Genomic DNA, 70,151 nt, shown 5'->3' with positions numbered 1-70,151 from the left:
ACTGAGACAGAAGCAGGGTCAAAAATTAACTTTTGCCACACCTCTCAGTTTATGGCCACGAATAATTCATATTGGCCATAACTGCTTCGTTTTCATTGAGGGAAAAATATATCTGATCCAGTCATGAAAAAACAACATTATAGCTGTTTTTCAGAGTGGTTTTGACCATGATTTTAGAGTTTTTATAGCAGGTTGGTGGATGGTTTCTTTACAGCATGTCACTTTCAGCAGTAAGAGTCTATTTAAATCATGTATTAATTTCAGGATCTTAATGAAGTTAGTTTTTATTAGCATCCAGTAGATCAAACAAAAGCAATGCCAATGTCATGGGCTAGATTCTCAGAGAACGATGATTAAAATACAATCAAAGTCACTTTGGATCAAAGCATCTCCAAAACGTATTTGCTTTTTATTAACCCAATTTATTTCGGTGCTTGGCGAGTGTTCATTTTGGACCCTTCCTCGAACCGTACCAGATTCACATTCATCTGGGCATTTAGATCACTAAACCAGTTAATACAAGTCATACATGTTTTGATGTGCTTCTTTCTGAAATGTGTGGAAATGTCCTCTCAACTCATGGTTTGACAGTTAGAAACCTGAGTGTTAAGGTCTAATTAATAGTATAGAGAGAGGTCTGGAGAATCTTGGCTCAGATTTTTTTCCCCATTTAATTTCAGTAATCTCAACAGAAATGCCATCATTCTGTGATGGTATTATTATGAGGCAGGATGAGCTGGTAGACCGCCGCTCTTGTGTTATAAATAAAGCCAAATAAAGTGGCATTGTTTTTCAGTCACACTGAGGGAAGAATGTCGTTTGCAGGAGTCTTTGTCCGTTCAACAGGACCTCAGTCTTTAGCGGAAGGCACTGGAGGAATGAAGACGACGAAGGGTGGGCAGAAACGAGGAGGAAATCACTCTTTGACTGGTCTGTCTCTTCTCCAGCTTCTGTTGAGCTCGTCTGTGAGGCTGAATGGGAAGAAAAACTTATCTTAGAAAAAGATAACTTAGAAAACTTAAAAATATCTTAAATATAGTCAATATTTTCACCCTCATGTTCTGTTCATATTGATTTTATATTCAGTATGTCTGGGGTCTGCGAGACACCTCTGAACATGGGAAAAAAATATTAACCTTTGCGAAGTTTGAGTAATGTAAGATTTAATAAAGCTTATCAAAAAAAGTGTCTTCTGCTTAACAACGCTTCACTTATTTGATTAAAAATAGTAAAAACAGTAATATTATGAAACATTTTAAATAAAAAATTTCTGTTTGTTTTAAAAAGTTATTTATTTCTCTAATGCAATAGCTAATATCAGTCTTCAGTGTCACATGATCCTGCAGAAATCCTTCTAATATGTTGATTTGCTGCTCAAGAAACATGATCACATTTTTTTAATAAAATTTTTATATTTTGACAATTTTCACAATTTTCCATGAACAGTTCCAAAGAACTGTATTTATTTTAAATATAAATCTTTTGTAATATTATGAAATGTCTTTACTTTCAATTTAATGTATCCTAACTGATTAAAATTAATTTCTTTTAAAATCTATATACGGTATATTCCCAAATCAGTGGTGGTATGTAAGAAATATTAAAAATATTTAAATTATATTTATTTAAATTATATTATGAAATACTGATTTATTATTTTCACTTTTTTTTGTGATATCAACTGTTTAAGTCCAATTTGTTCAAAAACAAGAAAAATCAGATCCTCCCCAAAAATGTAAGTAAGTTAAAATGTTATAACCGTTTTGGAGCTGGAGCCCTGGGGTCTTACTCTGAGAGAGCGGTGAGGGAGACAGAACCAGTCTTCTCATGGAGTTGGACGGAGAGCCGACGGGGAAAAGGATTTTGGTGAGGAACTGGGAGATCTGGTCTGTGACCGCAGCGACCATCTGTCTGTACTTACTGGACACACACATACAAACTCACTCAGTCAGTCTAGAGAATCTGGGGTGGATATAGCCACTGCTGTACATTAATCTGGATAAAAGCATTCACTAGTTCACATCCACTACATCTGATGTTCACACAGAGGCCAGTATTTTCTCAGTGTTATGTAATTCCTACAAGCCACACATTGCTAAAACACACAGATTGAGACTTGTTTCATACTTTTTGAACAAGAGCACTACAGCATCCAGATGCAAATGTTCCTGCATGTTGTTTGGAAGGAGCATGGAAACTGGCATAATAGACTAATCATATGAAGCCAAATTTGTGCAAAAAAGCATAAAAACTGTGTGCAGCATGATCTGTATGGTACCTTGTTTAGGTGGCAGTGATGGAGCTCGAGAAAGAGGTCCAGAGGGAGCACAGTGCAGGGTTCGCTCTCCATTCTCATCATTGGACGACACAAACGCTACAGGAAAGGTACATTTAGATGCTGAATTAAGTATTTCTTCATTTCTTCATTTCTTCATTTATGGTCAAACTTCATGTAGATGTACGGATCGTGAACATATTTGTGTTGCTGACATACTGATGTTCTCCTCATAAGGCTCTTCTAATATGAAGGGCTGAAGAGTCCCGGCAGTTTTCTCCACCAGTGCATTGATGACATCATGCAGTGTGGGACAGGGGATCTGCAGGAAGAGACGAAAAAATAAAATAAGGAGTGAGATTTTCCTAAGGTTGTTGCTTTCGCATAGATTCTCTTTATTTAGAAAGTCATTTTTCACATACTGGGTTTTCCACATGATAATGTAACCACCCTGCTGCTTCTGTGTCACTCTGTAATGCCTGAACACTGATCTGAAACAGAAAAAAGAGAGGCATAATTAACATATAAAGAAACCAACACAATAGTCATAACAGACTTAACATCCTGTGATGATGTCATAATGTATAAACTCAGGGAAAATTCAGTTGTTATGCCCATTTATACATTCACATCTAGATTATCAATAGTACATAAAATCCAGTGAAATCCAATATGATGTTACAGTGGGCACTTATGATTTCATAATGATTTAGACTTAAGAATTAATTGCACAAAGCCCAGTGGAAGAAAATTACAAACAACAACAAAACAAGTCAACTATATTTCATTTAGTAGTGAGAAATAAATATAATTGTTTTCCACTAATATCTGAGGCTGCTTGGCATATTTTATGCTCTTATGGTCTCCTGTGCACTTCATTTCATGAGCATAAATTCAAATAGTGTGCAGAGTTGCCACCTTTTGCAAGCATCTAAATAGGTTCAATAAAACCAATGAGGTTCTATTTGATTTTGGATGCTGTTTTAGAAGTCAGCTGTCTATGTAGACAGCAAAGCAGCTTACCAGGTTTTAGAACAGAGCTAACGTGTGTTTTTGGTAGTGCTCTCAATGTGTTTTTACCCGTTCAGGTCTTGTCGTGTTGTGACGGCGAGTGAAGATCCGTCCCGGCCTGGTCTGAGCAGCATGTTCCCCGCAGTCTGGATGTCTTTCTAGCAGCACCTCAGCTTCAGTACGAGACACAGGCCTGAACACCTGCCAAATCACAGACAGAAGCACAACCACATCAACATTTGTCTCAAGCATCCACTAAAAATTAGATTAAACATAAAGAAGTTAAGCATGTAATAGATCATTTTGGTAAAGAAAGCCTATAAATGACTAGGATAAAAAATAAAATGACCTAATCCCAGCCGAACACTGTTTTTAATGAATAATGAGAAGCGAAACCTTAGTGAGAAGTGTCATTTTAACAAGAACATGACAAAGCATGAAAACAGCAGCAAATACAATCTGTCTGTCAATAGATGAGACGTTATAAATAACACACCAACCACACCGCATATACCTCATAAACCATACACCTTTATATATTAGAGTTTGGCTGCATTTTGTAGTTCTGCGAACTGACATATGAAATTAGATTAGCATTCAAGAGACTTTCAACTGGCATTTTATTGATTATTTGTATTGCTGTGCAGGACGCTTTTCATGTGCTTTATTAGGAAAAGTAAACGCCCTTCTCCTGAAAGTGATGCTTTAGCTATGTATAAACACCCAGACGCTCAAGAATGTCTCCCAGAAACACACTCGCTCACATAAACAGACACTCACGCAGGTATTTCCCCCACCAGCGGGAGCGAGAGGGGGGACGAGGGGGCTCTGGAAGACGCACGTGCCTTTCGACGCATTTTTTCTTTCTCCACGACTTCCTTCAGCATGTGCAGCTGCCCGGGCAGGAGGGTGAGAGTCGTGGGCACAGCCAGCTGGAATCAAACACAAAGCATGTGTCTTTTTGATTTGCACGGTTAAATACACCATCCATGGAGACTCTGATCTCTTTATCTATAAAAACAGAAGCGTGAGGGAAGGGTTTTGGTGGTGTACAACTACAGCCAGTGGATATGATGGTGATTTATTGTTTTATAACACCTGCTCATGTTTTATGATGGACGGAAAACTGACTTTATTACATATCTAAAGTCCACCACAAACCGATTTAATTCTAAAATGGATAATAAAAGTTAAAAATTACATTTCTTGAGAAATCTGAAAAACATCCACAATACTGTCAACAATAGAAGATTTAACAAAGTCTACAGTAGTCTAAAAATAATCTAAAATATACATCCACTCTATTGCATTTCAGTTGTATTTCTAGTCCCAAAAAGCATCCATGTAAAGTGATTGAAATATTAAACACTTCATATGACATGCATCAAAACAGAGTAAAAGAACAATATATCAAGACAATCGATATTTGATTTATTTCAGCTGATAATGGTTTCTGATAAAGAAAAAATATATATTTAGTGTCAATTGCAAAGTCTACCAAGAGAAGTGTCAGTAAATGGTGCAATAGTGTCATGTGGATATATTTTAGGAAATATTCTGTTTATAATATATGTAAACAATAACATGGTCATAAAACGCAAACTCCGCAGTTCAAAGGTCTCATGACTCATTGACAAACGCAGAACAACACTATTATTCAAGATGACGTAAAGCAGAAGTCTGATTGAAATAAGTGTTTTAAGTCAGCAGATAAGCGTTTACTGATGCACAGAACTTGACCTAGACTTTCTCGGAAACAATAAGAAAATGTGAGCACTAAGCAAGCATTTACACAGTATTTACTGTAAGGCAAAAACTCATCAGATGTGTCATCTCCTGTTAAAAACATTTCCTCATTTGACTGAACTTACATCTACGACAGAGTAAAGAAAACCTTTCCACAGCTCACGCGCCTCCAGATTTGGTGCCTGGGAAGAAAGAGAGAGACACTGACGTTAATTATATTATTTAGAACTAAAAATCCAATGGAATATTTCCTTACACTAGTGCATTACATTAGAGACATATAATATCTCACTGTCAGTTAGAGCTCCATTTACATTTATTGATTCAGGCAATGTTTTTATTCAGCGAGGATGCATTAAATTGATCAAAAGTGTCAGTGAAGAACTTACAATGTTACAAAAGATTTCTATTTTAAATAAATGCTGTTCTTCTGTTTTTGCAGTTGTAAGTGCATTAGTATTTGTGAATTAAATTCTCACAGAACAGTTATTTATGTATTTCTCTGAGGTATGGTTGGGCTTTGTAAGAGGAAGTATCAAAGTACAGTGTCTTTTTAGGTGTGGTGTGAAGGTAATCTCTATACAATCTCGTCTAGCAGACTTCTGATTCTGAACGCAGAATAACCCTTGAAAGTTTTCAATAAATAATCCTCAGGGTTTCCTGAGCTAAGCCTATAGCATATTCAACACTGCTGAGTCTTGACCAGATCATAATATGACCTGGAGCTGTCTGGAACTGTTACTACTGGCATCAGTCGTGGTGAGAATAAACAGGAGTAAAATAACGTGTGAAAGTGAAACTGTGGGTGTGAGGCTGAGATGAAGGTCATAAGAGGAGTCAGACGCATGCATACTGACAGACATCTGATACTCACAGTGAGTTTGATTTCTCCATCCTTCATGCGGAGGTTCAGTCTGGCTGCCTCCAGATTCCGATCACGACTCGGGTCATCGATGAGAGACACAAACCCACTCAGATCCAACTTCTCTACATACTAATCAGAAAACACACACATGCAGAGCAACATTTAAAGGAACAGTTTACCCACAAACACCTTTCCAATCCTTCCAATTGATTTGTGCGAAACACACAAAAAACTGATTTTGATTAGAAATTCTCATGTCTATTATTATTATTATTATTATTAATAATAAAGTTAGTTAATTTATATTAATAGAAATGTAAAAATATTTATAAATAAACACATTTTAATAATATAACTTTTATAAATACATATTTAAAAATATTTATAATCACATTTTAATATATTATTATCATCATTAATAATTTTGTTTTGTTATTTAAATACAGAAGCTATATATTTGATTATAATATATACAATATAAAAATGTACAAAAATATATTTTTTAAATAAAAATGACTATTATTATTATTATTATTATTAATACAGATCACAATACTAATATTAAAGTAAACTATTCTGGTAATAATAATAATAATAAAAAAACTCAGAATAGCCACAACTCAGAATAACACCCTTTAATAAACACTTTATAAGTGATCACATTCTGTGAACATCTATGTAAATATAAAACTCCCACTCAGTGTGATTTCCCAAACTACTTGCAAACGTGCATGTTACTACTTCTAGATACCTCCCCATCCACAGCTGAGGTTCTCCATGGGTTCAGAATGAAAATCAATACTGAAACCACAATTAAGTAGAGTCTGATAAAACTCCTCTTTGCCATCTGCTCTCTCGTGGCTGAATGCACTTTAATGAGACGCTAAGGTTACGATGGATTTTAGACTTGAAGGGGATTTGCAGAAGAATGTCCTTCTAGATCTAGATGCTAATGCTCCATAGACTGATAGAGGATTGGATGAGGCAAACATCTGTATAATCCATATATATATATATATATATATATATTATATATCACTTACATTTGTGTCCTTAGGGTTGTTGAAGAAGTACAATGTGTTTCCACATAAACAGGTCCATAAACGCCGAGCTACCTGCATCCAAAGAAAACAAAAGCAAAATTTCCATCTGTTTTTTAAGTACATATAAGATATGCATGTTATAACTCAATTTGCATTATAGTTGGACATTATTGGGCTATATAAAGGCATAAAAGTGACAATAAAGTGCAGTCAGACTGGTTAAATGTGTGTTCAGGGCTCCAATGAATAATTTTGACATGTTAATGCTCTGACAGCGCAGCAAATGGCAGTCGTCTCTGCATAGATTACTGCTCTTCTGTCTGTAATTCTCTGGTCTGTCTGACTCAATCCTGATCTCAGTGGCAGCTCATGGCTCCCCGGGGCACACACACACGCACACGCCGACCCAGAGCACAGCTGTTTTAAATCTGAGACCCACCCCCCTACGCACCCGGTGCACCTGAACCCCTCTCAATATTCCCTCCTGAATATAAAATCTAGGATTAATTTGAGTAAGTGGTGCTTTGTCAACACCATTTTTAGTTTAGTATCGAATTTAAATTTTATTTGTCTGTACATTTCATAGTTTAATAGCTACTGCATATTTAGAGTTTTACATACTCTCTAACGTGTATGTTATATATAAAAATAGAAAATATCATGTAATCGAACAGTTAATTTGGTCACTTAAAGGCAAGATTAAATTTAGTGTAGTAACACCCAAAAATTATATAGATATTACAAAACAAATAATATTACAATAAAACATAGTCCAGTAATATCTAGAAAGCCTATTTTTATGAATGATATAATGCTGAAATAAGTCAATGAAATTAAACACTTATTTTGCATAGTATGAACTTAATTTACTAAAATGGCCATTCTGCACAGACACTAAGGTTGGTATGTAAATGATTTCTAAACTGCAGTATTTATTAACCAGATTAATAAGTTAGAAGTGCCTCAAAGTTACATGAAAACAGAATTTGCAAATGTGCACTTTGGTAAAAGTCATGCACTACTTATTGGTGCTTTTAAAAGCCAGCAATAGACACGAAGAGAACAATGTAAATGTAACATGATAGATGCACTGCAGCAAGAGATGCGTCTTTCACTGAATGCCTGGAGATTAAACACGTGGTGGATCATATTAATCACACACTTTGGACTGCATGTGGTCTTCATTAAGGTGTGTCCACTACCAGAGCAGCTGAGAAGCAGCAGAGAATTTACAGCACCGACAGACAAAAATAAGAGCTCACATATGAGTTATGGCATTTAAAGAGCTGTCAGACAGCGGCATAACGCATGGCACAGAGAAACGCCGGCTCGTTCATCCATTAACGTTACAATAGAAATGCACAACCGATATTTGAGTGGTCACTTGGCAATCGAAATAATATTCAGACAGCAGATCCAAGCAAACCTCGCCCTTATCCACACAATACGCGCTGCGCTTCACAAACCGCTGTGCGCATTGATATAATCAGATCAAGTGTTTGACATGCCATAACGTCCGCTTACCTTCTCTTTCGCTCCTCTTTTCTCCAGGTATCCCTCGTAATAACAGGGCGGCAGCTGCGCTCTCGTGCTCCCGGTGCGAGGATTAGCGGGCGCTACCGCCATGACTCGAGCAGCTCTGCCCGGTAACGTTACTGACACACACTTAAACACACACACACACACACACACACACCCCCTCAAACACAGCAGCGGGACAAAGAGCCGCTGGATGATGCTGCTGACCGGGAAACGACACGCCTTCTTTGGCCGAGAGATGGATGGCACTGGATATGCGTGATTAATCTCGTCACTGACACGCATTCAGCTGCACAACACGATCGAGACTCAATATGCCATCTGTGATTACATTATGACCCGCTATTTGGCGGAAAGTATAATGGAAAGATTATAATACTGCTCGTTGATTAATGCCTATTTCGAAGAAAATAATTAATTCTACTGTAATTCAGTTAGAGTTGAAGGTTTTATTATGTAATAGGCTATATTAGAAATTATATATATATACAATTAAATTATGTTACAACATTACGTACTAACATTACGGTCAACGTAATAACATTGTAGTAGACTCATAATAACAATTTTGAAATGGATACACAAAATTCTAAATAAATGACTATTAAAACGATATCAAATTGTGTTTTTTAGTCCTAAAAATATATGTTCTATACACACACAATATATATATATATATATATATATATATATATATATATACACTTTTTCATATTATTATTAATATTCAAATTATAGACAATTCTTTTTCATATTTTATTTCCGAATCAGAATGAGCTTTACTGCCAAGTATGCTTGCGCATACAAGGAATTTGTTTTAGTGACATAAGCTTCCAGTACAGAGAACATCACACAGACAAAAATACAACACAAACAAACACATATGTAAATATAAATAGACAAGTATTGAAAAATAAATAATTGTATGAACAGCTGTGCTATAGATGATAAAATGGAATATGATAATTTCATTAAACAGTTTTCTTTTTATTTATGCCATTATTTATTTTTGCCCTTTTTTTTTATACTTTAGGACAGATCAGAGCTGACTGACAGGAAGTGATGTAGGAGAGAGATGGGGTGGGATCGGGAAAGGTCCTGGAGCCGGGATTCGAACTCAGGATGGCCATACATTTCAATAATTATCTTAATATTGTTTTTTTTAGTAGTTATATAGACATAACTATGCAAAATTCCAGATCATTTGGAAATGGTAAAGGTGGCTGCAAATAGTTGGATTATGAACACGGTTCTATAAATAAATAATATTAAAATAATGTACATTTTTGACATTCACACTCACTGGAGAGAGAAACTGGCTCAAAGTGATCGCTGACCAACAGTAAACACAGACAGCTATAGTTTTCAACTTTATTTAAAATGAAAATATACAATATTCTCTTAACCCTGCACATTCTTATGATAAAAAATAAATCACAAATGGATTATGCAGGAAATACTGATTCAAAGAAGCATTCTTTCTGAAAAACTTGATTCTTATAATAATTGCCAATAAGAGGCACAGACAAGGTTTTCCATTTCATATAATACATTCTAATAATAAAATATTATTACTGTTAAGTGTAGTGTAAGCAACATCAGAAGGCAGGCATGATGTTAAGAGTACAGTAATACAGTAGGAAGCAGCTTAGAAGAAACAGCGCAAGGTAAAATAGGGTTACAAGAGCAAGCCCTAAACCAACACCCCTCACCCGAAACACAATGACACAAGCGTTTACAAAAGCTCGTCACACTGCTTCCTTTCAGGATTACACAACTGAATCACATGAAATCTGACCTGCTCAGTAATGCAAATGTAATCATGCAAGTAAACGAGAAAAAAGGCACATTGAAAGAGGTGATGGCAGGATCTCTAGCTGCTGAAATCTCATTCTTTCTGAATATACTGTGGTACATCCTTATTGACCCTAGAGTGACAACTATGATGCACAACACTGGGCATTATGCTTTCTGACAGCCCTGATTTTCTACTTTTACTACAGTAACTCTGGACAAATTACAGCCTGATCCCAGTTTTCAAGATTTCATCAAGATGCATTGAAAAGCCTAGTAAAATTCACATAATACAAAGGTATAAGAACCATGTAAACATCTGTTTGGTACAGTTTAGGAAACAAATTTCAAATGTCAGCACTTTAGGCAAGAATGTATTTTTTGTTTTGTTTTTTATTCTAAACATTTGAGATATTATGAATGAGTCCTAATGACATTCTATGTACAGTCGGACTACAGTAGACGTACCTTTCCCTGAGAATTAGAAGCTGAGCCAGAATCAGTGATAGAAGAACTACTGATTTCCTTCTTTGAGGAAGTGAAACCGATTAAAGCCATAATAATCCAGAAGACAAACAATCTGGGCTTTAAGCACTTAATTTCCCTTTTCAAGAGCTCAACATCCACGCTGAGCTCTAATGTAAGCTGTAATAATGTAATATCTGTAAGCTGAGGTTTTTAATTGTGTGAGTCCCACTATACTTCTCAGAAACACATACAGTCCAAAAGTGGATTCTCTTTTCCAGAAAAAAACAACAAATAATGGTATCATGCTGAAAAAGAAAACTAAAAATGTTTACATAAACACAAACTGGTACTTCTGGTTCTTCAAACAGCTGAATTTCCCTCATTTACATAATCATTTAAAAACAATTTGCAAGCAGGAAGTGATCATTTAAAGAAACAGTTTCATTTACTCACCCTCCTGTCATTCAAAACAATATGACTCTTCAATATGATGAAACTGGATTGGGTTTGGAACAACATGAGGATGAGAAAATAAAACATATTTTTCATTTTTGAGTTAATGCTCCCGGTTGATGCTCATGCAAAGACAGTTTATTGATCTGTTGACCTCCCTTTTTGTTCACCTCCCTTCACCTCATTATTAATGCACAGCATTAGTGCATTTAAAGAGATAGTTCAAAACTTGTATGAGTTTCTTTCTTCTGCTGAACACAAAATAAAATATTGTGAATAATGGCTACATCTGACTGTAGCCATTGACTTCCATAGTATTTTTATTTTTAATTTTAATTTATTTTTCCATAATATGGAATTCAATGGCTACTGTAAACCAACATTCTTCATAATATCTTATTTTGTGTTCAAAAGCTAAAAGCAGTTCAGAAAATAAATAGAATGCAAGGGTGAGTAAATTATCATAGAATAGGCCTACATATTTGGGGGGGGGGGGCATATATCTTAAAGGGAAAAGATACAAACCCAACACAACTAAAGCTAACGGGAATGGGTTAGTTAAACAGTCATGAGATTCAAATGAACAACTGCACAAACACATTGAGCTTTGCGCCATTCAGAAAGAGCTGAGCAGTTATTGACAAAGGCTAGGAAGCATTTTGACATGTTATACACAAATGCGGCCGCTAGAGGTCAGTGATTACCAACAGAAGACACTTCTTAGTAACATCATTATAGGAAACTGATAGCTAAATAAAATCAATTTGCCTCTACAATGAACACTCCCAAAACGGATTTTCTGACATACTTCTCAATTATATTTAATGTACTTTGGGGAATGCTAGTGTTTCCTAAGATGAACTAAAACACTGGACCTGAGACCTAAGTAACAAATAATAGCCCCCGACACTTACTGTTTATTATCCAACATCTCTCTCAGGAGGTCAAAGTGCTCAAAGTGAAATACAAGTCACAGAATTTCCCTTTCTCCCTGTCTGTACCTGCCATTGCACTTCCTCTTCCTGTTTTGTGTGGGATCAGTGCCGCAGTGGCACCATCACCTCTACGTAGGTACAGGGGAACAATCCGGTATGGCCATGCACGGTTCCCTCGAACCAGTTCTCGTCTATCTGATTGGTCAGCTTGATAATGTCACCCTCGTAGAAGCCAAGCTCTCCGTCGTTCTCCGGTTCAAAGTCATACAGAGCCTTGCAGCAGGGCTGATCTGTCGCTATGGAGACAGAAGAAAGAATGAGAATAGGTGAACATGCAAAGAGAGAGAGAGAGAGAGAGAGAGAGAGACAGAGAGAGAGAGAGACAGAGAGAGAGAGAGAATATCTATTAGAAGATAGATTATTTTAAGTACACATGAGGAACATCAAATGAAAAAGGGTTTTATTTAATGGCTACTCTGAAATGTATTTAAAAAAAAAAATGTATGCCATTTTTATTTTAATAAAGTATTAGTGGAACTTTGTTATATATCCATGTTACATAACAAAATTTTGTAAACATTGTAATTGTGTAATTGTTTTTTATTCTAGCTATAAACATAAGTAATCTCAACATCTTAATACAATAAAGAAATCCTAGGCTATTAAAAAGGTTAAATACTAATAAAAAGTAACTTAAGTCACCATATAAATGGAATAATAATACATGACAAAAAATTCTAAATTGAATAAATAATCTAATACATTTTAAAACACTGATTTTGTGTTGTTTTGATATTTCTAGCAGTAAACTAATTTTAGTGAACTGCCATAATTTATGTGAGAAAAAAGGTTAAATAATGATAGATTCTATTAATAAATGCATATAAATTAAATAATATTAATAATAATAATAACAACAACAACAACAATCTTGGCAGTGGAGTTAAACACTTGAGCAATGTAGTTAACCCTAAAATTGGTGTTAAAATGGAAAGTGGATTAATTTAAAACTAGCTTCTTTCCATACTTTGTATATATATATTTTATGTTAGACAATAGTTTATCTAACATATCTGATACATCTCTTACCAAACAACCTGGGATTGGTGACTTTATTGAACAAGAAAAAAAGACAGACAGCCATTTTTACTCAATTTTTACAAAGTGCTAATAAAATAAAAATGACCAAACACATATATGCACAACAGCTTTTATGCAAAAGACATCAACCAAAGTAGGATTTACCAAAGAAAATGGACAGTTCGTTTTGCCACCTCCAAACATGTAGGTCCCAAAACCATCTATATTTGCTTTTAAGCAATCCAAACCCACCGCATGCTAGACAACACTCACTGAACACTTCCAATCAAACCACATTAATGCTAGAATTAACGTATAGGAATCACTGCAAATCGTAACGTATATGCTGCCTATGTGCGCTCCAAATAAGTCACTTAGAGGGTTGCATTTAGGTTAGGATGCTGTCTTAGAAGATTCCCTATGCAGACAGCAGACAGCAAAGCAGATCATTGGGTTTAAAAACAGCTTGTCTGTATGTGCGAGATGAGATGCTCTGAAACTGTTCATGCAGGGTTTAATAAATAACTCATGTTTGAGCTAAACGAGCTCCCAGTGGATAATTCAACACGTGGCAGACTGTGCATGTTTGATTAATCTTGTGAAGGGAAACCAAACGTGTCACAATCACAGTAACTGTGACAGCAATAACAGTCTGTGCTCATCGCGGGTTTGTTATGTGTGTGAGTATATTCAGGCATTTTCAGTAAGATTTGAAGCTGGAAATAATCAGGCATAGAATAAAAGCCCTTCACCATGCCTTCAACATGTCTGTTTGTGTGTGACTCACAATTGCGTTTTTGCCGTGAAGATGTCCTGTTAAAGGAGGGGGCCGCTGACGTAAAAGAAGGGAAAACAATAGTCAGTCTTTGCGTGGCTCCACACAGTCTTTCACAGTGAAAACCAGCTGGAACAGCCTTCAGAAACACACATCCATCTACACAAACATGCATGACGAGCTCATCTTCACACATACTACTTAAGTGTACTGCTTCAGATGTATGATGTGAGACTCTGATTGGTTTATTGCACGTTACGCCCCAAAATCACCCATTACTCATGAAAATAGGGACACCTGCGCCGTGCGCTTTACACTTTGCGTTTTGATCGTTAAAATATGGCCCATAATGTCTGAAACTTCAATTAAAATGAGTTCAATTACATAATTTCAGTGATGAATGATTTTAAACATCACTTTCTTGACTCTATAATTAATCCAACTCTCCAGTGTGAAGATTTTTACACAAATAAAAATATTTAGCATTTAAAAAAAGTTTATTTCCAAAATGCTGACCAGATGCCACCGGAGCCAAAGCATGTTCAAATGTTTCATGATGTGCATTGAGTACTGAGTAAAGTCTGGGCTTGACAACTGGAAACTGCTGAATGTAAGAATAAGCATTGTAGTCAGTAAATATTGGCTTTGCTATGTCTAAAGCTCTCTTCAGTTTGTTCTAGATCATTAGACATGACTTTATTGTGCCTTGGAAGGCTGCTCGAAACCTCAGACAGTCGGTTTCCATTATACACAAAATCAAGACTCTGTTTAGTAAGTCACAGACTGTCTGGGCAGCCAGACTGGCACAGGGTTTGGAAAGCCAAGGTTTTAAAATTCTATTATACAGTATTCACCCTGTACAACATGCAGAGTTCCGTTCAGAATGTGTTTGTTAATCAATTGTATTGTCTTTTCTTGTCTGGTCTCCATGGAAACTAGAGACTGTATGAGAATAAACTCCAAGTCTGTGGGAATCAGTGCAGGGCTCCAGACTAACTTTTTTCACTAGGAGCACAGTGGCCCCCAACTGAAAATTTTAGGGGCACAACCAGAAAATTTAGGGGCGCACACCGTAAATCAACATGCTAACCAAATCTACTAATTTCCACTGTATTACTAATAAATACTTTAATAATAGATGCAGAAATTACAATGTGCTGTTTCAAATTCAGTGTCACATTTTATTCTGCACTTTTGAAGATGCAACAACAAGGTAAACTGATCGCTGTCAAGACAGTACAAATAGTAAACAAAATTCCATACACTCAGAATAAAAAATGTGCATAGTAAAAAAGTTTGTGTGCATGCTGTATCGTTGTTGTATGTTTCGTTAAGTTTTAAGCCATTCTTCCTTTGAAGGTCGAGCTGGCTTTTGTATTTGGTGAAAGGTAGTTCTAATGCTTATAGTACCTCAGTATCTGAATTCTTACAGCCAGTCTTCTCGAAAATGGTGAGTGTGGATCAGGGCCGGCCCTGACCAATTTGCTGCCCTAGGCATGATTTTACCTGGCGCCCCATGTGTATGTATGTATGTACATGTATATATATATATATATATACACACACATACACACACTACAGCAGAACTGTTTCCAACACTCATAATAAATCATCATATTAGAATGATTTCTAAAGGATCATGTGATAGACTGGATGTCACATGTGACACTGAAGAATGGAGTAATGATGCTGAAAATTCAGCTTTGCATCACAGAAATAAATGATAATTTAAAGTATAATAAATTGAAAACAAATTATTTTAAATTGTAATAATATATCACAATATTACATTTTTTTCTGTATTTTTGATCAAATAAATGCAGGCTTGATGAGCAGAAGAAACTTCTTTCAAAAACTTAAAAAAATAGTAATGTTTCAAAACTTTTGGCCTGTACTGTATCCCCCCCAAAACTGCACAACTGTAGAGTAAAACATTATTTAAAAAAAAGTGATAATAAAAAATGCGTCTTAAAACTGACAAGATTGTACAAAATCACAGTATGGGGACTCAGAACTCATAACAACTGCTAACATTAAGTTTAAGGTAAAAAATAACTGCCATGAAATTATAGTATCTTACTCCTATTCAATAAATTGTTCTTTCACTACATCTCTTTACCTCTGTCTTTATCCTCTTCTCTTCTTTTTGGCAGTGTATCTATCGCAGACTATGATCATTTATAATGTGTCATGTAAATTCGGCCTTGCGTCACAATCAGGAAACTTTCACCGTGTCTAGAACGGGCGCGAGCCGCCAGGCCCGTTTCTACGAGCTGTGTGTTAACAAAAACAGTGCTGTCTACATTGGATGTGGCGTCGGGCACGCTACACAACAAATTACCAACAACTAATCGTGCGCGCGCTCTGTTTCTGATGCACTTCAAGCACTCGATGGGTGGGGGAAGATTGAAGAGCCAGACTTTTTTTTTTTTTTTTTTTTGCCTTATTTGGAAGTGTTTCGAATTGTTGGTTTTTAAATAGTATCCTATTATAAAAAAATATAGGTAAAAAAAAAAAAAAAAAAAGTTCACTCATTCTGGCGCCCCTATGGATGAGTGGCGCCCTTAGCATTTGCCTATGCCGCGGGCCGGCCCTGGTGCGGACTTTTTTTCGCCACACCAACCTCTGACTCTGAATCATCATCTGACGGTGACACTGTAGACTCTGGCACTGGTACACTAGCCGCAGGTCGGAAGAACGAATCAATAGTTCGCTTGCTCATAGCTCAGACGCACGCACATATCAGGTTGTGATGATATTTGTCTCGGTTTCCTTCCCACAGATGTTTACGCGCGCTCAATTATCTCTAGGCCCCTCCCCCTCCACAGATTTTAGCCACTTGCAGTGGCCATTCCCTATTCTTCTCACACGCATTTGCCGCCTCACAGACAGGCATCACTCAATGAGACGCGAGTGTGTGCTCGCGTCTCATTAGTATGTGTGCAAGTGTGTGTGCGTGCGTGCGTGCGTGCGTGTGCAAATCTACTGGTCGCACATGTGCGACTGGATGTAAAATTCAGTCGCACACTCTCAAAATTTGGTCGCAAAATGCGACCATTTGGTCGCAGTCTGGAGCCCTGCAGTGAATATGACCCATTGACTGATTTCCATTAACCTTGATCTTGATTAAAAACAATTTCAGTGATGTGTGAGTCAAAGCATCATTCATATCCTTCTCTTATGGTAGGTCTGTCTTTTACACACGTAATGGCTTTCGTTGTTTCATATCTACCATTACTATTCAGATTGTCATGCCCTGATGAAATCACATTGAAATCAAATCTAGGCGACCTCAAAAATGTTGTTTAATTTACAGTTAAAACACATCATCTCTGCTATTGATTCATTTTTATTATTAAAGGAACAGTGAATCCAAAAATAAAGACGTATATGAGTTTGTTTCTTTATTGGAACAAATATGGAGAAATTTAGCATTACCCTACTTGCTTACCAGTGGATCCTCTGAAGTGAATGGGTGCCATCAGAATGAGAGTCCAAACAGCTGACAAAAACATCACAATAATCCACAAGTAATCAACACCACTCCAGTCCATCAATTAACATCTTGTCAAGTGAAAAGTTGTCGGTTTATAAGAAACAAATCCATCATTAAGGTATTTTAACATACGTTTGCTTGCTTCTAGACAATATATGAGTCCATAATTTGTAAAAGTGCTTTCCCTATAGGGAAATAGTCCCCCTGTTGTCCTCTCAGATCAAAATTTACCGATAGATTGGTTTAGAATTGTTTTTGACTGTTTTTTTTTTTATTATAAACAATGCTTAAAATACCTCATATTTCTCTCATGGTTCAGACCAGACAACTTTTTTTCACTAAGGAAGCATTATTATGGGTTATAGCTGGAAGCAACAATTTTAAGGTCAGAATGTCTCAAAGATGGATTTGTTTCTCACAAATATGCAGCATTTCACTTCACAAGATGGACTGGAGTGGTGTGCATCATTGTGATGTTTTTATCAGCTGTTTGGACTCTCATTCTTACGGCACCCATTCACTGCTGATGATCCATTAGTGAGCAAGTGATGGAATACTACATTTCCCAATGTGTTCTGATGAGGAAACAAACTCTACATTTTGGATGGCCTGACAGTGAGTAAACTTTCAGCACAGCTACAGTAACTGAGGTCTTATGTACATGAACAGGGAGAGCTCACCTGCAGATGGATTCCAGCCTCCGTTTGAGTCTTCCTGATCTAAACAATCAAAGCTGGGTCTGGACGCAGGCATCCGTTTCTGGCGCGGCTGAGATTGGGCCTCGTTTACTCTGCAGAGCACATACGCAAACATGAACACAAATGCATGCAAACACAAACAAGTTAACCATCTATCAGGAGAAAGAAGCTTAAAAAAAAAGTCATCAAAAAAATAAAAACATAAATGTATTATATACAGAGCACTTGAAGAATGTGCAATTTTGTTGATTTTGTTGATACAATGCTTTTGCATTCTATTTGTAGCTTGAAAGCTTAGGTCACCATTCATTGTAACCTCATAGAAAAAATGCCCATGAACATGAATCAAAATTTCACCTTGAGAATGTCAGGTTTGGAATGACATGAAAAATATTTATTTTTGTGATGAAGATTGCAATGTATTTTCATCTCTAACCTTTCTCTCATTCTCTGTGCCAGCTCCTCCAGGATTTCCATAGACTGTCTGTGAAACTGCAGCTGAGATTCGACCAAAGCTGCGAGCTGAGTCACCTGCTCCACCTACAAACACACACACACACACACAACACACAGCCAAACACACACATACAGAACGTGAAAAGATCTTATTGCCTTACAACAAAGAGCTATAATCTGTGATCTTATTTTACACTTCATCATGCATGACTTTGGATCTCTGTTTCTGCTACATCACAAGGGCTTCAGCATTCAGTAAGTAAACTTGTAATCTGTTTGTTCTTGTTTTTTTAGCATAAACTTTATTATATACCTTAAAACTCTGAAATGACAAACTGGACGCTCTGTGGCTTTCTGCTAGGGGTATTATAGTAAACTAAAAATAACATTTAACTAGTTATTAGAAATAAAATAATCATTAACTGAAATCCAAAATAAATAAATGAACTTACTGAGACTTTTCATGGCACTTGTATACTGTTGTTGTTCTCTTGTTGATCTGACTGCTTCTATTGTTCTCATTTGTAAGTTGCTTTGGTTAAAAGCGTCTGATATATGATTAAATGTAAATGTAATAAAAAAAATTAACATTTAAAAAAAAAAATCAGCAGGTTGCGGAGTCAACATTTTAATTCAATAGCTTAAATATTAATGAATAGAAACTATAGACATTTTGTATTAAAAAAAAATATTTTGAAAATAACGAAAATGCACAACAAAATTACCAGAACTTTAAAATTATAGTGGAAAAATAAAATCTGATTCAAAACAATAATAAAAGCTACATAATATCTCAATGATATTTAAACAGCACTGCCTTTCCACAGCATAAACATCAAAGTAACCCAATGTTAAAAATAATATTGAATCTATAAATTAGAACTAGTACTTAACCCTTTGTGGAGTCATACTGAAGAATTTAAAAGTAAAGTTACATGCAAAAATTAAATATCAAAACGTGCTCCTGAAAACAACTGGAAGGTGACAATGTTTTAGTGACAATGAACATTCCTATGTTGACACAAAAAGAGTCATACTTCAGTTTAATGTCATATGCAAATGTACTGCAATGTAGTAAATATTTATGAAAATCCATGGAACAGGCCATACCATGTTACTTTGATATACTGTATAATTAACTGAATGACTACTACTGTCTTGTCTTGTCTTGTACCATGGTATTTGCAAGGTACATGGATAGCAAATTGAGGAACCTTTTGTTAGAATACAATGACAAACTTGTTTAATTACAGGCCTGCGTTTAATACCAATGTAGCAAATAATCAGAAACATCCCGAAGTTGTCACAGTCTCTGGCCTGTGGTTCAGTGTCGATAAAACAGACTGATAAATGTGCTGGCTCAGCGGACTGTCTGGAAAATATCCAGCACTCACTGATGTGGATTACTGTAGCAATTATATGACTCTCCCTGGTCCTGAACACGGGGCCGTTTAGTTTGAATTTCAGTGCCGTTCTGGCAAGCATCACTTTAAATATTATTGCTCATTACTTTAAGCAACCTGAAACAATCTAAGCAACCAAAATAATTAGACAGTATAACTGTATTTTGTTATTGTAATTTTATTTTTGATCGTTTTGATATTTTGTAGTTGTAGTTAAATGGCAATACCTCAACATATTCATTGCTGTTTTGGCAGGTGCTTTTTACAAAAGCAATTTGTGACATAAACAGCCAAAAATAAACCAAACCCTAAGTGTCAAGAACAAGACCAAAGCTCAAGATCCAAGTGCTCAGAGACTCTAATCAGCTGAAGTGAACTTACGTCAGTGTCCAGAAGGTTCTGCATGCTGGTTTCAGCTACATCTTTGGACTCTTCGAACTTCACTTCTGCTAGCCTGAGCTCCTCATCTGGAATCTTCCCCTGACGCTTCTTCTTGTAGTCGTAATCCAGTCGACGGCCCTCCAGTTTCTTCAGATGATGCTGAGGAACAGCATAATTGTCATTACTAACAGCCCATAATTACAATATGAAACAATTGCTAATACCTTTAGCCCATGACTCATAAATATTTAAAGAGGACATCGGATGCAACCATCACTTTTACAGGTGCATCTCAAAAATCTGAATATCATGGAAAAGTTTCAAAAAAGCAAACTTTCTTATATTCTACATTCACTGCACACAAACTCTGTAATATAGTTCCTTTCAGTCAACTCTATGAATATATTTTGATACAGCACTCTGTGAATGGCAGCCCTTTAAGCAATGACCTTGGAGGGTGTTGATGATTGTCTTCTGGACAACTGTCAAGTTTGTAGTCTTCCCATAATTGTGGTTGCATGTTCTTAACTAGCCCAGGAGGTACCCAGTATTTATACTCAAAATTAATCAAACTAATCAAGCTCAAAATGGAATATTCTAATTTATTGAGATACCAAATTAAGAATTGAATAAAACAAAAAAAACAATGAAATATCTCAATTTGTCTGCAATGAATCTTGAATATAAGAAAGTTCCATTTACTCCTTTTCATTTAATCCCCAAAAAACTTAAACATTCTTAATTATCAAGCAGTTAGATTTTTCGGACAGTATGATGTCATACTGCTCAGGCCCCGCCCACGAGCGCTGACGGATTTTCCCGTATTAGCATTTTTCTGCCCCAAAGTTGTATGCTGGATGCTGAGGATGCAGATGAATTTGAACCAAAATATGTTGTTGATATTTCATGAAGACGCTAAAAATTCTAACCAATTTGTGGAAAATGGGCATCTGATGTTCCCTTTATATGAATAAAACTTTTAGAGTGCAACTGATTGCAGTTTTCCACCTGTATGTCTTTCAGGTCCTTGTCGACTATAGCTTGGAAAGGGTCAATGAAGTTTTGTTTGACGTCAATGTCTAGAGAGTCTTTCACTTCTGCCAGTCTCTTCATGGCATCTCCCATCTCCACTAAAGCACCACCTACAGATTTGGTGGAGAACATGCATGAATTAAAAAAAATAATAATAATTTAAAAAATCTTAGAATAGCTGTATAAACGAAGAAAATATAATACACTTATATCAAAAAGATTAATCACAGATGTTTGACAGGTCTCTAATAATGAGATGATGAATTTTGTTTCCTGAATACTTTGTGCTGGTACATGTTACTGCAAGAATGATTTTTATGCTTTGGGCAAAAAATGAATAAAATTGTTTCGAGTTACTTATTCTAAGAAATAACGCCCCTCTCACCAAAGTTGGTGTCCTCTCCCATTTCTCGGCCGTATTTGAGCATACACTCTCCAAGAAGTCCTTCTGCCTGCGGGTAACCTGGGCTATTCATCTGCCCGCGCATTTTAGACATGGTGTTCAACATGGTCAGCCTCGATCGTGACACTGTAGTACAAAACAGACAGATGTATGAAAAGAAATATACACTACAAAAAATAATTCCTTATTCTTTTTTCGTTTTCCAGAATAAATCTCTAAACATAATTAAATCAAGATACATTAACAGAAATAGTTCATGAAAAAATTAATCACGCTTTCCAAGATAAATTTAAGGAATTTAGCATTACATCACTTGCCCAGCAATGGATCCTCTGCAATTAATGTGTGGCATCAGAAAACAATGGTTTACAATTAAAAGCATCTTAATAATCAATTTTCCTCCTTACAAACACAGTTTTTTCAATTAGTAAGCGTGATTACTTGTGGATTATTGTGATGTTTTTATCAGCTTGTTAGGACTCTTATTCTGACGGCACCCATTCACTGCAGATGATCCATTGGTGAACAAGAGACGTAATGCAATTCTTTATAATTTAGTCAATGTTTTCACCTGGGTTAGGCTGCAGGTATTCAGTAGTTTTGCAGAGCACATCTGATATGGCTTTGCTGGTGACGTCAGCCTTCTGTGAAGCACATGTCAGAGAACAGGTGTGTGTCTATACATCACACTGTCAACAGAGGCAGCTCATTAATCGTTCATTTAAAGCTCTTACAGACAGACCTGGAACAATCTGCACTGGGCACACCTACTAAAACAACAGCCATTCAGGAAGCTGACTGATACTAAGTTAAAGTAATATTCTGGGTTCCTTAAACTCAACAGACTGTGGCATGCTGTGGTTTACCACAGAAAATAATGCAAATATTTTTTTTTTTTAAACCAGAAATGTGAAGCTTGTATTAATGTTAAAGCTCGTACTGGAATTATGTAGTAAAATGTTACTTATAAAAAGTTGTCCGAGTAGTCATTTTGACCTGGGGCTACTTCTCTAGGTGGAGGAACTTCTGGTTATGAATAGCTAATATACTTTGGGTGGAAGTGGTATTAGCCACTTTTTTTTCATTCATATCCTGTACAATTATTTGCTTGTTCATTTTTTTTCACAATGATTTTGTTTTGGTCAGTCAGTCAGATCTTTGTGGTTGTGTAGAGGATGTTTTCTGGTCAATTTTCTTCTTAAATTTATTTCAGTAAGTAGAAAAAAGAGGAAGTTGAGATTGTATTTAGGAGAACTTGAACATTGAAATTGCAAAATGAATGTTAAAAATGTGTTACCCTCTCAAGGTCTTTAAAGTCCTCATCCAGTTTGGTTCCTTCTGCGCCTCCCACCTTCTCACTCATCATCTGAAACACACACACGTCGCTACTTCTATCAGTACAAGGACTCATTTCAATAGGCATAATGTTGGTTTTGTTGTCTAACTAATGCTATTTTCTATTCCCCAACCCTTATAGAAATTTCTTTGCAACATTCTTTTAGAATTGAAAGCCATTAAAAGCGATCATCCTTCAAGAAACACACATGTGCAACAAGACTTATTAAAAAACACATTTCTGACACATTAGTGAGTTTGCATGATAAAGTACTAAAATACAAGAAACATTCACTGGTTTGCAAATGTAAAGTCAAGGAAGCAGGCATCAGTTTTCATCATCTCTTATGTTGAAGCCTCAGGCTCTTCATCCAATTATCTGCTGCACTTTCAGTTCACGTTAAAGAGCGAGATGGAAAAAGCAATAGTGTTCGGCATGTAAAGAGCTTAAAATACGTTTTAATTTGAGAGTGAGAGACTTTTGAGAGTGTGTTCACACAAGCATCTTCCATATGCAGTAAAATTTTACTTCTGTCAGGACCACTATTTTTAAACAGTGACAAACTAACAATTGTCAATAATTGACAATTAGCAAACAGTTTGGATTGGCTCCCTGTGCATCCATGCAGCCTAGCATGGATGAGAGCAGGGACAGCAGCAATAAATCCCAGGAGTAAACAGAATAAAACCAACATATGAATATATATATATATATATATATATATATATATATATATATACACACACACACACACACACACACACACACACACACATATATATATATATATATATTTCAGTTAATGTAAAGTTTATTTGTATTATATATTTATTATTTATAAATTATTATTTTTTTATTATTATTATTGAATAACCCTGATACTTTGTGGTTTGGTGCTCATGTGGGTGTTACATATTTGTGTCTGTTCTTTCCCCTTCTCAACCTTTTATTTCATCCACTCTCCACTATATTTGATAATAGATAAATGAATCAAAACTTATAAAAGAATCTTCATGAAAATTAAGATCTCAGAAACTGTTTTAAATAGAAAATATGAATGGCACTTTCTTATGTAAAGATCACCACCATGTCACTAGGGTGTTGTAGGTGGATTGCAATGTGATTTAAACCAATTTCTTAGCCACATTAAAGGAATTCTATTGACCACCAGGTGAAAATTGAAAGTCCAATCGCTTAGAGACCTAAAAGCACACTTCTCGTTAGCCCTAGCAATCACTACTCACAACACTAGTGTGTAGATGATTAAAAAAGAAATAAGAACAGCAAAGGAAAGGAAAGAAATTCAGTCAGGAATAGAGTCTAAGGGCCCTTTGAGAGTTCCCCATTGGAGCTCTTCCTGTTGTTCGTCAATGATACTTCCTGTATGGGCGGCACAAATGATTACACACTCAGTTTCACACAAAAGCACTCCTTTATGAGCTGAACTCTCTTCAAACACAAACAGCATGTATGGGGTATTTTCTTCCAATAAACAGGAAGCCTTTTGTGTATCAAGATGATCCCAAAGGAAAATATTCAAACAGACCACACAGCACAGTCTGGGTGGCACGATCCATCAGTAATCATCATTATTTTAAATGATCTTTACGGTTTAGTGTTTTTGTTAACTGTTAAAGTATCAGAATGCTTTAGTGTTTTCCATGTAATTTTAATTTTTTATTTTTTGACAGAACTGGTCATGCATAAGCTGCAAAAACAACAAAGCAGTGTTTGTGAGAGTTCATTTTGCAAGACAGCATTGGAAGCAAGATTTCAAGACTAAAAGCTGAGAGACAGTAAGTGTGAAAGTTTCACAGTAAAACTCTCAAACTTCCGACTGCCACTCTCCAGATTTTCACAGCTCTCTGACTTTCACACACACCCAGTCTTCGGAGAGGAACACGTGTCCATGTGTGTTTGACTGACTGTACTTCATACAGAGGCACTATTGTACGGCCCAGAGTCACTAACGGCCTAACATGATTCAGATGGAGGTGTGGACACAGATACTGATCATACAGATCACGTTTCTATAATACGCTAAATTAAATACAGTTACAGAATATATATTATAGCAGTTCATCTAATTTTATGGCTCTCATCTTAAAATTGCATTCAAAGTAATCAGAACTGAGAGTTGTTGTTTTTTTTTGTCATACACATTATCAATATATACATAATCATTGTCAATTTTTGATCAATCCTGATTAATTACAATAATTATATTTTATTATAGCTGGTATTAACTGATATTATAACAATATACATAGAATTACAAACATACTAGATTTGTCTGTGTTCTGTAGAATTTGTTTAATATTTTGATATCTGATTTTACTGATTTTCAGAGCTTTGTTGTGGAACAAAGGCATCACTTTTACACAATAGGTAATATAAGAGCCTGCATGGGAGTTCAGTTCAAAGATATTGTGATAGAAGTTAACAATGCAAGAGATATTGGATACAGTATACACTTCTCAAAAAACCTGATTGTCAGCCCATAAGTGTAAGTGCCACCAAAAGCCAAAAAACAGGAAATAGGCTGAAAGAAAACTGTCTATTTGTTGGGCATGTATGCTGTGAACAGGAATCCAGTCTAACGACTAAAACACAGTGAATTCTTTACACACTTGTAAATCTTTGACTGTTAACAAACTGTATATATAAAGTTGGCCTTTTTCAAGGCTAGATGAAATCAAAGCAGGGATCTCTATTGCACAGATAATGTGATAACTAGATTGCTTCTAAAAACAGCTTTGTAAATGCACAGTTTGTAAATGTCTGTTGATGATGTCGTTGGCTGCTGCCTTACATTGTGCCATTATATAGTTAAAGTAATTTTTCACCCAAAAATAGAAATGTTCTCATCCTCAGGACATTTAAATAGTAGATGAGTTTGTTTCTTCATCAGAACAGGTTTAGATCCTCTGCAGTGAATGGGTGCCGTCAGAATAAGAGCCAAGACATCACAATAATCCACAAGTGACCCACACCACTTCAGTCCATCACTTAACATCTAGTGAGGTGAAAAGCTTTAAGTAACAAATCCATCATTAAGAGGTTTTATGCTTCAGGCCAAAACCCGAGACTAAAATCCATAATAATCCTTCCTCCAGTGTTGTCCTCTCACAACAAAATTCACTCACATATTTGTTTAGAACTGTTTCGGATGGTTTTCACTTGTAAATTGTGCTTGATTGTGATATTTCTTGTAAATATGCAGCTTTACACTTCACAAGATTGACTGGAGTCATGTGAAAAATGGTGATGTTTTGATCAGCCGTTTGGACTCATTCTGACGGCACCCATTCACTGCTGAGGGTTCATTAGTGAGCAAGTGATGGAAAGCTAAATTTATCCAAATCTGTTCTAAAAAAACTAATCTACATAGGCCTGAGGGTGAGAACATTTTCAGCTAGTTTACATTTATAACTAAATACTTTATAACTGTGAGAATATTTTAGTAGAATCCATATGCATGATTTGTCTCTCAAGAATTCAGCTTACCACCAATAACTCCTGTTTTATATGCTTTAAGTAAATAGACAAAATAATCCTATTCAACCTCAAAATGTGACATGAGAACAAGATGAAACATGCTGTCTGTAAAAACAGGCACAAGCCAAAAATTAAAAATGACTTGGTCTTTAGTAACTATGAATACCAGGAAGTTCTGCATTTTGACCCTGCGGGCTTTAGGTGTTGTTTTTTTTTTTTTTTTTTTTGTAATGAAGCTCATGGACTGTAAGACCTCCTCTCTGACATCAAGATGCTTGGCCTGATTCTTCTGCAACATGTCAGTGCATGCCAGACTTGTTTTGCTTAAGCAGGTAAAGGAATGTTTGACTTGCTGATGCCAAAAACATAAATTCAATTCTTGAAATTTACTATAGTAAAGTTAAGTATTATTAAGTATGAATAATAAGTAAATCATTGTACTACAGTATTTTGTAAAAAAAAAAAAAAAAATGTGCATGATGGAAATGAGAATGAGATTGTTGCATTACAGTAAAATGAATTTGAGAGGGAAATATGCACAATCATCATGAGAACAATATCACAATGCTCTAAAAATAGGCTTGATTTTGTTTATGCAAAATAATAATTCTTATATTTTACCTCTTGACTGTGACCTGGGCATGTTTTGGTACAGTATAGAAAATGAATGTTTTCTCAGCACATTACAAATAATCACCATGCATCACCAGCTGAATAAAGTGAGTAATCTGCTAATAAAATGCATGTGCTTCCTGCTCAAAACCCACAGTGTATAAATGTAAAGTTCATCCGAGCTGTTAACCGCATGTTGGTCAGTGTGGTACAAGCTATGTTTAAGTCATGATTCTGCAGTGAACAAACTTTTAACTCTCTGATAGTGTCATATGTGTAGATGGCTATACAAATCTTTACAGGAAATCTATTTATAGATCTAACATTATAGACTTAACTTCATTTGGAAATACATAAGCTTAGTTTACTCATAAAGTTATTGTAGAGATGCTCTAATAAACTACTGGGTGACACATCCGTGGGTTTTTGCTGCAAAACAAAGCTTTCACTCTTAAATACTAGATATAAATTTTAGATATAAAAAATATTAAACGTTACCCTGGACCACAAAACCAGTATATTTGCAGCGATAGCCAAAATGATAGATTTTCCTTTTATGCCATAATCATTAAAAAAATTAAGTAAAGATCATGTTCCATGAATATATGTTGTAAATTACCTACTGTAAATATATAAAAACTATTTTCTCAATATTTTGATTTTCTTTGCACTCTCAGATTACTGATATTGAAATAGTTGTACAGTATATCTGACAAATATGGTCATATCCTATTAGTGGAAACCTTATTTATTCAGCTTTCAGATGATGTATAAAACTAAATTTCGAAAAATGTACACTTAAGACTGGTTTTGTGGTCCAGGGTCATAATTATAAACAAAATGTACAGAGATTGTGTCTCAAAATCTTACGAGATGCTTGCTTCAACGCGTTAAAAACGCATGTGTGGTGGCCTAATATGCTGTCTAGGTAGTGCACTAACTACACAGCATGTTAACTTTTACTTTACCGGAGCAGAAGAAATACATTAAAACATTTGGAACTGACAAAATAAAGGTTTCTTTGTAACTTACTGTATATTATTTGTTTACTGTTGTATCTAGTCTTACGTTTGTGTAGCAGCTGACGTGGAAACACTCACCTGACTCGCTTTATAAAACTGTTTCTTTAGTCCGGCAACAGACATCTTTGCGTCGGATCCTTTCGCTTTATCAACTTAAGATTTAATTTAAAACCCAATATTTAAAAACGAAACTCTAGACTTCTAGAGAACTGTGAAAACTCCGGCAATCTCTTCTTCCTGATCTGTCAGTTTGATCCTGCATCTACACTACGACGCGACGCAACTAGAACGCTTTCATACACGCGTCGCGCATAATAAGAGAGTTCTGATTGGTCGACTGGTTGCCAACGTCAGAATTTCATCGTTCACATTACATATTACGTTCTTTTAAGTTATGTTTGCAATGTAATTATATTACGTAATTCATATTGTTGTAGGTATTTTATTATGTATCTCTGACAATAGAAGAGATAATAATGAGGCGTAACTATCTGATCAGCCTGGCAGATTGAGTGCGTCGCGATGCTTGCAGAGATACAAACTCTCCAGCTTCCGGGTTAAGATTTGTGTGTGCCTGTGTGTTTAAGAGTTTGTTACTACGTTTTCAGTTAAAACAGCAGTCAGACAGTATTAATTCACTGAAATGCATACATTTCTTTACACATATATTAAAAAGACCCCATAAAAAAAGCACCTATCCCCACCTATATTATATTTTTGTATGAGATTGAACTGAACTGAAATTAGGCTGAAATAAAATTCAGTGAATTAGACAAATCACAAGCGACAACATTTATTTTTCAAGAATAAAATCCATCTTTAGTTTTTATTTCTTTTATTTCATTTTCTTTCATTTAGTCATATTCTGTGTATTATAATGCAGGCTAAAATAACCTGTAATAGTACATTAGCAGAAAGAGGAAAGGTCTTTGACACTTTGTGATTGACATTCACAAAAATATATATATATATATTTAAATATAGCTACAGGACACAGTGATCAAGAATACGGGTCTCCTATTCGGTGCAAAGTGTGTATGTGTGCATAATGTGTGTGTATGTGTGTGTGTAGTTGGCAGAGGATACTGGTGAGACAGAGACCAGCCATCTTCCTGAGAATAAATCTTTGTGTGTGTGTGTGTGTGTGCGTGTGTGTGTGTGTGTGTGTGTAAAACACAGAGCAGAAACATTTCTTCTACAAAAACGAAATAGACATAAAACCACAGAAATTGCTTTCCAGGGTGACTGAATGAGACAAACACAATTTCCTCTTTACAGGAAAGCATGCACCAAAGGCCTAGAGGTGGGGATTGTCAAAACAACACATTTAAAAATACATTACAAAGACAGAATTCCCATACTTCTCATTCTTAAACAAGGGCAGGCTACACTCCTTGTTGTGAGGTGCTGTAATGCTGGGCACACAAAAGAAGACAGATTTCCTCTTGTTCATTAAAAATGGAGATACAAGACCACACCTGATCTCTCATACAGAATACAAGCTCATTCATTCATATGAATCGCGTTAACCAGTTGTGTAGTATATATAGTAGTACTATAAACAATACAGTGAACCTCGATAGCAGAGAACTCTGTCGAATCTTTGTTTTGGTGCAAGAGTATGGAAAAATAGGATGGAAGGATACGATCCAAAGCCACAGAAATGGACAAAAGGAGATGCTATCAACAACTTACAAAATAATACAACAGAAATCACATTGGCCACCAGATGCAAGTGGCATATCTGTTCCCCGAAACCTTCTGGACTGAGCTTTTGAATTGGTTTCTCTTGTTCTTTTCTTCAGGGTTTGTGAAAATGCTTTAGCATGTGAAGCCCACCAGACAGGTGATCCTATTGGAGGAAGTGTCTCATAACATCAGGCTGGGGTCATCAGGGTCACCCCAGCTCTGTGTGTGTCCCAGAGAACCATCCAGTTTGGCTGTCAGAATAACTGTCCGTCTCCTGTTAGTGATCCATCTGGATCACTTATAGAGGGCAGTTCCTGAAACAAAATCCATGCCAGTTCATCTTTTGGGTCCGGTATTCCCATGCACATGCTGGAGGAACTCGAAAAGTCCTGGCTCATTCGTTTTTTAAACATTTCTCTTGCTGCTCCACCTTTTTGCCTTTCTCTTTCTTGACTAAATATACTAATTTATGTACATTCCTATTCAAAATAATCTTTTAGAAATGTCCATGTAAATTAAATGAACATTTAACTTTTATTTATTCTAAAGTGGCATTTACAAGGGAAGGGGGGATGTTGGACTGAGGTTTCTCATTGCATTAAAATGAAAAAAAATTTAAAAAAAAAATAAGGTGCAGCACCAAACACTGTCAAAATGTGCCTGAGCAAACAACAGCATGTGTGGGTGGAACAACTGTGTCAAATGTTGTATTTGCCATTATAGAGTGCAACAGTCTGGTTCCGGAAGTAACAATAACAGCTTTTAACCAGCTCTGAGGTTGTTAACTGATGGTTTGTACTTTGGTAAAGCAATCTTTTTCACATTATGCTTACAATAACAGGGTTGCCAACTCTCATGCATCTGGCGTGAGACTCACGTTTTAAGCATCAATCTAACACTGAAGTCCAAGCGTGACTGTCATGCCAGATGCGTGAGAGTTGGCAACCCTGACAATAATTCTGTTTAACAGCGGGATTTGTCATGAAAAACTACATTACCCATGATTCTATGAGAACAATCTCACCAATCAGAGAGTCGCAAAGGCAAATCTCAGCGAAACAACTTGCAGGGTACACAAATGACATTAATCAGTCAAAATACTTAAATATTTGTGTATATATATGTGCAAATTCTGAAATAGACTTTAAATATATTTTCTTTTGATTAAACCCAAAACTTAAAAATAATGGTTCTAAATTTCACAATCATTTTTAACTCTATTTTCAATAAAAGTGCTTGGTATTGTAGTTTTTTCCCCTCACTAAGGCCATTAAGTATTGTTTTTTGTCAAATTTACAATACAGTTCTGCTTCAACTAAAAGTTTGTAATGTTGTAATTTCTTCTTGCAGCTGGTTAGTTCAGTTCAAGGCTTGTAAGGCTTTAACAAAACCTTTTTTTAAATGCCTATGGGAAATGAATAGAAAAAAACACTTCCGAAACCAACACTGCTGAAAAGTGAACAGGCATTAATGCACTCTATTCTTTACAGTCATGCCAAGGTTTGCAAACCCCTTATATATATATATCTCTTTTGCATATAATGATGTCCGTTAAGCACTGCTGCACTCAGACGTTGTTTACTAGAGTTTAATACTGTCCTAAATGTGTAAAATTCTGCTGAATATGAGGTATGAGATCATGTAAATAACTGTTAAAGTGAGGATTTTGTGGTTGCAGTTGCGTTATTGTAACAAAAGGCGTTCACAAACGTTTGGCCATGACTGCAAAAACTTGACATCTATTGCACATTAGAAAAGAGTTTAGCACACTTATGATTTCTGGTTTGTTTTAATAGCTTTAAAGGAATATTCAAGGTTAACTACAAGTTAAACTCAGATGCTCAGATACAGTTAAGCACTGTAAGGGCTAATTGTTTTAGAATTGTACAGCTGCCCCATAGGCTTCCTTTCCTTTCTGTCCATACTTGTTTGTGTTCGTTTCAACAAACTGAGATGATTCAAAATGAAAATAAAAAAATTCTAAATATCTTATTTTGAAAAAAGAAAATGTTTTATTATTTTAAACTTAGAAATGAGCTTGACTTGTATTTAATGTGGAACATTCCTTTAACGTAGCACTGTTAACATTGGTCCCTTCATTTTTAACAAACAATCTGGGCACATCAGTTTTTTTGTTGTTATTATTTTGAGTGGATTGTGATAAAGTCTCATTAAGCATAATGCAAGACCAAAAGTGCATTGTGTACATTCGGCCTCAAATCAAAATAAGTGCTTTTGGGATACATTCATGATTCGTCCGAGGGTGAAAAAAACGACAGGAGAGGGAGGAAAAAAGCAGTAGTAGTGCTTAAAGAGTGATTCAGCGGCGAAGGACGGATGACGTTATCTGGTATGTTGTATTCGCTTCAGTAAAAAGTGTTGTGCTCTCCTGAATGTTCATGTGGAGGACAGTTTGATCCTGTAAAACTATTAAAATGATAAAACCTCTTATAAAACTCCTTGAAATACCTCTGTGTACAGATGCAGAAGGAACAGTTGCATGCTTAGACATCTTCAAGATGGGACAAAGGGCCTTTGCAAGCATACTGTACATCTGTACATAAAAGATCATTTCGGAGTGTTTCCATGAAATAAAAACAGTTCTGAGAGCACAACTCCAGGAATAATTCCTATACGAGTATGTTTTGTGATATAGTTCGCTGGCCCTGTGTTTGCAGCAGGTTAGGTGTGTATGTTTGTAGTGTATTGTGTGTGTGTGTATGCTAAAAGTGCTGCAAAAGATTGAGGATTCTCCCTGGAGGTTTTTAAATGTGTTCGTTTGAAATGCTGATTTTACATATAATAGCCTCTCTTGCTTTAACACTCGCTCATGATTTCCCCTTCACACTCTCTGTCATTCTCTCCCTCACTATCTCCCGCTCTCTAACTGTTGGTGGAGTCAGGGAAATTGATCTCGCTTCCGAACACTTCCCTGTAGAGAGGCGGGAAGCTGTAGGCTGTTTCCGGGTGAACCAGGCGGAAGAAATCCAGCTTGTCAATATGCAGGTTACAGATGGACTTCATCTGCGGTAGTTTGGACACCATCTGCAAACACAAGAGATCAAATAATCTAAGCCTGACCTTTGTATTATTTCACAAACACAAGTTATACCACCATTCAAAAGTTTAGGGGTCAGTAAGATTATTATTTTTTTTTTTTACTTTATTCATTCAATCAAAAATACAGTAAAACTGTGATATTATGAAATATTATTAAAATGTAAAACTTACAATTTGTTGTGAATGTTTCTATTCTGTAATGTTTTCTATGTTAAATTTATTCCTGTGAGGAAATAATCATTTTCAGCATCATTACTAATGTACAGTGCCACATGATGCTTCAGAAATCAGATTTGATGCTTGATAAAAATGTTCTCATTATCAGTGTTGGAAACTGTTGTGCTGCTTCATATATTTGTGGAAACAGTGACAGTTTTTTTCAGGATTATCTGCAGAATATAACTTTTTGTAACATTATAAGTGTCTTTACTGTCCTTTTGTATCAAATTTAATTTAACCTTGCTGAATAAAAGTATTAATTTCTTTAAAAAAAAAATGCATATTTTGCAAATTGTGACAATTTGAATTCAATAATCAATGTATATATACTCAATTATATGCAACTGTGTTAAATCCATTTAATTTACACCCATTATTATATTAATATCACTGGCGGACTCGGAATCCTAAAATATACTGTAGTTTGTCCATCTATGTACAGGTAGTCTTAACCATTCAAATATATATACATAATCTAACACATATTACATTTTCCACTTTTTTGTGTTTTCTGGGTCAGAATTTTGTGCCGAACCAGTTTCAGTCAAACAGATTCCTCACCTTATCCAGTTTCTCAGTAGTGGCTCCGTTCATGTGCAGGCTGTGCTGAAGAGCCACGTAGACTTTCTCCTGGAGCTTCTGCACCTGCTGAGAATCTGTCAACCACCGCCGGTCTGAGCAAAACAGAGCAGAGGTTTCAAACTGTGAGAATGGGTCTCATTTTATTCTTGTATTCCAGTCTGACCCTGGCACATATTTCTTTTTCCAAGAGCACATAAACCCAGTCGTATAAACCTTTGCTTCAGGAAATGCGTGCGAGAGTCTCACCTGGAGCCAGCAGAACCGCAGCGCTGAATAAAGCGATTTCCTCATCACTCAGTTGAAGTCGACTCAGACTTTTAGCCAACTCAAAGACGGCGTTCACCAGGTCAGCACACCCTACAAATACATAAACATACAGCACACATCCTGGTTACCATGCTGAAGATGAAAAAACTAATTACATTTCCGTTGAGGGCCATAATTTGCTCTTTTGATTTTGCATTAAACTATTTAATGGATCTATTGGGTTCCAATCACTCTAAACGAAATTATAAGATGATCTGGGTACAAAGCTTTGGGTTATTTGTGAGAATAACAGAGATTTAAGCAATAAAGAACAACAAGCTTTGCTTTAGCATGAATATTACAGTTGGCCTCTCTGTTTGTATTGTGCATTTTATCATAACAGGAATACTGCATTTGAAGTTTCTCAGATCTTTTTTTCAGAGTATAATGGATTATCAAAAAAGGAAAATGGCAGGCACATAATTCAATGTACTGGCTGTTGATTGGATATTGAGAAGCAAGTAAAGGCAGATGACAGCTTGGAGAAGTTTGGTTTAAGCAGACTAATAATGACTGGAGAAGTCCTGCTAACATCAAAAGTCATCTGTCATTTTCAGAAGACGCAACTGTTAAATTTTAATTAAACATTACTTTAAACAAAGTCATTTTAAAAAATACAAATCAAACATGCATGGATTATTGTTTTCACAATATTATCTGTAACATGCATTCAGAAAGTAGATATTATGAATATCATTTCATGCTTTAAACAATGAAACTAATAAAATAAAGAAGTGGTACAATCTGTAAATCATTCTGTAAACTTATTCCAAGAATACAGGTTTTTATTTGATATAGCGTGTGTCAAGAGTGCTTTCTGCAATGCTTCCATTTAACTTCAATGAGCTATTACTCACCAGAGCATCGCTTGTATTCACTTACTGGGTTAAAAACCCATTTGCTCTTGTGGCTTATTGATTCATGACGCCTCTGCTCTTTCTCTTAAGAGGCTGCTGGTGTTTTGCATTATGAGGTAAAAGAGGATGCGTTTAAAGTGGAATACTCAATACTGCCTACTATTTTTTTTTTCAGATAGTTTCACATTATGGAACTGTATAAATTTCAATTAGCAGTTTGCTGCTACACTGCTATCACATGCCCTAATTACATTGTTCAAAAATGTTATTTTGCATTTGTAATACATTTTTGTCACATGTCTTGGTTTAGTTTTCTGTGTTTCTGTTCACCTGCCTTGTTTGTTTCCATGGTTTTTGATATTATTAGCTCTACACCTGTTTCAGTTCTCCCAATTAAGTTTCTATTACTTAAGTCTGTGTTCCCTTATGTTCCTTTGTCTGCTATCGATTGGATTTGTGTTTGGTTGTGCCCATTCTCTCCTGTGGATTATTAAGTGAACTCCAAATGAATGTGTTGTGTGTTGCACATTTTAGCAAATATAACAGGTAAGTGTATGTAAAATGGATTACACTTTCTATATAATGCTTCATTTTAATGCATTAGTTATGCCCTGTAAGACACCTTATAATGCAGTGTTTGATTTCATGAGCAATTGGAACCACAGTTACAATAAATTACAATACTTTCATACTTGAATCCAATTCTGTAGATATCCAGACACTCACCGAGAGCTTTGAAGAGCTGAGGACTGGCGAACTTGCCATCAAAAAACATCGTGTTGTTTGAAGAGTTGTAAGCACGGCACATTCGGATCAGCAGGATCTCCAGACATCCTGGAACAGTAATAGAGAGAAAGAGCGGCAAAAAAAAAAACATGAAGGGGGGGAAAGGCAGAAAAGACAGAGGACAAAAAAAAGACAGACACAGAAAGATAGAGAAAAAAGAGTGCAAGGGAGGGGAAGGAAAAGCGGGAATATGCTCCACCATGCAAAAATAGACAAAAAATAAAAAAAATTATAAATTTTCTCCAAATATGGGAACATCAAACACCATAAAAATGAAAATTCATTGTGTTTGTGATAGGTTTAAATGACATTCAGTAAAAATTGTTTAGTGAAGGGTTTTTTTTTTTCATACGGTAAGCACAAAGAGTAGTAGTAGACAGAATGTTGGAGAAACAAACACAAGAGGAGACAAACGTTAATGCAAGTTTCAAGATCAAACACCGATAAACATGGACAGAACTGAATCCGGTGGGGCAGATTCACAAAACAGTTGCAGCACTTTTGCACGCAATTATTCTGATGCAAAACCTTATTGTTAAGTTATTGTGTCTGTGTATATTTTTATCAACTCTAGAATCAGAAAATCATTGATTGATGGTAAAATAATGAAGAAATGCACTCTATCCAGGTATATTTTCCAACCGAGCGCAGTCAGCACACAGGTATTTTAAAAAGAAGAATTGCAGGTCTTTGATATATTAAAATTTATTTTTACAATGGAATGTAAAAAAAGAAAAGAAAAAGTAATTTTTATTTCAAAATTCTGACAAATTCACAATTCTGAGAAACAAGTCAGATTTCTGAGAAATCTGTTAAAATTTGATTTAATTCTATTCTAAGAATTAAATTATTTTAATTTAATTCTTATTTTGAGTTGCTATATTTAAAAAACATTGTGAGTGAAAATAGTGGCAAATACCTTTCCTTTCTATTCCTTAACAGAAACAAGGCTTTTCTGACTGTTTCCCCCAGTAATGAATTTATTTGTCATTTCTGAATAAAGCAGTCAGAAGATTTAATCTTAGAATTTCAAGAAAAAGTTAGAATTGTGAGATAAATTGTAATTACCCTTTTCAATTCCTTAGCAGAAATAGGCTTGTTCTTCCTTTTTTCTTGTTCTCACAACTCTGAGTTTTATATTAAGAGTCTTTATTTCTTAGAGTAAAAAAGCTTGTTCTTATTTTTCCTGCAGTTGTGGGTATACATCTCACAATTCTGAGTTTATATCCCAAAAAACTGAAACAATGTTGAAAACTGCACTGTGCAAATTGCACTCAACACTCTTTTAGTGGGTGTGTGTGTGTTTGCCATTATCTGAACTGCATGTCAATGTCTGTGTGTCAATGTGTTAGAACATTAGCAAATGTGTTTAAACTAATAAAGAGATTGAACGGCCGCCCAGGGCCACATCAGAAATGCCACATCACAGCAGTGAGTGGATAAAGTGATACGAGTGAGAAATCTGTTGTATAATCTGGGATTACTCATCTGTAATCCGTGTGAGACAAAGACAGCACTGACCTGCTTTGAGCAGGATGATCTGGTCGTTCTGGCAGAGGTCCATGAATCCAGAGATGCGCTTTGCAAACTCTACAACGTACTGGATGGCGTTTGTAATGTGCAGGGCGCACTGCTGCCACATCCACTCTGCAGACTAAGTGCACAGAGATTATTAATGCATCCGTTGGCAAAGAGACAAATGCATGATTGACCATATATTTATGTATTTGTCTAATATGTCATGTAATATGATAATGATGTACCTTGAGTTGAAAGCTGCGGGTTTCTTCAGGTGTGTACACGTTCCAGGTAAGTTTCTTCAGCTCTTCTGAGCTGTACTGACACGTCTCCAGGTGAGACTTCACAACGTTTTGAGTGATTCGCTCTGAACAGAAATTCAACACACATTAACACATTTCCCCTTAGAATTTGTCTATTGAATAATTAAGACAGAGCATGATGAAATAGATTTTATACAAATAATTTATTTAAAAAAAATGCATATATATGTGCATTACAAGGCATAATTAATGCATTAAAACTAATCTGATAATGCATTATACATAGAGGCCTTAAATAAAGTGTTACCTCATCTTAATTTTGTTATAATAGCATAATGATTAAAACAAATCAAGGACAAAAATCATCAAATGAGAATCCACCTATGTCGTGCAGAGAGCAGTTGTCTGGTAGAGATCCCAGGAGAGAGTGCGTAAGAAGACTGTTTTCAGGCAGGATATACTCATGCTTCACCCTCGCTGCTTCCGTCCAATCTACAGCGCTGGGCTCTGGAGAGCTCTGATTGGACCAACCTCCGCTTCCGGCACTCCCGGACCCTCCGCCGCCTCCGAGCATCTCCAGAGTGCAGTATTCGCTCGCCTCCTCTGGGGTGAGCGGCAGATCGAACAGCAAACCGTCGGGCAGCGTGGCGATGTCGTCCAGGTCGCTGAGGTTGGAGCTGGAGCCTCCATTGCTGTACGGCCGGCTGTGTGTGCTGTCTTCACCTGTCTCTTCCCGGTCATGTGGTGCTAGACCACCACCCAAACCCACCAGGCACTCCTGAGACAGCTGCTGGTGTCGCTGCACCTCTGCGTACAGGCTGTCCCGCTGTTTCTTTGACATTCGGCCAAACTTCACCGCTATAGAAAGAAAAAGTATTACATGTTCACTTAGTATAACATATTGTTTATTTATAGTATTTATTTACAGACGTTTGAGGTCAGATTTTTTTTCTGAACTAGCTGTGATGGAGTAAAACCAAATAGCCACAAAAATCATAATTGTTGGCATGAATTCTTCCTCAGCTGCCCTTTGACCGTGTAGGACTCTAATTTCCTGGCTTCAAAAAATGCAGTTTCCTGACTGCTGGTGGGCTAGGCTAGTGCTCACCATCACGGCTCATGCCGAGCGCCAGGCACTTCTGCAGGCGGCAGTGTTGGCAGCGGTTCCTGTTGGTTCGGTCGATCAGACAGTTCCTCTGCCGTGAACACGAGTACATGGCATTGTTCTGCTGGCTGCGTCGGAAAAAACCCTGCAGAACAGAAACCTGGTTACCTCAGCATACAGGATGGATAATAAGTGTGCCCTGCCACTGCATGAAGAACATACAGTAATATAAACTGACCTAGAAAACAGAACAAAAACATCAGGATAAAAGACAAGGAGGGACAGAACACAAAAGGATCATTTTGCTTGCGTGGGTTGAGATGAACTCTACAATAGTGCACATCTAGGGTAGGAAAAGAAGAAAATATTATATAAAAATCAATAGGGTTTTATACCAGAATTCTTACCTTGCACCCTTCACATGTAATAACGCCATAGTGAATCCCAGAGGATTTGTCCCCACAGATCTTGCATGGTATAACCTCAATTTGAGCTGGAATAAAAAAAATACAAATAAAAAATTTTAAGCATTAAAGGCAAAAACATTTCAAGTATCACACAGGAAAGCACATATGCACAAATATTGTTTTGACATGCACCACAAATAATATCACCCAATGACGATCACAGTCAGACAGTGAGATCTCTTCTGCCTTTATTATAACACAATTATTAAAAACATACTTTCATATTTATATGCAAACAATTATTTATTATTATGAAAAACTAAATGAAAAATAAATAAAAGAGACAAAATAAATTATAAATAAACAAATAAACAAATAATGTGCTAACTACACAGTTATTATGCAATATAATTTTTTTACATTTATATTTAATAATATAAAGTTTTTCATATGTAAACAAGTTTTCAATTACTGGCTAAAAAATAAATAAATAAAAAGTGAATCCATTCATAAATGAAAAAACAACCAAATGAAAAATAAATGTTTTTATACATTTAATTATAACAGTTTGACCTAAAACTTCATATAGATGATATAGATGGATGGATGGATAGATAATTATGCAATCATTTTGTCTTTATTTAACATGTGCCATATAGTGGTGGAATGGAGGAAAAAAACTTAGCTTGCAAAAACATCCTCTTCTAAAAACATCCTCATATACAGTATACAGTAGATATAAACATCCTCCATTTTGTCTTTCTAGCTCTGTCAGCTGAAAGCAATGACCAAGATACACTGCACATGCAATGGAAAAATCTGTGAGCCCTTGGGCGCCCCTCCCGTACCGCTCTCTGTGTAGTGTTATATAACCTTCGTCTGCAAACATTCCACAGACACGCCATTCAGGGCTGCTCAGTCTAATAATGCAGATGTTCCGCCTCCCTGCCACTTCTGACAGCCGATTGGTTAATGTTTGTGTAGATGAGTCTGTGATTGGCCGTCTCTGAGTGTCGCTCTATTCGGCCTGGCTGTAAGCCCATGTGGACTCGCTGTCCTACTGACATACTTTCTCACTGAAAAGGAGAGGGCGGCTATGGGCAGATCCTCTGTTCATATCATTTGAATAGGCCTTTCCCTTCTTTCTGTTAAGGTGGAACTGGTCTCATTGGGAATTTTGACATGCAAGAAAGGGGCAAGACAAAAGAAATGTACTGTATACAGTTTTGTCTAGATAATACTCTGTTATATGTTATATGAACATTGTGATTACTATTATGACATTATATATTAAATAATACATGTTTAACCTAAAATGTTGATGAAAAAAGGGCATTAACATAAAATGTGCATCATGTACTGTGTATGTATGTATGTATGTATATATATATATATATATATATATATATATATATATATATATATATATATATATATATATATATATATATATATATATATAATACAAAAATAAAATCAATTAAAAAAGAGAGCATTCTTTTCTTTTTTTAAGTTTAAAAAAGTATATAAAAAAACATTTAAAAGTGTTTCTGAATCCTGACCTAAAAATACCTAATGTACTCATGTGTTTCATATTAGCATCACTAAGGAACCATGATCCTTTAGTTTCCACAGTCTCTTACATTCTAAATGCCATTTGTGTGATATAATGGAGAATAAAAATAAATAAAAAAATAAGGACAGCCAAAGAAAGGAATGACATGCATGGCGATTCGGAAAAATGGTTCAAATCTACTTTGAGTGTCAGCAGTTTTTTTTTTGTGTTTGCGTGCAGGTGCTGTAATGCAATCAACTTTGAGCAGAGAGCACTGTGTTAATCAGTAAAGTCTAACTTGGTGACATAACAAGATGGCAGATTAGATTAAGCAGAAGAGCACAACAGATTTTAACCATAAGCATTCAGGATAATGCTGAAGGAACCACTGACCCAACAAATATCACAAGAACAACCTTCAAATTCTATTTTAAAGACTTGCAATGAAAATGCATAAGTTTGAAAGTATAAACAAACATTTAAATATAGGTAATTGTGTATCATTTTTCAGTTTGGACTAAATGGAAATTTACTGGCAGTAAATGGGAAAACAGCTGCTTTTATGCATGCGTCTGTGAGCGTTTTCTTTACTGTGCAGCAATTATCGTCATTTTAGTGTTGACTAAATAAAAAGGAAGGCTTATTATTAGAACACAGACAATGTGAGTTACATGAATGCCGATGACACAAAACAGACCACGCAAAACAACAAAGATTTACAGTAAAAAAAAATCCTGACTAAGTAAAGATATTCTGTTTATCAGTAGACTATGTATATATATATATATCACCCCACCGCTACAGTCTTCCTGTCCTTAGCTGCCCTGTGAACATGATCCGTACTGTGTATATTTAAACACAGCCCCACCTCACGACAGTATGTCCGGACACGTACACCCGCAACTGCCTTTAGCATTTGTCCAGAGAGCAAACAAAATGGGAGAGACAAAATCTTCTCTTTGAGCTTCCAGTCAAAGAGTCTGGATCACTGGCTAAATTACAAAAGAAAGATGCTTATGATTTAATATTTACTCAAAGAAAAAGCCAAGAGGCCAAAATAAAGAATTCTGTTTTGCAAGCACACCATTGATATAATTCAAATATTTAGTATGGTTTTACACAATTAATGATAACCTAGTTTTTAAGTGGATAGTTTATATAAACACTATGCACCAGAATTTATGTTCATAATTTTTTTTTTACATATTTAAATGATTTTTTTTTCTTTCACCATGTGAGAAGAAAAAAAGTTTAGAGTGGTTTTGGCCATGCAAACTTTGTCACTGTAATCGTTAATTTATGTCATAGTGTTTATGTTCATTTTTATTTTGTAATATATTTAATATTTTTTTTGTTTTTCATTGTAAATTACTATAATGTTGCTTATGATCATTCAATTACATATTACATTTAATTATAAATAAATTAATACTTGCTCCATAATTTAAACACTCTGTGAGGAAAGAAATGACAAGAGTGGAAATTGGTAGAAAATCCAAGTATTATTATTTATTTATTTTTTTAAATCATGATTACATAATATCTGCTGCTGAGAAATATTCGGTCAGAGTTTTGGGGCTCTCACTAATAAAATTGTACTTATTTTAAAAAAAAATGATGCAATGCAATAAATATCTCCATATTACAACTAATTTTTTATTAATTTTATATGTAATTAATTTCATTGATATTTTGGTATCATCAAAAATATCACAAAAATAATATTAAGTCATCGTTACGCATGTATTTGTTAGATAAATAGGTGAGATTGTTGTAATAAACGCCGTGTATTGTCTATATCAAGATCGAAGTTCAAGTTCAAACTCAAGTTCATGATGGAAGGTGTCCATCATCACCAGCAGACCGCATGGGTCTGCACGACTCCAGCAAAGCGCCTCCCCTCCCTCGCTCGCGCTTTATCTCTCCCTCAGTCCCTCCTGTGAATGCTGTGTAATGCTCAGTGACATAACTAGGTCAGTGGAACAGCAGGTTTGAGCGCTGCTCACACAGCCGGCCATGCTGCCCCGCGAAAACAACAACACGCAGCCGACAAGCCACAGAGACAAACCTCCATCTCCAACATGTACACTCAACAAAATCACCACAAACCGCACAGAGCGAGGATTTAACTCGCAACAAGTCGCGTTTCGAGAAATATTTAGATTGAGGAGACTGTACGCGTCACCACATGGAGACATTTTATATCCACCAAATACATTAATATTTATATTTCCAGTGAATATGTTATTGCTTGAGACAGAAAACACTCACTACTTATATTCATATTACGTGATAAAAACAAACCTGTCAAACATGCCACATTCACGAAAAGCCACTTCAGTGTCAGAATTCCATGAATTGGATACATTTTAGCGAGTTTATGAATCACTGTATCATTTGAGAAAAAATGGAACGCCAAAGAACATTTAAGCGCGTTACAAAGTAACAAGTGGCCGCGCTGCAAATGTGACAGGAAAACAGTGCGAAGATGTGCGTGAAAACATAGCTACGTGCAAACGTTTCAATAGCTAAATGTTTAAAAACTATTTAAAGACCTTTTTAAAAGCAATATGCAACGTCTGCTTAATAGTTACATGTCATGCAGTGCCCCAAACATCTTACCTCTCATTTTGATCGCTGTTTCTTGATTTTCCAAAGTTCACTGGCTGAGGAGAAATATTGTTCGGACTAACATAACAAAACTAACATAAGACAGCTACCCGAATGAAACTTTTCAGCTCCGACTGTGAGCATTGTTAGGAAAATAAAATAGAAGAAAGATCCACAAAGTAAATTCGCGTCTCTAAAGGTCTTCTGTTGCGCTTCGGATACAAAAAACGAAAGTCGCTTTCGTCGTGTGTTATGGCGCGGTATGAATCGTCGTCGTCCTCCCTCTCCCCTCTCTCTCTCTCTCTCTCTCTCTCTCACTCTACCCTGCTAACCTACTTTCAGACGCGTGGACTCTCACATGATCTCACTGCCGCGCAGCCGCTCAGCGCTTAAGGTGGGACAACAATTCAGTCATTCAGAATTATATTCATCGTAACCCTGTCAAATCAACTGAATAAATTAAAAGTAAATAAGGTGCTAAGGGACACTAGAGGACAAAGGACAACTGCATTGTTAAAAAGAAGAAGCTAGATTTACGTTTAACTCACATTTTAAGCTACATTTGAGTTGTTGTTGTTTTTTTTTGTTTTTTTTCAAATCAAAAGTTCATTAATTTCAAATTTATTAGACCTACACTTTTTCAACTACTATGAATTGCATCTAAAGGGTTAGTTCAGCCGAGAATAAAATTATGTAATTAATTACTCACACTTATGTCCTTCCAAGACCTTAGTTCGTATTCAAAACACAAATTAAAGGGGTCATAAGATGCGATTTCAATTTTTCCTTTCTCTTTGAAGTGTTGTAAGCTCTTGGTGTATAAAGAAGACTAAGGTCTCAAATCCAAACATATATTCTTTTTAAAAGTTAAGACTCATCCACAATCCCCTAAAATGTCTCATTCTAATACACCCCCAACATCTCTACGTCACTATGTGGGAAGAATTGCATAACACCGCCCAGATGTTCACGCAAAGAAAGAAGACGTAACTTTTATACTCGCTGCAGTATTGTTGTTGCCGCCATCGCCATGTCATAGAGGTGCTGTGTCTTGCAATGTGAAAGTGAAACTACTTTGTTTGGCCTTCCAAAAGAGGATATCCACTTAATCATGCCAGGAGATGATCCGTTCTGGTCGCTGAGGAAATACATCAACTTTACACTGTGGATCGCCGGATCAGGTTTCACTATGGAGACTGTCTAGCCCGGTGTCGTCACATGTGGTTGCCGCAAGCTCCTTCATAGAATCCGCCCGCTGGCCGTTCTCAAGCCGGCCCACCTCTACTCACTCAAGCCACCCTCCACTTACTCTAGGCCACGGCTCACTCAAGGCGGCGGTGTGTGACGCTGTTTCATTGAGAAAGCAAAACTATTTTTTTTGGCCTTTCAAAGGACACGACTTGAAATCATGTTTATATCTTGTTTATTATGGGGTTTAATGTTTATGTCTCATTGCTCCAGCCGGATGGGATCACAATATGTTAAGGGGCGTAACATTTCCGTCACATGCTTTAGGTATTTGGCCAATCACAACGCACTGGATAGCTGGCCAATCAGAGCACACCTCTCATTTTAGACCGATGAGCCTTGTAAAAATCTACACATTTCAGAAGGCGGGGCATAGAGGAGAAACAATTATGTACAGTGTGTGGAAAATAATGTTTTTTTTTTTGTACTTAAACCACATTAAAGAATAATAGTTACATACACACACACACACACACACACACACATATATATATATATATATATATATATATATATATATATATATATATATATATATATGTGTGTGTGTGTGTGTGTGTGTGTGTGTATATTACTATTATTATTATTTTTTTATTTTTTTTTGAGTTTCTTTGTCTGTTGAACACAAAGGAAGATATTTTTAAGAATTTTGGTAACTGAAAAGTTGACAATTGACTTCCATAGTAAGGGAAAAGTACTATCAATGGCTACTGCCAACTTATTCTTTAAAATATCTTATTTTATGTTCAACAGAAGAAAGATATTCATACAGGTTTGGAACAAGTGTAAAAAAATAATGTCAATCATATTTGATTTTGTTACGCTCCTGTTTAATACTGTGAATGAATGAATGCATGAATGAATGAATGGATTATGCATTTATATGGTTTGTGTATATATATATATATATATATATATATATATATATATATATAGCTGCTTTGACAGTCTCTGTTGAATAAAGTGCTACAAAAATAGGGGTGACTTGGCTTGACTACTGTCAGCTAACAGTGTCCAGCTCACTGGAAACATTCAAAATGTCACATTTAAATGTTGGTTGCATTTAAAACTATTATCAATGCCAGTTCTTTCCTATGCGCACACCACCAGACACCCATAAACGAGACATTCAATGACTGCTCTGCAAAATGGCCCTTTTATTAATCAAACCAGGCAGAAGAAATCCCCCAGTCATAAAGCATAAATAAGCTGGTCCTATATTAGTTATGGCAGATGGTTATGTAATCCTTAGTGGCCTGCTGGAGGCTTGAACAGGCTAATTATGCATTATTCATTTATTTTTGAAGGAGCCATCAACCCTTAAATAAGTCTATGTTAGGAGAGCTTCTTAATTGAAATTTGTCAGTTTATTATAGCTGAAAAGGAGGATATATTAATTACATTGTACCATTTAAGACAACCAAAAAACAAAACAAAAAAACAATCCAAGCAGCTGGGCACCAAATGATGAGCCAATATAGGAGCCAAAATCACAAATCCACATGTGCATTTGATCTGTGCACCTTTCAAAATCTTAAATGGCAATGATGAGAAGAGCAGTGACTGTGTGTGGAAAAGCTTGGTGATGCAATTCTCTGGCAGGGCTCTTATGAAACACAGAGAGAAGATTACAGTAAGTAGGTTAGTGGAACAAGCGGAGAGCACACAGAGTGCAGCATTCAAAGTGGCTCCCAACCCATCGCTCCGTCACTGTTTCATCCCTGTCCGCTTCTCGTGTCCACCTCCAGGCTTGAGGTCCAGGAGGGAACTGCTTTTCTCCTTTTCTTCTTGTTGCCTCTTTTCTGATTCTATCTGTTTATTTCTATTCGTTCAGCAGACTGGCCTGCTGCGCCCCCTGCTACTCTCTGTCTTTCATCTCTCCTCTCATCCGCTCATCTGTCTCTCATGCAATAAACGTCACAGCTGCAGATGAAAGTAATCCACCCATAACATAACAGAGTTTTATTCCTGATTACACATGTACTGTATGAATGATAACAGCTGTCTGTTGCTACATCTTTTGCCTTCTTGTTAAGTTCATTCGATTTTCTACATTCAACCTTTCCCGTGTTCCCTCATGCGTGTTCAGTAACTAATAGCAACAGCCATGACATTCTGACCCTAAACTACGCAAATGCAGTTAGCGAAGGGAGGGCTGAGTGAATCCAATCGCTAGAACAGGTTTGATCTGTAGAAACAGTGAGAGAGAATCTAAAAGAACACTTATGATTCATAATAGATGGATGTGAAGAATAATAGAATGTTTATAGGATGGCATCTACTACTGACATGTTACAAAAACAGATGCGAGGCTGCGAATAAATGATGGATTAAAATCTATTACGGGTAAAAAAGGTCAATGACAGCAGGAGTTGCACAGTTGGACACCTTACAGAAATAATGTATGTTTATTCTGAAGATAGAGTTAGTAGTGTTTGCTAATGCTTTGATTTTAACCGAGTCTTAGTAAAAGTATAAAGCAAATAAATTACAAGTGTAAATGTATTTTTAGATATACATGTATATATATAAAAGCCTACCACAATGGTAGTTCTAAAACAATTAGTCCCCGTCTCAATTAAAATTTAAACAAATCATGTTGTTTTCTTTCTGAAGACATGGCTCTTTCATTTCTGGTAGGTGGAAGCAGACCGTGAAACGAATGATTCGTCTGTTCTACTATCAAAAGTATTAAATTGTTGAGCACCATTTGTGATCTAAATGAAACCTCAAATCATAGCTTATTTGTGCCATTACTTTTCTGATCATTCAGACCTTCTATTTCTGCCTGATGGAAGAGAAAACTGCAATTACACTGAAGAAAGAACCTCACATTTAGGAACCAAAATGTAGAGGTGGGCTGTTTTGACTTGAACGTAATCACCTCAGAAAAAGCTGTCATTGGCATGGTACTCTTTCAAAAGACAAACCCTATCATAATAGTACCGTAAACATAAATATTAGTATTTAAAGTATACATATTCTAAATGGTACATATTAGCTCCTTTTAAAAGGGTACCACAAGTGGTAAATTATGTATAAAGGTGTACCTTTTGAAAAGGTACCACCTACCGCCTATTTTTTTCAGAGAATGTTTGACAAGTAATACTAATGTGTAAAAAAAGAAAACGAACATTACAACTAAGCCATTGTTGAATAGAGTGAACGGACTGATCATAAACTCGATGTACTGGGGAACCATGGCCTGATGAGGTGACTGATGGGTAAATCCTCACTCTCGCTCTCCCTGTAACCAAGCTGGAGGTTTGAGCGTTCACAGGGATTATGTTTGATCCTGTCTTCGCATGGTGCCATAATCCCGCTCCCTCCTGCCCCCCTCTATCCCTCCCTCTAATCCATTGCTTTTCTACAATTTCAAAAGCTCTCTAATCTCCGCTGGCTTGAGCCTGTTTATCTGATGGGACTCCAGGCAACACGCTACCGGGTCAGTGTGAAAACACACTCCCTCACCTTGTGTTCTCTCCTCTGTCCTCCTTCTCACCTTCTGTTCTCTCTTGTTCTGTTCTCCTCTTTCCTTTTCTTTATTCCTCTCTTCCTCCTCCTTCCTCATTGCTCATCCTCTTTGGTGTGTCCCCCTTTTTAGAAATCGCAGCCCCCCTGTGTATGCCACTGTCTGCATGTAGTTACATCTGTAATTAATTTCTGTTTACCCATCCCTTACACCTTAACCCACACTTATACCTACCCATACCACCAAACCTGTCCCTAACCTTACCTGTGTCCCACCTCAAAAACAGCCAAAGTGTATTGCTATACAATGAACACAATACGTACATTATACGTATTACAATCTTTGCCAAGTGGGTATAAAATTTTTTACACTTATTTTTTAAGGTGTCTTTGTTATAGTGTAATTATACAATAAAATACTGAGTAATACTAATCAACTACTTGTGCTTACTTTAAGATTAGGATTAGGGCTTGATTTTGGGTTACTTGCATGTAATTATGAATTATTTATTGGTATTATAACAGTAAGTATGTGTAAAGTCTAAGCTTAAGGACACCTTAATATAGAGTAATGCAAAAAAAATGTTAATATTTTAGAAAATATATATACAGTATATATATAAAAAATAATTATTATTGATCGGAAAAGAAAAATGGTATAAGAAATCTTATAGTATTTTGATAGAAGAAATGGCTACTTCTGTTCATACCAGTGATATTTTGATATTATTTGTATATTATTATAGTAATTAGTGTGTTTTGGTAACATTATTGTGCTTTTTATTAGTTCCAACTCTATTTTACTCTATTCAAACATTTTAAATCTAATTTAAGATTTTTGAAATATTTTTTAACCTAACATTTCTATTTAATTTTAGCTATATTTCATTAGATATATTTTTCTTTTTCATTTAGCATTTTAGTTTTAGCCAACAATACACAAAGTAATAGCAATGCAGCTCAAAACACCTTTGTGGAAAAGCTTTTAAACATAACTACGCCTATTGATTCAGACAAGACACGCATGATGTTATTGTAATCTGCGGGCGTGAACCAATCTGGCAACTACAGCAAAACCCGGTTCACAACAGCTTGACCATCAAATAACCACCTATCCTTTACATCAAGAACCCAACAGTTAGTAAACATCCAGAACTGCAGATTTAAAGTGATATGAGGGGAAAACCCCATTTCTGTCTTCACAAGGCTACCGCAATCTTCAACAGAACTTTATACGGGAAACTTCCAAATGAGATTGGCTTGTTAGGTCATCGATAGTATGAGTGGTATGTGCGGTATCTGACAACAACATCTGCATTTCTTCTACCTCCTCGTTTCAAAGAGAACAATATGCATGCTTTAAAAACACTAAATGACAGGAATATGAACGTCAGCAATGACAGTCACACCCATCTGGAGAAAACGAAAGAGAAAAACAAACTGAAGGATAGAGTTTTGAGCCATTTGGAAAAGACCACGTATGTCACCAACAAGGTGGCAAACAAAAGTGGACACTAGTGAGGTGTCTGATTTGTGAGTCAAATTTCCCAGCAGATGATCTGGCTGGTGAGAGGAAGCAGATGCTTGTGGAGCCATTGAGAGCATGTAGAAAGGGCAGGGACGGTGTTGCTGTGGAAACGGGTGAGCAAGCAAGCCTGTTTACCAGCACTGAATCAGCCAGCATGCCGTGCCATGTGAGGCTGACCCATTTAGCGGCAGGGAACACCCACCTGCCTTCTTGTTAGTGCACATGCTATAGCATGCTTGCACGCAGCTCTCCTATTCTTCCATTTTCTAAAGAGCTCAAAGAGACAGAAAATAGAGTTGTCTAACTCTCAAACCCCACTGAGAGCAAATCACAGCTTTATATTTACTTGCATGTTTTGTTGTGACTGACTTGACTTTCTTTCAGTTTGGGGTTAAAAAGTATAAAATAAATTATATATATATATATATATATATATATATATATATATATATATATATATATATATATATATATATATATATATAATTTCAAATTAACATATTATTTTATCTTCCTAGTCATATATTTATGTTTCTCTGAACTAATCAAACCCATCAGATATGGTTGAATCTTTAACCTTCTGTTGTAACACAAAATAGGTGCACTACATGGAATGCTTGAATTGAATTTGTTTCATAATTGATGAACTTTCAACTGACACAGTTGAATCCAACTGAAACGCCTCAATACAGTATTTAACTTCTTTACAGCTGAAAGAGATTTTTTCATTTTTTTAAATAAAAACTGCCATTTTCACGCTAATTAATTTGAAGCTGCTTTAAAACAAATCTATATTGTAGAAAGTGACAGTAATAGTGAAGGCTGCATCACTTTTGGGTTTTATTCCAGCAAAACATTGGAAAATACAATACAAGTGTTTTAATTTGGTGTGCACAACGAATTAAAGGTTATGGCCAATTTGAAAATTTACGAGAGCAAATCTTTTGTGATTCGTGATCCCGCTCCGAACTCCCGAACTGATTCAAATGATTTGCGATCCCCAAACTGACTCAAATGATTCGCGAACCCGTTTTGAACCCTCGAACTGATTCAAATGATTCTTGATCCCGCTCCGAACTCCCGAACTGATTCAAATGATTTGCGAACCCGCTTTGAACTCCCAAACTGACTCAAATGATTCGCGAACCCGTTACGAACTCCCAAACTGACTCAAATGATTCGCGATCCCCATAACTGACTCAAATATAATGCTTCGCGATCCCACTATGAACTCCCGAACTAATTCAAATGATTCGCGATCCCCAAACTGACTCAAATGATTCGCGATCTCGCTCCGAGCTCCCGAACTGACTCAAATGATTCGCGAACCCGCTCCGAACTCTGACATATATTCAGATATAAATGTAGCCTAATTTAAAAAATACATTTATAATTTTCGATTTTCAAATAGTGCACCTATCAAACATAGTCTATTTTGTCGTCAATACTGTTGACGGTGTCCTTTATCAGTAGGCTTTATATTTATGCTCAACATGAAGTATAGATATTGTTGTCGTGAAGACAAGAGTTAAAATCTTGTGTTTCTTATAATAAATTGACATGTTGATGACACTGAACCTTTTATAATGCTCTAAATGACATGTCGATGCATACTGTATGCATTAGTGAGTGTGGTGGTGCTTATTGGGTATGGTCACTTATTCCTTATATGAACTGTTTCAAATGCAAGACATTGATTGCATGAGATTGAGTTTGTAAATGATAGCCTGTGTCCTTTTGTAGTGTGCACATTTATTTATCATCAAACTGTGATAACTGTGACTAAATTCAGTATATATACGTCTGCCATATGTTGCCACCCCTCAAAAATTCCTGCCCCCTTCTAGAGACCCCATCAATATTTTTCTATATCTGTCCCATCTCCACGTCTTTATATCCTAAATTCTGGCTCAGACCTGATGCCTTTGTTTTTTTGTTTTTGTTTTTGTTTTGTAAAGAAAGATTCCATGGACGTTAAAGGATTTTCATGGAACATCAGTACCAATAAAGACCCTTTATTAAGATTTTGTTAGATAAAAACTGTTATTTGGTCACTAACAAATATAATAGCATGATTTTCTTAACAATTTAAGGTGTAATAGGTACAGTATGTCTGTATAATATATATTTTTTATTATTTCTTATTTTATTAGAGCATTTTTTACAAGACAATAGTTTAAATTAACTAATTTCATGCTTTTCGATAAATTTAATGCGTTACTTCTTTGTAATTATATGTGAAAATTACTAGTTGGGAGGAAAAAGTATGCAGGTAAACTTAAAGATTCTCAGGGCAAACGCAAAAACACAACAGCATTGAAGTATAATTTCCTCTAATCTCAAATTCATCCATTACCATGTCTGCTTCTATAAATTACTAATAAAATGGAAAGAAAGAAAGAAAGAAGCTGGTTCGAATTTGAGCGGGATAGAATGAAACAGGAGCCAAGGAAACAACAGCCATGTACAGATGAACTAGAAAGATGAAAAAGCTCTCTGTATGGTGACCTAATTTTAGTGTCACACCCAACAGACCTGACCCCCCCCCCCCCCACAAAGACCACCCTGAGCTTGAAACACCCCAAACTCTTCCTGTTTAACTCAGTTAAACACATCTAGTTTCTGTCACTCTGATTTCTATGTTACCTGCTGTCCTTCTCACCTTTTGTTCCCTCCTGTCCTTCATTCACATAATAGCAGCCCATCCTTCAAAAATCATCAGCTTTCCACTGAGCTGGTCTCCATGGCTACAGCTGTTCTACTTCCTTTTAATACCATCATTCTCACTTTCAGTTAAACGAGACACTCTCACTTTCAGTGTTTCCTCTTTCTCGCTCGCTCATGAGACTTCTCAAACTTCAGCAGTGGTTTGGAGGTCACACAGCTTCATTTCATTCCCCTCCCACTATCAGATTCCAGAAAACTGGTGAATTCTATAAGAGAGAGAGAGAGAAGCATTGCTGAGAAACAGAGTGATTTAATGAGTCCCGGTGGCCAGTGCTTATATAACAGCTCTCTGCTGTGTTAGTGCTAGCTTAGAATATTCACATCACACTTGAGCTGATGCAAGAGGCCAAATCAGTATTCACAGCGAGCAGCGCATGCAGCAGGACCACACCAGCACACGGCAGATATAGAAGTCTCCTAACACTTTCTGACAGCGTGCACACTGCGCTTCACACCAGAGAGAGACATTTACAACATATTAGCAGGAAATGACACCACATATGACCATAGAAGGATGGGCAGAAACACAGAGAGAGACAGAGCAAAAGACAGGCAGATAGATAGATAGATAGATAGATGGATGGATGGATGGACGGACGGCCGGACGGACAGACGGAAAGATAGATAGATAGATAGATAGATAGATAGATAGATAGATAGATAGATAGATAGATAGATAGATAGATAGATATATATATAGATAGATAGACTGCAGCTTTCTTAATGGGTAAAAGTTAAATTTCAACAGGTGAATCATCATGCAGTCTAAATAAATAAAAATAATGTGCATTTCATCAACTAGTAATTTATCTTATTTACATCTATGCTATCTACAGCAGCTAATATTCACGGAGCTTCATTAACACAATGTGTGTGAATGTAGTGTGTGAGCACTTTGAGAAGTTATAATAAAATGTGTCAAATTTCTACAAGCAGCTTAAAAGTTCCTCAAAAAATTAAATTAAATTAAATTAAATTAAATTAAATTGCAGATACCATCAAATAAGAAAATAAAATCACAAAAATTAACTAAATGTGTAAAAAGGAACCATTTGAGGAAGAGATGGGTATGACACACACACACACACACACACACAACTCTCCGTGAAATACTTATGCTTATCGCACAAACCTGTCCTGGGCTGGAGCTGATGTCTGAAATCCTTCCTTGTAGAGCTCCAGTGTTTTTTAAAGTAAAAGAATACAAGATAGAACCACGAATCACACCAGAGATACAGAAAAATTTCATTTGGTGTCAGTACAAGAAGAACAACATCAGAGAGAAACAAAACACTGCATATTATAAATAATAGAATGGTGAGACAAGAGGATGCTGTTAACAGAATAGTGCAGGAGGTATGTGATGATGCTACTAACATGCAAATGATTGGGTTTGGCAAGATTTTGTTTAATGTTCTTGAAATAAGTCTCTCATTACCAAGAAGCATTTAAATGATCATAAAACACAGTAATATAGTGAAATATTATAGCAACCAATATAATCTATTTTTAATATATTTTAATATATTTAATATAATTTATCCCTGTGATGCAATGCACACACACACACACACACACACACACACACACACAAACACACACACACACACACACACACACACACACACACACACACACACACACACACACACACAGTTGTTTCATGTATATAAACATATGATACATAAATAAAGGAATATTGCTAGATTAGTACCAGCAGAAATAGACCAAACATAACAAAAACAAAAAAAGCTATAAAATAAAATTAGAAAGTAAAAAAAAATCGACTTTGGTGGGTCACTCAGAAGAGTGCAAAAGTAATGCATAAATGTTTATATATGTCTGCATGCCAAAAAAAATAGTAAAGTTTGATTGAATATTTTGATTGATTTGATATAGGCAGGTTTATTAAGGCTACCTGAATTTCTATCATAAGTGTTCAGCTGACCTACTTCAGATGTTCCATCATGGAAAAAAAAGATGCCATTCAGAAGAGAGTTAGACCATTCCTGAAAGAGAGAAATCGGTCATCCATTTTCACCTTCTTTCAAATCACCGAGACCCCAGACTCTGACCCTGGACTGTGTTGTAATTATTGGCTGCTTTTTTTCCCCAAGCACTTTTCTAAAGATGCGAAGAAAAAGCAATTTTGGGAGAGAATAAAAAGAAAGGTTTGGAAAGAAATTACTCTGATTCAGTACATTCAGACTAGAATGTGGCACACAGACAAAGAAAGAAAACACAGAGAGAGAAAGACCAAGAAAGAAGCAATTTACAGTAGAAAAGAGAGACAAGAGTTGTATAGTGTTCGAGGTTGATGTGAATAAACCTGACTGTCATTCTTCATCCGGCCAGCAGGCGCCAGTGTCCGGATTCTCATCTGTGTTACTTTAGCAGCATTGAGATACTGCTCAAGTTTTTATTAATATAATGAATTTGTTTTTATTTAAATATTTTGTTTTAATTTAAATTTCAGTTAAGTTTTAGTAATTTATTCTGTGCTTTTGTCATTTTGTAAAAATATGTCTATGTATAGTTTTTCATGTTTATTTCAGTTTTTTAGTCTAGTACATAAGGAAAGTTTTACTAAATGAAAATGAGATAAGTTAATTTAATAAAAAAGCTTAGACTTTAGTGTTTCCTACTAATAAAACAGGCATATGTGTGTGTGTGTGTGCGCGCGTGCGCATGTGTGTGTGTGCGCGCTTAACCACATACAGTAAACACTTACTGCACACCCTCAAAACCATACGCATCATTTTTTTTTTTTTTTTTTTTTTTACACATGAGCAAGTCCCATTCATTTCGTTTTTTTCATGTGTGAACACTTCACAATACCATTTTTATTTCAGTTTGTTATACTAGTACATAAGGTAAGTAAAAAATAAATGAAAATGAGAAATGTAGATAAAGGCCTGATAAAAATCTTATAATTTAGTGTATCTTAATAATAAAACAGGCATATATATATATATACAGTGGGTACGGAAAGTATTTAGACCCCCTTAAATTTTTCACTCTGATATGTTCAACCATTTGCTAAAATCATTTAAATTCATTTTTTTCCTCATTAATTTACACACAGCACCCCATATTTACAGAAAAACACAGAATTGTTGACATTTTTGGACATTTATTAAAAAAGAAAACTAAAATATCACATGGTCCTACAGTAAGTATTCAGACCCTTTACTCACTATTTAGTAGAAGCACCCATTTGATCTAATACAGCCATGAGTCTTTTGGGGAAAGATCAGAGGTGTAGTGGTAAAAAAAAAAGAGGTGGGTAAACTATAAATTCTGGGTGACCACATCATGGTCACGGTAAGGTGGGCCACTGCCTACTGGTGTATGTGTATCATGATGACATCGCTCTAGGCTATCATTTGATATTACTACCAAGGGTATCACTGGTTGTTCCCTCATATGGGTCACACAATCATTATTCAATTCATACATTAATCTAAGTTCTTGTTAAAGAGAAGGAATAATAAGGTTGAAATCTATAAAGTTTAATAAATGACAAAACAGAAAGATTTTTTTTTTTTTTTTAAAGAGGAATAGAGAGGGAGGCTTATATCCAGGGGTTCCAATGCAATGCACTTGTACGCAATGATTAGGGATTTGGGATTATTTTCATAGTCGATTAATCTGTTGAATATTTTTTCAATTAATCGGTTAGTTGTTTGGTCTATAATATGTCAGAAAAATGTGGATCAGTTTTTCTCCAAATGCCCAGGAATGGTCCTCAAATGTCTCGTTTTGTCCACAGCTCAAAGATATTCAGTTGACTGTCACAGAAGAGAGAACACACTAGAACATATTCACATTTAACAAGCTGGAATAATGTTTTTTTTTGTGTGTTTTTTTTTTTACTTTTGTCTTTCACATATTTTATCAATGACACAGACTGCAATGACACATACAGCTTCATTGCAGAAGGACATCATTTTGGTCACGTGGTTCACGTGAGATGATTGACAGCTTTACAAACTAATGATATTGCACTGATGTCATAGCTGACACGAATCAATAAGAGGAGAGTAATCGCTAGCTCTGTTAGCTGTTTTAGTTCTTCAGATCTCATAAATCAGTGTAAAATGAATAGAAATGTTATTCTGTATGAAATATTTTACAAACATGTCATCAAATTATTATTTCTTCAAATGTGCGTACCATTGGACTATAGCCATGGCGGATCGTTGATACTGTATGTATACGAACACAAATAAACCGGAGATGAGATGAATGGCTTCTGTATGAGTGATGATTTCTATTCAAAATAACGAACGTCATATTATTATTATTATTAATTGCAGGATATCCATTTTTGAATCTTGATGCAGTCTGTTTAATATGACTCAGGACTACCGAGTTGTCTCAGAGAGTGATTCGTTCATTTTGTGTTGACCGCACATGCGCATTACACAACATATGGGTTCTGAATCGACAGGTGAGGTCCGAGTCTTTTATTCTTCCTGTCAGTCCCATAGAGACGGAAAGAGAAAAGATTAGTTCATTTTGCTGAACGAGACTCAAAGATCCGAGTCAGTAAAATGATCCGAACTTCTCACTGCTGGCAACACCGCAAGCAATTGGTCAAAACTGACGACAAGTTGCAGCGCAATATGAAAGATTCGTCTTTAACAACAAACAACCTATGAAACTAATAATAAACAATATGAATCTAAAACGACATAAGCTTAATTTAAAATGTCATAGGAACTGTAGGCTATTTAGAGGTGGATAAACTCAATTTAGAGGTGGATAAACGCACTTTGGAGGTGGGTAAACGCTATTTCCGAATTTTGGGAGGTGCGTAAACGGCGTTTACGTGCGTTTAGCCTCCACTACATCCCTGGGAAAGATGCATCAAGTTCGTCAAACCTGGATTTTTGTCTCTCTGCCATTCCTCCTTGCAGATCCTCTCCAGTTCTGTCAGGTTGGATGGTAAATGTTGGTGGACAGCCATTTACAGGTTTCATGTTAAATTGGGTTTAAGTCAGGGCTCTGGCTGGACCATTCAAGAACAGTCAGGGAGTTGTTGTGAAGCCACTCCTTCATTATTTTAGCTGTGTAATTACAGGGTTATTGTCTTGTTGGAAGCTGAAACTTCGGCCCAGTCTGAGGTCCTGAGCACTCTGTAGAAGGTTTTCGTCCAGGATATCCCTGGCATTCATGCCGCATTCATCTTTCCCTCCATGGCAACTAGTCGTCCTGTCCCTGCAGCTGAAAAAAAACCCACAGCATGATGCTGCCACCACCATGCTTCACTGTTGGGACTGTAGGTGATGAGCAGTGCCTGGTTTTCTCCACACATACCACTTAGAATTAAGGTCAAAAAGTTCTATCTTGGTCTCATCAGACCAGAGAGTACTTCAGGTGGGGGCTTTCATGTGTCTTGCACCGTTGGGTCACTCTGCCATAAAGCCCTGACTGGTGGAGGGCTGCAGTGATGGTTGACTTTCTACAACTTTCTCCCACCTCCCGACTGCATCTCTGGAGCTCAGCCACAGTGATCTTTGGATTCACTTTACCTCTCTCACCAAGGCTCTTCTCGCCCGATAGCTCAGTTTGGCCAGACAGCCAGCTCTAGGAAGGGTTCTGGTCACCCCAAACGTCTTCCATTTAAGGATTATGGAGGCCACTGTGCTCTTATGAACCTTAACCTAATTTTTTTTGTAACCTTGGCCAGATCTGTGCCTTGCCATAATTCTGTCTCTGAGCTCTTCAGACACTTCCTTTGACCTCATGATTCTCAGTTGCTCTGACATGCACTGTGAGCTGTAAGGTCTTATATAGACAGGTGTGTGGCTTTCCTAATCAAGTCCAATCAGTATAATTACTTTGTGGTAATTACTTTGTGAAGTCTGTGTGTTACGCGTCAGCACTGATTAGTTTGTGGGCGTCTCCACTTATTGTCATCAGCAACAGCTGTCACTCATTACTCATCATTACTCATATATTGGCTTGTCTAGCGTCTTGTGTTCGTGAGAGCATTTTCATGTATGTGACCTTTGTTTACTTTCTTTTGTTTCTGTGTTGGGTGTCCATGTCTCCCCGGAACCCCGTCCACTCAACACATACCACCACCAAGCAACATCACTTACCTTCGACTCGCTTCCTCTTAGTTCCTGTGTCACCCTCTCCTGCTGCCAACTCATCCCCACCATCCAGATACTTCACCCACCGGCACCATCCCGGACAGTGCATTCCTCTCAGCTTCATATTTGTGTCTCATTGTCATCTTGTAACATTGTCTTCATTAAACTTTGTTAAATCTCACACCTGCTTCCTGCCACTCCTTCACCCAGTCGTTACAGAACGCTCTCACCCAACATGGAAGCAGCGAGCACCACTTCACTTTCGGAAATTCATCCATCACAGCGTCAACCGTATGGATCAGCAGCAGGAGAGCATCGTGAACACCGGACGCGCGATCCAAGCGCTGGTGACACAGGTGTCCAAGCTCACCCAGCAGATGCATCAACTCACCTCTCCCACTGCCCCCACCGCACCGCCTGCGCCGCCCATCCCCCAGGAGACCTCCCAGGTCCACTTCCGGCCAGAGCCGCGACTTCCGGCGCCTGAGAGCTACTCCTGTGAGCCTAACTTTTGCAAGACTTTCCTTAACAAATGTTCCATGTATTTTGCATTGCAGACCCGCACCTTCACGACGGAAGAGTCCAAGGTTGCGTTTGCTCTTACCCTACTCTCTGGCAGGGCCTTATGGGGGACGGCAGTGTGGGAAAATCGACATCTGTGTTGCACCTCGTTCCACGCCCTCTCCGAAAAGATGAGACGAGTGTTCGATCGAGCCGTGGCCAGCAGGGAGGCCGCTCACCAGCTCTTGGACCTCCGACAAGGGAAGTCGTCGGTGGTGGATTATTCCATGCAGGTGGGTAGAGCTCGGCTTTCCCGGAGGGAGAAAGAGCGGCGGAGGTCCCAAGGACTATGCTTATATTGCGGTGGCTCGGAGCACTCCATCCATTCATACCCAGTAAAAGAGCCAGCCCGGTAGTAAGTTTGAGGCAACTATCGGGTTGGATCTCCGCTGGGAAGTCCTCAACCACATCCTTCGACTCTCCTTCCGGTAAAACTGCGGTGGGAGAAAAACACTCACGACTGTCATGCCCTTCTGGACTCTGGGGCCGAAAGTAGTTTCATTGACTCTCTCCTTGCACATCACTTGAACCTTCCTGTCCTTCCTGTGTCTCATCCCATCCATGTCACCGCACTCAATGGCCAGGAACTGCAACACATTACTCACTACACTGAACCCATAACTCTGCTCACCTCAGGCAACCACAGTGAAACCATATCATTTAACTCATGGACTCCCCTGTCACTCCCATTGTTTTAGGTCACCCCTGGTTAATCAAACATTATCCACAAGATGATTGGGGTTCCAACACAGTCACCTTGTGAAGTGTAAGTTGTCATGAGTCTTGTCTGGTTTCTGCTTGTCACTGGTTGGAAGGGTCAGGGGTACCTTTCATTGTTTGGACCGATCACAAGAATTTAGAGTACATTAGAACTGCCAAAAGACTCAATTCCAGGCAGGCTCGGTGGGCACTTTTTTCGGTCGTTTAGATTTTACTCTGTCGTACTGCCCGGGTTCCAAAAATGTCAAACCGATTCTTTGTCACGTCTTTTTGATTCCTTCCGCACGCCCGGTGACTCCCAAGTGTATTTTACCGGAGAAAATAGTCATCTCAACACTCGAATGGGAGGTTGAATCGAACGTCAAGACAGCCTTAGAAGGGGTAAGGCCTCCGCCCGTTTGCCCACCGAATTGTTTATTTGTGCCGGAGGAGTTACGGTCCGAAGTTATTCAGTGGGGTCACTGCTCTAACGTTGCTTGTCATCCAGGGATATGATGATATTATGATGTGGTGGGCTGCTGTGGGCCAGAAAGCCTGGGCAACTTTTTGGTCCCAGTCCGCCGCTGAATAGCACACCCCTATCCAAAAAGCACAACCAGTGGTATTAATAATGTTATCCTGAGTGTGAACTAAGTGTTACCAGAATTTGTTTTAATTACGTTTTAATTAAAAATAAAAGTTTTGTGTTTAATGTATTTGTGCTGATGTTGAAATGGATTTCAAAACATCCGAAATATCGAATGTTATCGAAAAAAAGTATCGTTATGAACCGGTATCGAAACTGAGGTATTGAAATTGGCACCGGATTGAAAGATTTTGAACAATACCCAGCCCTACCCAATTCATATCCAAATTTTGGAAGGAATTTTGTAAATTGTTAGGAGCGACGGTTAGTCTGTCTTCGGGTTATAATGCCCAGAGTAACGGGCAGTCTGGGCGAGCCAACCAAGATTTAGAGAGAACGTTGCAGTGTTTAGTCTCCAAGAATCCTTTTTCCTGGAGCCAACAACTCTCTATGGTGGAGTATGCTCACAATTCGTTACCAGTGTCAGTCACGTGCCATTCTCCGTTTCAGTGCAACTTAGGGTACCAGCCACCGGTTTTTCCTAGTCTGGAGTCTGAAGTCGCGGTCCCCTCTGCTCACGCATTTCTCTAGAGGTGCCACCGCACCTGGACCAGAGCCCACGAGACTCTGCTCCAGATGAGGGAGCTCACTAAGGCCAATGCCGATCTCCACCGGTCAAAGCATCCCGTTTATGTCGTGGGTCAAAAAGTGTGGCTTTCTACTAACAATATTCCTCTCCGCTCCGTTTCTAACAAATTAGCTCCCAAATTTATTTGCCCTTTTCCTGTCACCAAGATCATAAGTCCGGTGACAGTCCGCCTCAACCTACCTCCAGCGTACAGGAGAATACATCCCACCTTCCATGTGTCCGAAATTAAACCCGTGTTTTATTCACGGATTAATCCGCCTACCCCGGTTACCCCACCGCCGCGTCTCGTAGATGGGGAGCTGACTTATTCGGTGAATCGTATTCTGGACTCGAGACGGAGGGGACGAGGATTCCAGTGCTTGGTGGACTGGGAAGGTTACCGTCCGGAGGAGAGGAGTTGGGTACCTGCTAGGGACAATCTGGATCACTACCTTATTGATGATTACAATCAGCAGGTAGGCCCTTCTGGGATCTCCAGGAGGCGTTCTATAGAGGGGGGGGGGGGGTGTACTGTCACAGTTGGTAAAACGTGATCTCAGGGATCTGCCCTTTGTGGGTGAAGTCTGTGTGTTATGCATCAGCACTGATTAGTTTGTGGGCATCTCCGCTAATTGTCATCAGCAACAGCTGTCACTCATTACTCATCTCTATATATTGACTTGTCTAGCGTCTTGTGTTCGTGAGAGCGTTGTTTCATGTATATGACCTATGTTTGCTTTCTTGTGTGTTCCTGCGTTGGATGTTCGTGTCCGTGTCCCATCCACTTTACGCATACCACCACCAAGCAACATCACTTACCTTCGGCTCGCTTCCCTTCAGTTCCTGTGTCACCCTCTCCTGCTGCCAACTCACCTCCGCCATCCGGATACTTCACCCACCGGCACCATCCTGGACAGTGTAATCCTCTCAGCTTCATCTTTGTTTCTCATTGTCGTCTTGTATCATTGTCCTCATTAAACTGTGTTAAATCTCGCACTTGCTTCCTGCCACTCCTTCACCCAGTCGTTACAGTTTTTCAGTCAATATGGGGTGTTGTGTATACATTGAGGAAAAAATGAACTTTGAAATTATTTTAGCAAATCTCTGCAATATAACAAAGAGTGAAAAATTTAAGGGGGTCTAAATTCCGTACCCACTGTATATATCTCTGCTCACCGTCCATATGCATCATGTTTTTTAAGAGCAAGCCCCACTCATTTAGTTTTTCCATCTGTGCACATTTCACAATACCTATTTTTTTTTTTTTTTGCAGGTAAACTTTATAACACCATATATTTATGGCACACCATGTAAAAACTGCATATCATTCAGCATCAGCAGAGGAAAGACGCAGGCTGTCAGGTCATGCAACATACAGCCTACGCTTTTCAGTTCTTTAAACCTAGGGCTTGTCACAGCGTCCAGAACTGCACTTCTGACAGACTCACAGGCTTTTTTTTGAGAGAAGAACAAGCTAGAAATCATGGTGAGTTGTTCTTGTTGTCAATCAGGGAAATGAAGGGATAACTAGACGTAAAAAAAAAAAAAAAAAATAATAAATTAGCAGTCAAGCTTGTTTAATTAATATTATGGTATTTAAGGCAATGAGTTTAAATGCTAGGGATTACGGAAGAGTTTACAGAAGTCATGCTGAATCATGTAATTATTCAAAACATCTAACATCATTTTTGATAACATATTATTCACATTCATGGTTATTTCACTGACATATTTATTTATATAGCCCCTTTAGAAACAAATGTAAAATTAATGAAGTCCTTTACAACAATAAACTAGCTAAATAAATTAATAATAAAATAAAATAATATTAAATAGAGTAAATCCTAAAATCATAACTAATTCTTTACAAATGTAATATTTGTCATTATACTGCCTGCAGCAGGAATATACTAGCACGTTTTATTATTATAAAAATAAGAGCGTAAAAACCTGTATGTTTTACATGTTATTATTTTGTATTCTGAGCTTGTATTTTAATGCATGTTTCTAAACTGCATATAAAACTATTTTACGTCACAATCAACTTCTTATTAATTACAAAGCTATTGTTTGTTAAAGCATTGCATATAACCTTAAAATGCTACACTTCCTGTCCTCATTTATACATGTATACATGACTGTTGTAAAACCACAGTGTGTTTTTTTACATCAAGCTGCATGTTTCAGTATGCTTCTCTGCACGTACACGCTCTACAGTCTGCATACAGAGGACAAGAAACTATTTATAAATTTAAGATACATTTAAAAATGTGTCAATATCATAAATAAAATGTAAAACCATGTGGCATTTATTCTACACAAAGTACATTCTCCAAGATAAATAAGTAGTATGTTCTTCAAATGATAAAACAAAATGTATTTGCACACTTCCTGGTTGGGAAACATTAATTGCTCATGATGAAACACAACCCACCTCTAACCTCTAACTTCATAAGAATTGACTTCACACACACAGCGCAAATCACCAAAACTACAAGAATCTGATCAATTGAATTCTGAGAAAAGAATTGCATTATTCGTCTGACACATTTTGCTATTTAATTAAAAAAATGAGCCAAAATAACTGAAAAGTGAAATTAAAACAGGCTATCCTTCAGCATCTGAGCTCATGTATTTAAATATTTTACTTGTAATGATAAGAACTTAAATCTCTTAAAGCAGCTTTCTCACTTAAATGACCACTAACCCTTTGTACAATATCATTGGCTCTGGTCTAGATGGAATATAACTGCAGTGCAGAGAGGAGCAACACAGACAAAGCACTCAGTTACTTTGAACGTGTTGCCTACCCACCTGTCTTCATAGTGGGTCTTTTCTTCAACGTCACAGCTCTGTGTATCTTCTGCCGCCTCAAGCGCTGGACAGACACGCACATCTACATGTTCAATCTACTGGTGGTTGATTTCCAAGCCATTATTTTTCTACCTTTCAAGATACTGGAAGCCTTTTGCCCGATTAAACCCAGTGTATTGTGTACATTCCTGCTGTGCACCCAATACTCCAAAATGTACAGCAGCATCTTCACCATTACAGCCATCAGCTTTCAGCGATTCATAGCCGTCAAGTTTCCGTTTCTGACCAAAGCACTGGCCTCCAGAAGTAAGATGATCGCCATTTCAAAGTGCATCTTCATCTGGATGATAGTAGTAGTCATCTGTGCTAGTAACTATGAAAACCTTCTCCCAGACAAATTACAGACCTGTTATGACCGAAAAATAACAGACAAGCTTGGTTCAAGATTTTTCTATCTTTTAGAGATTTTAGGTTATCTTATTCCAGTGCTCATCATCATACTTTGCTCCACACAAACCATCTACATCCTGATCAGATCCCTTAAGCATGTCCAAGGCAGGGATAAAATGGAAAGGACAAACATTGCCGCTATCATCACTGCGAACATGTTCACATTCATAGTTTGCTTCACGCCTGTTCATATTGGTCTTTTGTTGCAATATGTAGCATCAGATGAATCACGTGACTTTGTGCATGTGTTTCTTGATGTCTCTGAGTGGATCGCTACTACCAACTGCTGTCTGGATTCGATTGGCTATTACTTTCTGCTGAAAAGAGCTAGTAAAAGGGACACTTGTTCATACTGAATGTAAAAAGTTATCTAGAGTAAGTTGATCTAGATTAGATTGAGGCAGATCCCCGTCATATGTGACGAACACAGTATAACAAACATATATGATGGAATTCAATAATATTATTTAAATAAAATTATTATATTATATTATATTATAAGCTTAGCTATGATTTTATCCAGTGACTTTGATCACATGCAATTTTTATCTGAGCAATATATAGATTTATACATTGTATTATTTTTATATTATGTTTACGTAATCAGGTTCCAAAAACTAAGTACTTGTAATAAGATTTAGTTAAATACTCTTAACCAGAGTATAGTTGGTTATTTATTGAATAGATTATAACACATTATTAACACAATAGCAATAAATGATATACCCTTAGTCTACTCAGTGCTGTGTGTGTGCACTTGGATGGGTTAAACGCAGAGCACCAATTCCAAGTAACATACTTTGCAAATGTCACGACTTTCACTTTTCACTTTCATAATTTATTGATTCTCCCTATTCCTCTTTTTCATCTTTTAAATGTTGTTATTTGTAAAATAACCTACTGCTTCTGCATTCATTCATTTTATACAGAATATCTCTTTGGGTTTTTGAGGCTTTAGCCTTTGTAACTTAATGGATCTAATCTATGCATGAACAGCTTGTAACACTCCAAAGAGAAAGGAAAACTTGAAATTGCATCATATGACCCCTTTGAGATACACAAATTCACATTATTTCTCATTTATATGCAATGCAGGCATTCCCAAACTTTTTTGTCATCTGCACTTTTTTACCTAATATATTAACTAGAAGTACCCTGAGATTTTAAAATAAATATTTTAATAATTATCACATTTGTATGTTTACAGTTCCCTGTTGGTTAATGGTCAATTACTGTACATGTAAGTAAACACATTTATTTTAGTGTTTTATTTTGATTGATGTTATTAAATGTTAGAATAATTTTTTTTTTTTAAATGTTATGATTTAATGCATTATTATCTTTTCATTAAACTCCCGAAGCCTCTGCAGTTCATTTACAAACCCCAGTTTGGGAAAAATTGAAGTAGCATAATGTTAAACGCACTTCATGTTATTAATTACATCGAATGGAATATATTTTCTTACTCTTTGTATGTTTTATATCAGTATGGTATGAGATAGTCCTATTTAAATCAATGTGATGAAGTTAGGTCAAAAGTAACCAAAGAGTATTCTGATTACATTAACTTAAAAGTGTAATGTAATGGATTATGTTACTAACTACAATGTTTGTCATGTAATTTGCAATCAGTAACAGACTACATTTTGTAAGCAATCTACCCAGCATTTGTTATCATTATATTTTCAATGCATTTCTTTTAATAAACTGATTTATTTATTATCATTTATATTATATTTTGTATTATTTTTATATATTTTCTTAAAGAAAAATGATTTTAAAATAGTTATGAATAAAGTACACAAATCTAAATAATAAATCATCATTTGAGATGATGGATAGATGCTCTGAGCAGGTTTCACGGTTTGTCATGTAAGGTTAAACCGCCATCTAGTGATCATTCAGTGTGTACGTCACATGCTTTGTCTCTGCAGTCTCGTGCTCACAGAGTAGACATCAAAAGCATTTGGCACGTGGCAATAGGTGTAGCGATTAAATGATCACATGAACTGAAAACTGCCAGTGTTAAATAACTAATCAGGTCTAGGGAGTCCTAAAAACACCATCCATATTATTAGTAATACATTTTTTCTTCGTCATGTTACCATAAAAGCAGGCCTAACGCAGGGCCATCGCTAGTGGGGTGAAAGGTGGTGACGATTATAGGGGCCCACGGCTGAGGGGGTGCCCCGGCGATCTCAACCGCTTGGATGAGGCCAGCCTAAAAAGATGCTCAGGACAGTTTACACCGACAGACCACTGCTGCTTGTGTTCAGGAAAGCTTATAATTTTCATGTGTTTTTAAGCCTTGCCACTTCAGCAACACTGAACCGAGCTCTCCTTTGCGAAGTTCTCCTCGAGGTACCTGCTGCACACGAATTAACAAATACGAATCGCAGTTTAAACAGACAGAAAAGGACATGAAAGAGCCCAATTCAGCCCCGCGGTGTTCTGGTGTTAAGTTAAAAATTACAAATTTCAAACAGGGCCCACTGGTACAACCTTCATCGGGGCCCCACAAACCCCAGCTACGGCCCTGGTGAACGCAAAGCATTTTGGGAATCCGCGGCACAAACATTAGGCGCCAGACTTCTTTTGCATGGAGGGAAGAACACAGTGTTCAAGATGCCGTCTACCTGCTGTGTTATAAACTGCAATAGTCGTTCTCACGATAGAAGTGGGTAAGATCGGAATATCCTTTTATCGTTTTCCAGTATGGAAAACTAATAGTACAAGCCATGTTTCAGAGGTGACAAAAAGGCGACGAATGGCATGGATAGCAGCGGTAAGGAGGCCAAGATTACCATCGATCACACTCCACTACACATGATGGTTGCCCTGTGTATAGCTAATCTGGATTCCTCAGGAATAGAGGTTGTGATATGACACAATTTCTTTATATTGTTACTGTCAGACACTACACCTGCCCCTGAGATAGAAGCTCCTGTGAATCCACCTCCATCACCGGACACTGTCCACACCACTCATGAGACTGAGCTGAAGACTTTGCTGGATACAATTGTGGTTGTGTGCTGTGCTTTGATCAATATGTGTCCAAGTATTGCTGTGAAGGTGTCATGTTAGAATTATACACCATGCTCACATCTAATATGTAAATGTTTTTTTTTTTTTTTCAAAAGATTTTGTAATGTCTCTTCTCACATTTAATGTTTTTTTTAGCCATGTCTGTAAATAAAAAAAACAAAAACAAAGATTGAATGAAATTCTGCCCCCTTTATCTGTATTAAGGAAGAATTGTGCAAAATCAGTGTTCTTTGGTTGCAAACACAATTACATAACTTAAATAGTAGTAACAACCAACTTAATTTCAGTTTCTTTACATATTTAACATGTAAATACATTCATATGAATACATTAACATGTAAATACATTTAGATGAACACATTTACATTTGTAAAGAGTCCATAGAAATGATGAGAAACTGGAAATGTATGAGGTAGGTTATGGGTGATAAGTCACAGACAAGTGACTCTTCTCTGGCTGGTGCGCTGCTGAGTCCCACACAGTCTAAATGGAACCACAGTTCTGATTATCGCAAGCAAACATGTCATCAAGCTCTTCAGGCTGTCAGCAAAAGCACCACGACACAGCCTTTTCACATGCCCTTCTTTTGGGCTGGAGGGTGTTACCTTGATCAGTCGCTCTGCTCGTAAGGATCGAGTCCTTTGATTCTCTTTATTTTCTCGTCATATCTCATCTTTGCATTAGAATTTAGTTTAAGGCGGTATGGTCCGACAATGTTTTCTTTAGCCCGCTGCATTTTGTAAGATTATATTCTGTTTTTCACGCTACTTTTTCATTATTTTGATCCCAGAACATTAGCCTGCAATGCCAGACCATGTTAACTGGCCAAACATACCCATAATTCTTTGCGTTCTGATGACGTTGAGATGAAACCAATCAAATAGCGTCGTGTGCGGGGCATTGAGCAAGTCTGCATAGCGCATTAAAAAATCTAATTGACTTTAATCAAACCTCGGATCCATGATAAGTTTTGTGTTCCGTCTCAACACTAGTGTAGTAGCACTGATCACTAAAATAATTAAGCAGAGGACGGGATACATTGACCAGAAAGGGGGAAATCCCACGCATTCCGCCCCCCCCCCAGCAAGTCGCACCCTGTGTGTGTGTGTTTGTGTGTGTGTGTACTTAACCACATACCTTCACACTAAATACTCTGCACCCTCCATAAGCATCATGTTTTTTTTTTTTTAAAGAGCAAGCCCCACTCATTTAGTTTTCCATCTGTGCACATTTCACAATACCTTTTTTTTTTTTTTTTTTTTTTTGTGCAGGTAAACTTTATAACACCAAATATTTATGGCACACCATGTAAAAACTGCATATTACCAGTGCTGAAAATGGAAATCTGTAGACAGCAGTGAGTGTGTACCAGTGTTCTGACACCTTATAGCACTTTCAGTGTCAAAGGTTCAATCATAATCTACATTGATGATGCAACATCATTCAGCATCAGCAGAGGAAAGACGCAGGCTGTCAGGTCATGCAACATACAGCCTACGCTTTTCAGTTCTTTAAACCTAGGGCTTGTCACAGCACCCAGAACTGCACTTCTGACGGACTCACAGGCTTTTTTTTGAGAGAAGAACAAGCTAGAAATCATGGTGAGTTGTTCTTGTTGTCAATCAGGGAAATGGAGGGATAACTAGACGTAAAAAAAAAAAAAAGATTATTCAATTAGCAGTCAAGCTTGTTTTATTAATATTATGGTATTTAAGGCAGTGAGTTTAAATGCTAGGGATTACGGAAGAGTTTACAGAAGTCATGCTGAATCATGTAATTATTCAAAACATCATTATTTTTAATAACATAATTCATATTCATGGTAATTTCACTGATAGATTTATTTATATAGCACCTTTAGAAACAAATTTAAAATTAATGAAGTACTTTACAGCAATAAACTAGCTAAATACATTAATAATAAAATAAAATAATATTAAATAGAGTAAATCCTAAAATCATAACTAATTCTTTACAAATGTAATATTTGTAATTATACTGCCTGTAGCAGGAATATACTAGCACTTTTTATTATTATAAATATAAGAGCATAAAAACCTGTATGTTTTACAAGTTATGATTTTGTATTCAGAGCTTTAAAGCATGTTTCTAAACTGCATATAAAACTATTTTACGTCACAATCAACTTCTTATTCATTACTAAGCTATTGTTTGTTAAAGCATTGCATGTAACCTCAAAATGCTACACTTCCTGTCCTCATTTATGTATTTAAATATACATGACTGTTTTAAAACCACAGTGTGTTTTTTTTTTTTTACATCAAGCTGCATGTTTCAGTATGCTTCTCTGCACGTACACGCTCTACAGTCTGCATACAGAGGTCAAGAAACTATTTATAAATTTAAGATACATTTAAATAATTGTCACTATCATAGATTAAATTTAAAACCATGTGGCATTTATTCTACACAAAGTTCATTTTCCAAGATAAATAAGTAGTATGTTCTTCAAATGATAAAACAAAATGTATTTGCACACTTCCTGGTTGGGAAACATTAATCGCTCATGATGAAACACAACCCACCTCTAACTTCATAAGAATTGACTTCACACAGACAGAACAAACCACCGAAACTACAAGATACTGATCAGATTAATTCTGAGAAAATAATCTGCAGCATTCGTCTGACACATTTTGCTATTTAATAAAAAAAAAAATTAGCCAAAATAACTCTGAAAAGTGAAGTTAGTGTAGATAAACAGGCTATCCTGCAGCATCTGAGCTCATGCATTTTAATATTTTACTTGTAATGATAAGAACTTGAACCTCTTAAAGCAGCTTTCTCACTTAAATGACCACTAACCCTTTGAACAATATCATTGGCTCTGGTCTAGATGGAATATAACTGCAGTGCAGAGAGGAGCAACACAGACAAAGCACTCAGTTACTTTGAACGTGTTGCCTACCCACCTGTCTTCATAGTGGGGCTTTTCTTCAACGTCACAGCTCTGTGTATCTTCTGCCGCCTCAAGCGCTGGACAGACACGCA

The 70,151-nt window shown here is 36.7% G+C and overlaps 3 protein-coding genes and 1 pseudogene across 4 annotated transcripts; 1 reads left to right on the top strand and 3 right to left on the bottom strand.

Moving 5' to 3' along the window:
- Window positions 1-792: 792 nt before the first annotated feature.
- On the bottom strand, window positions 793-8,812 carry LOC113079740 (signal-transducing adaptor protein 2-like; annotated as a pseudogene).
- Window positions 8,813-9,838: 1,026 nt separating this feature from the next.
- On the bottom strand, window positions 9,839-28,619 carry LOC113079738 (endophilin-A2-like). 2 transcript variants are annotated; one of them, XM_026251940.1, is made up of 10 exons: window positions 28,400-28,619; window positions 23,151-23,219; window positions 22,425-22,497; window positions 21,836-21,979; window positions 21,427-21,560; window positions 20,419-20,577; window positions 18,615-18,718; window positions 18,161-18,270; window positions 13,997-14,041; window positions 9,839-12,425 (listed from the first exon to the last, which is right to left on the bottom strand). In XM_026251940.1, exons 1-10 carry the CDS (start codon window positions 28,442-28,444, stop codon window positions 12,232-12,234), a joined length of 1,077 nt encoding a protein of 358 aa, XP_026107725.1. In that variant the 5' UTR covers window positions 28,445-28,619; the 3' UTR covers window positions 9,839-12,231. The 2 variants fall into 2 exon arrangements, with proteins under 2 accessions (XP_026107725.1, XP_026107727.1); XM_026251942.1 differs by lacking the exon at window positions 13,997-14,041 and having other exon boundaries at window positions 28,400-28,617.
- Window positions 28,620-29,113: 494 nt separating this feature from the next.
- On the bottom strand, window positions 29,114-43,585 carry LOC113079741 (nuclear receptor ROR-beta-like). The gene is made up of 10 exons (XM_026251944.1): window positions 43,291-43,585; window positions 39,114-39,199; window positions 38,710-38,851; window positions 37,983-38,459; window positions 37,584-37,705; window positions 37,342-37,474; window positions 35,761-35,868; window positions 34,118-34,228; window positions 33,851-33,963; window positions 29,114-33,055 (listed from the first exon to the last, which is right to left on the bottom strand). Exons 1-10 carry the CDS (start codon window positions 43,295-43,297, stop codon window positions 32,894-32,896), a joined length of 1,461 nt encoding a protein of 486 aa, XP_026107729.1. The 5' UTR covers window positions 43,298-43,585; the 3' UTR covers window positions 29,114-32,893.
- A 19,983-nt stretch (window positions 43,586-63,568) lies between these two features.
- Window positions 63,569-64,450, top strand: LOC113079739 (G-protein coupled receptor 55-like). The gene has a single exon (XM_026251943.1). It carries the CDS (start codon window positions 63,569-63,571, stop codon window positions 64,448-64,450), a length of 882 nt encoding a protein of 293 aa, XP_026107728.1.
- Window positions 64,451-70,151: the final 5,701 nt, after the last annotated feature.

The sequence above is a fragment of the Carassius auratus genome, unplaced genomic scaffold (assembly GCF_003368295.1).
Source record: "Carassius auratus strain Wakin unplaced genomic scaffold, ASM336829v1 scaf_tig00029054, whole genome shotgun sequence".
Classification (NCBI taxonomy): Eukaryota; Metazoa; Chordata; class Actinopteri; order Cypriniformes; family Cyprinidae; genus Carassius; species Carassius auratus.
This window is presented reverse-complemented; position numbering and strand designations above follow the sequence as displayed.

Excerpts from the sequence above, each read along its gene's own strand:
- LOC113079738 (XM_026251940.1), bottom strand. The coding sequence starts at position 28,444 with ATGTCTGTTGCCGGACTAAAGAAACAGTTTTATAAAGCGAGTCAG. Across the intron at positions 18,271-18,614 it reads GCACAGAGAATGAGAGAAAG|AGTAAACGAGGCCCAATCTC; the intron begins GTTAGAGATGAA and ends TGTGCTCTGCAG. Across the intron at positions 14,042-18,160 it reads AGGCTGGAATCCATCTGCAG|CGGCCCCCTCCTTTAACAGG; the intron begins GTGAGCTCTCCC and ends CTTTTACGTCAG.
- LOC113079741 (XM_026251944.1), bottom strand. Across the intron at positions 38,852-39,113 it reads TTACATGTGAAGGGTGCAAG|GGTTTTTTCCGACGCAGCCA; the intron begins GTAAGAATTCTG and ends TCTGTTCTGCAG. Across the intron at positions 38,460-38,709 it reads GCTCGGCATGAGCCGTGATG|CGGTGAAGTTTGGCCGAATG; the intron begins GTGAGCACTAGC and ends TTCTTTCTATAG.
- LOC113079739 (XM_026251943.1), top strand. The coding sequence starts at position 63,569 with ATGGAATATAACTGCAGTGCAGAGAGGAGCAACACAGACAAAGCACTC.